The 67,307-nt window shown below is 40.2% G+C and overlaps 2 protein-coding genes across 2 annotated transcripts in view; one reads left to right on the top strand and one right to left on the bottom strand.

Moving 5' to 3' along the window:
* The window catches only part of LOC148103128 (uncharacterized), a 3,535-nt gene extending 803 nt beyond the window's left edge, over nt 1-2,732 (top strand). The window contains exons 3-6 of the mRNA XM_087838642.1: nt 1,713-1,784; nt 1,933-1,962; nt 2,046-2,087; nt 2,509-2,732. Coding sequence (XP_087694768.1) covers nt 1,713-1,784; nt 1,933-1,962; nt 2,046-2,087; nt 2,509-2,732 — 368 coding nt within the window. The remainder of the gene's footprint in view (nt 1-1,712; nt 1,785-1,932; nt 1,963-2,045; nt 2,088-2,508) is intronic.
* Nucleotides 2,733-18,948: 16,216 nt separating this feature from the next.
* Nucleotides 18,949-40,875, bottom strand: LOC102786627 (cytidine monophosphate-N-acetylneuraminic acid hydroxylase-like). The gene is made up of 14 exons (XM_006806745.3): nt 40,403-40,875; nt 40,233-40,324; nt 39,261-39,370; nt 37,872-38,062; nt 36,824-36,904; nt 36,655-36,721; nt 36,458-36,539; nt 36,242-36,379; nt 35,908-36,043; nt 34,369-34,512; nt 33,144-33,318; nt 31,833-31,949; nt 26,169-26,284; nt 18,949-19,081 (listed from the first exon to the last, which is right to left on the bottom strand). The coding sequence occupies exons 1-14, from the start codon at nt 40,873-40,875 to the stop codon at nt 18,964-18,966; spliced, it is 2,040 nt and encodes a 679-aa protein (XP_006806808.2). The 3' UTR covers nt 18,949-18,963.
* Nucleotides 40,876-67,307: the final 26,432 nt, after the last annotated feature.

Here is a 67,307-nt window from a genome sequence, read left to right as displayed (position 1 = left end):
GAAACACAGGCCACATTAGTGACTAAAAACAGACTTGCAGTGCAAACATATGAGTAAGAGTGTGACAGCAGTAAGCCCACACAGCTCCCGGTTTGAAAAACAAACACTGATAACCAGTGTTCAAGTAACGAGTAAAGTAAGGGATTACTATTGCAAAAAAGGTAATTGGATTACTATTACTTTCCTGTAAGCACGCTGCGTTACTGCATTACTAAAACCGTGATTTTTTTGCGAGAGTGTCTCATGACAATAACGTAAGCGAGTGCGACGTTCATGGCAACAGCTGTGTGCAGATCAACAATGGATCATATATCGAGTGCAGAGAGAGTATGAGCGTGCAGCGTTTAAAGCGTGGAAGTACTGACCTTACTTTGAGTTTGATTCCATAAAAAGTGACAAAAACATTAGTGTCCGTTGTTCACTGGGTGGGAAGAAACTTTCTTTTTACAGCGAAAAAAACCCTAAACTTCCGAGCAAGCACCGAGTAGCTACGACGTAATGGGAAATTCACAGAGAAACTCGTGGATTCTTCCACTGACCGCTGCACACCTGCACCAGGGTAAACCTCCGCCTACCCCACTCCTGCTTTACAGGTGAAAATAGAGCAACAGGACCGCTAGTCTTTGACTTTATTTATTTTCTGCTGTGTTTTACTTGCATTTATTTGAAAGAGTGAGTGTAAACACAAAAAAAAAATTTATGTGCTGGAATGTGCAGAAAATAGGTTTAAATATTAAACAGATTTCTTCCAGTCAGAGAATGTTGCATATAATTTAATTTTTGCTTGATCTATAAAGTTAAAAGATTAAAACTAATAAAACAAGTTTTAAAAAGAGACTTTTCCATTTGATTACATTTTGTATGATGGATTATGCAGAAAAAGTAGAATTGGGCTGAAAGATTTATCACTTTATCACCTATTCAGGTTGTAAGTCATGTTTTTAAAAAGTAACTAAGTAATTAATTTATTTTGAAAATAAGTAATCAGTAAAGTAACGGGATTATTTTTTGGGGGAAGTAATCAGTAATTAGTTACTGTAGTAATCAGTAATTAGTTACTGAATACTTTTTTCAAGTAACTTAACCAACACTGCTGATAACACAACAGCAGCATTGATAATGATGTCACAGTTTAACATTGAGGTTAACGTTATCGTGGCGCAGAGCTCAGGTGGAGTGAAAGAACACAGCGATGTTCCTGCAATCACCTGTAAAAGCTTTACTGCGACAAAGCTGCAGGATTCATCAAAGCAGCTGATCAACAAACTCTGCAGCTGCTCCACCAACGTCTGTTTACACAGAGAACGCTGAACTCACTCTGATACATGTTTAAGTCATAAAGCTTAATGAAGGCTAACAGCAGCCATCCTATTTTACATGGAAGCAACACCAACAGCAAGCAGGGGGGAGTCTAAACGGGGCTGTGTTACTACTGTGCTAATTAAACTGTGTTAACATTTAAAAGTATAAAAATGAACGTATGTTTTCACAAATCAGTAGAAATGATTGAGATTATTTATGTTTTTGCATTAGTAAGTTAAGTTTCTTCCTGTTAAAGTGAGTTTTTCCTTCCCACTGTGGCGAAAGTGATTGCTGAAAGAGGGTCATCTGATTGTTTCCTTGTGTTATTGTGGGGTCTTACAATATGAAGCACATTGAGGTGACTGTCGTTGGAGCTCCTCCTGTGCTGATGTGTGCTCTGTGTAATGTAGGGGGTTGGGGATCTGACCTGTGGAAGTGTGGAGGTGATGGCTATCTGAGATGGAGCGGACGAGTCTCCTTCTGTGAGTTTCTCCACATTTATTATCTGTCTGTCCAACACTGGAGGGCGCTGTTGATTATTGATGTGTGGGAACAGCAACCAATCACTGCAGTCTGAATGTTTCTCTTTGGTCATGTGACCATTTGATCTCTGATCAGTGTGTTCTTCAGTTTCAGGCCTGTTTCTGCTGACTGCTGCAGGTGAGCTGATGTTCCTACACCTGTCTGTCCTCATCATGACTTCTGACCTTTGGTGAACTTTAGTGACCTCTGTCCTGTTGCAGGTGTGTGTGTGCTGCTGCTGTCTGGGCTGGCTGTTCCTGCAGGTAAGTTGATGATGAGGAACAAACACTAATAAATGAAGAAGGAGGAGGGAGGAAAGACCTCATGTGGAGGAAGAGCCACAGACAGAGTCCTCCTTCATTTCTTTTGCACTGCTTAGAGGAGCTCTGACATGATGCAGCTGGGAAGATGTTGTCAGTCAGGGTCACCTTTTATATCCTCCTCATGTTTGGTCCTGAGCAGCCTGTTGGGGTTCATGCAGTGTAAAGTTCTCAGAGCTTTTCTGGTCTCACTGACTGCTCAGAGTGTTTAAACTACAGCTCACACTCATACCTGCCTCACCTCCAGGGCTGATCCAGGATCAGCACTTCCAGCCTTCCTGCTGTGAGGAGAGAGAGCTGATTAGTGCACCTCTGTGCTGTGTTTAACTGACCAACACACCTCCTCCGCTTCCTCCTTCTTCAGATGCTCCTCCTCTTCTTCTTTCTGAGTCTGTGCTCAGACTCCTCTGCCATCTAGTGGTCTTCTGTCCATACTGCATCTCCACTGGTCTGCTGCTGTCCATCTACAGCAAGACACTGAACAAGCCAGTCGTCTCCATGGAGATGACCCAGCATCACAGAGGTCAAGGACTGAATGAAGACTACGATGACATCACTGTTTATGTCACCACCGAGCATGCCTTCTGAGCTGCAAAGGGTGTTTGTGTTGCAGCTGCAGAAGATGATTTTTCACTTCTCAGTCTGCTCCAAAACTTTCAGATAACATCCAGAAATATTTCCCACAGCTTCTGATCTGAGTTCATATCTGTGAACTGACTCTTCCTCCCACTGTGCCACAGATGCACATGCTGGAGCAGCACTCACAGCAGTCCTCTGTACTTGTAACAAGCAGAATTGTATAGTATTAATTTGATATCAGGCAGACCTCTGAGGGTCTCTGAGGAATATATCAGAAAGAATTATCTGATTGCAGAAGCCTGTATTTTTCACAGTAAATGTTCATTTGTGATAAATTTTAATAATTGCTGAAAATAAAGTTTTACATACAAAACTTACAACATTCCAGTCCTCAGTGCGTGTGTGTGTGTTTGTCTGTCCTGTCAACACAACATTTGTGAAGTCACTGCTGCAGTTGTGCTTCTATACACTATACCTACACTATATTATTTTCAAGAGCATGCTCGGGTCATTGTCATTTTTTATTTATTTTTATTTAATTTTATTTATACAGCACCAAATCCCAACAACCTTCATGTTGTGCTTGAATATGTCTGTTACTTTAGTCATAAACTGCCTCTACTGGAACTGAATGCTGTGATGTGTCTGCAGCTCTACGTGTATTATAGGAAAATGAATGATGATAATCCACAGCAGATCTGACCAAAAAGAGATATATAGTGTGTATATAGTAGGGGTGCAACGATACACAAAATTCACGGTTCGGTTCGGTTCGATACTTTGGTGTCACGGTTCGATATTTTTTTGATACAAAAAAAAAATGTTCATGCCTTTTTATTAATTTGTCATTTATTAAATTTTCACGGCACATTCTGCACCACCTCTCTGTGCGTTCATCATTTGTTTGAAGCCAGCTCACCTCCTGCAACCACTTTTCCGAGAATACGCGCTTCTTTTGTGGTTCGGACTCCTTCTGACATTTCTTTGGAGGTGGAGGAACATCACAGTAATTGCTTAAAGGAGCTTCTTCGACATCTTTATGAGTTCTAAACAAATGTCTGTCCTCCTCCTGAAAATCTTATGTATGCAAACACGCGTTGCAACTTCTTATCTTGTGCGCGTTTTTTATTTTGACAGCGAATGCGCACCTGCGGACCACTTATGTGTAGCCCTGGTTATTTAGCTCGTCATATTGCAGCCACAGAAATTTTTGTCCATGAAACCATAAAGCTGCACTTTCTTTTTGCCTTATAGTCTGATTTGTCATAACTTTTCCGTTTTGTGGTAAGCTTTTCTTTGGCTGTCACTTCTTCACCCTGACCTGTCTTATTTGGCTCAGCAGAACTAAAATATATATCCTGCTGCTTTTACACAGGTACTCACATAACGCTCAGCGATTCTCTGCGATCAACCTCTCACATGTTTAAGCTTGCTGCGGGAGATTTCACTTGTCATGTTTGCATAGTAAGCTAACGATTGATAAGACGATGTCAGAGGAATTGGTGCGCAAATTATCATCACTCACCAATGAGTGCTGTCGCTCTCTATGCACAGTTCGCGCGATTGCAAAGTGAAAGCAAAAAACAAGCGCAAATTCAAACGCGATTTCAATATGTCACATATTGACAGTGGCTCACCGATGCCAATGACATAATTACTCAGCTACATTTCCGAAAGAATGCAAAAGCATTGACATATATTTTTCCTTCCTACGATAGGCCGACGAGCAGAGCAGGGCAGCCCGACTGGAAAAATCGCTAGCGATTTTGCGAGCCCTGTATCTGATTGAGGAATCACTCATCTTTGGAAAAGAGAGTTTATTACAGAGAAATGTCTCTTTCCAAAATAAAAGCTATACTATACGCTTCTTCTGGGCTATATTCTCAGCAGCATATTAAACATATCAGGTCCCCATAAGGAGAATCATGTGCTAACGGCTGTCTAAATGACTCGGTAAAGTTTGTATGCGTGCTTGTTGTTTTTGTCTTCTTCCACTTGTCTTTGCACTAGGATGATGTCGGCATAAATGTGCAGTCATATTCGTTGTGTTCCCACTAGTGCTGTCAGCCTTAATCTGAAATGAGGTTAACGCCACAACACGGCAAATCTCCATTAACGAGCTACCGTGGATTGCCCCATGTGTGGGGCTGGACAGTGTCAACACATTAACGAGCTAACTGTGCTAACACACTAGTTCCCACTCATGTAATTGAGCATTTCTTGGCACATCTGACATACTGTTTTACTTTAGTCCATGACTCGCTTACCTTCAGGGTCATACGTCACATGAAGACCAAAATAGTTCCAGACCTGAATGAGGGTGGGGGAGGTTCAATTTGCCATGTTGCAACGAGCTTAACTTCTGTCTCGCTAGCTTGTCCTGCGCTCAGTGAATCTGTGTTCGACTACTCCGCCTAGGCTGCACTGTCGAGCGCAGATCCACTGAGCGCTCAACACAGACAGCACCGTCAGAAGGAAAGTTGATAAAATAAATTAAAAATGTTGTATTGTTCGATACATATGCGTACCGAACCGAAAGCACTGTATCGAACGGTTCAATATCGATACGAGTATCGTTGCACCCCTAGTATATAGGTATACATGTAATCCAAAGATTCACCACATCCTCTTTTCTTTGTATCTGCTCCTTCCTGGTTCTATACTGAGAAAACACGGCATTGCATTTCACTTTAATGCTGATCACTGTCAGATCTAAACTGTACCTCTAAAGAAGAAAGGCTCATATTCCATATAGTCAGTATTTCAGTGTCTTGATGACATTGAAGTAATGACATTGATGTCTCTTAACTTTTTAAAATTCAATTACTAAAAGATGAATGGATAAGATATGATAATGGATCCAGAACATGTACAGACTTTTATGTGTAGAAACAGATCTTAGATGTTAATCTGACTGCAGCTTTTGACCTTCATCAGTGTGTTTGACTTCAGGCTGGTTCAGACTAAAGTTGACCATGGTAACATGAAGCCTTGCTGTTTCTGCCAGTGTAAACAGACATCTGATACATCTAATATCATCACACTGTGTTTGGAAGAAAACTTTTTACACTGCAAATAGTTACAGTGAGTTTCCCTGTTTTCAGTCTATAGATCCAGTCACATTTCCTACCTTCACCTGTGCAGTAAAGACAGAGACCAGAGCTGAAACCAACAGTCCAATCAGTGAGCAGCATCAACAGCTGAGCTTCATTCAGACTGAAGATGTTGTTGTGTGAATGCAAGAGCGTAGATTTGGCATGGACGGAAGGGACATGTCCCCACCAATATCCAGCGATTATTGAATTGTCCCCACCAATAATTTGATCTCTCCGAGTAAAGAAAAACAAACCCAATAGAAAGGAAAAAAAACGATCTGTCAACGTCTCATTCACCCAGCGGTGCAGAAAGTATTAAATTACGTTCTCTACTGGAGTGCTACGTCATGTGACAAATATGGCCAATGTAATTGGCTGAGCCTTTCAGGGAGCTCTGTTTAGTTTTAGCAGCGGCAAGCCTGCGCTGCGAGGAGGAGAGGTGAGGACGGCAGCAAAAAGGAAGAACCTGGATATAAGAAAGTATTTTTTTAAAGAAACCTGTAAGTCACTTAAAGCCGAGTTCACTCATAAAATGTGTTCGTCATAATAACTTTACCGGCTAAGCTAGGCTTTGGCCCACATCAGTCTAAAATTGCATGTAACCATGAATAATGTGTTTTGCAAACTGCACAACAGGCAGCACTATTAGTTCTCTTAGTCTCCCAGAGTAGCATTTCTAATTTTGATTGAAACTGTCAGAGAAAACGGCAGCCTCGAGCAGCCAGGATATTAGTTTACAGAGGCTGTTAAAATTATATGTCTAACGTTAAATGTTGGTGACACAATAATTTCATCCTAATGGCACTGACATATTCATAGGGTTAATTTTTGAGACAAAATATCATGAGGTATGAGTCTTGATTTTGCAAATATTCCACCTTTAAAATGCACTCACCCTACAAACATTACTGATGAGTCAAGATCTGCACAAACTGACAGAAACACTGAAGCAGCTCCACATTTTATTCTTATTGTCATGTATGTCCTAATTGACAGAAGAACCAACACCAAGCTCAGAGAGTAATGGTGACACAAGATCACAGGTGATTGGATGATGACTTGTTGGTTCATGACTGTATTTGAAGCACATGTGTGACTGCATGTATGTGGAATGTCTCACTGTTATTCATCAGGTGACAGAGGCAGCTCTGCCATGTAGCTCGGTCAGAGGTGAAGAGGCGAGGTCACAGGTGACTGACTGATGTTTTGGTGCTATAGATTAACTAGTATTTATTATCATGACAATTGTTAGGCTGCTGATGTAAATTGATTTATTAGTGAATATTTTACAAAGAATCTGAATTGACATGTCTCACTTTTTATATGGCACGAATCAATGTGTTATTTGTGGCAATATGTCCTAGTCCAGTCAGAGGGGAAGAGCCAGGGCCAAAGGTGAAGCACATCAAGCACATAATAATTTTAATCTGTGGATAAAACTCATGTACAGTTGCTATAAGAAAAATCGACACACCCATGTTCAAATGCCAGGCTTCTGTCATGTAAAGAAAATGACAGCAGATAGTGAAACTATCATATATATATATATATATATATATATATATATATATATATAATAGTTAAAAAATTAAAAGTTAAAAAAATAAGTTTTTTGGCAGACAATCACTTTTTGGCACAACACCTGCATAACCACAATTTGAGGACATAAGCCTCACACTATCAAACTTTCCTCCAACCTTACACAATTATGAAATCATTGTTCGGGTAAATATTCAAAAAGCTTCAGTGTGTTTGTTTAGGCTGATTTAACTTCTGACCTCCGTGTCCGAGCACACTTCCGGTAATCTCTTTACTGAGTTAGCTGCTGCTCCTGTTCTTTGGTCTCAATTCGAATAAAGATTGATCCAAAAAACCCAAACCTTAATTGTTAGTGATGTCATGGCACCTCATTGAAGCCGTTGGGGGTGTCCAAATTCATGGGCTGCATCCTCCCGAGGCCGCATTTGTAGACCGATTTCGTCACAGCGACGCGCCGAAGGCTGTCCAAATTCGTAGACTCCTTCGAATGCAGCCGACAAATGCGTCCTCCTTTTCCCCGAATTTGAAGGATGGGTCGGGTGTGTCCTTCGTGGCCTACCATATCCCAGAATTCATAGCACGGCCCAGCCAAACTCCAGTTTCCACTAATGGCGGCCGCTAGTAAGATTTAAAATTACTCTTACTAATCTTTCTGGGTCACAAAAAAAACTTTTAACATATTTTCAGGCGAGAATGTGGGTGTGTAAACATCAAATATCTGCTCGGTTTATCAAGATATCGCATATTTGCAAAAGTGCTTCGACGTTTTCGGAGACGTCTGCTACCCACCAGCTCGATAGCTAGCCGGGAGCTCGAGGGTCACTGAAGCCGCCGAGAACAGCACAACTCCCGGCACATCATTTTCAGATCACCGCGGAATTTCGCTACTCAGGTTAAACGTAATATACAAGTCACTTAGACAACCTAAAAATGTTATTGTTGGGCTTTTTTCAGTGTTTTATTTGTTCGTGAGTAAATCGGTTTGGCTGAGATTAAAGTTATTAGATTAGATGAAATAAAACTTTATTAATCCCCCGGTTGGGTTCCTCCGGGATTTTCACACAGCTGAATAAACATCAAACAGAAAACTGATTAAACAGAAGTGTGAGATCGTCGAGAATTTACGCCAGTGTCCTGTTATATTTTAGATAGCAAGGAGCAGACGGCCGAGTTTATTAAACTCCACCGAGACAGCGGTGACGCTAATCAGAAGGCTAGACCAGCGGTCCCCAACCCCCAGGCCTCGGACCGGTACCGGTCCATGAGTCGTTTGGTACCGAGCCGCGAGAGTTGAGGCTCGGGTGTGAAATGTATAGTTTTCAGGGTTTTTATCGGTTTTGAGCGTTATTTTGTTATCATTTTTATTGTTAACTCGGTTTTCCTGGGTCTTTTCACGTGTGTTATGAATAAATCTTTTCTTTTTTACGGTACCGGTACTAGTTTTATTTTGTTGTATTTATCCGCGACACCTTAAAGGCCGGTCCGTGAAAATATTGTCGGGCATGAACCGGTCCATGGCGCGAAAAAGGTTGGGGACCGCTTGGCTAGACCGTCCAATTTCCCCAGCCGTTTACTTCCAGCCTACCCGACCTTCTGAGGACCCGGTCCACGTAGACCGCGAAGGCCGGGTCCTCAGGAGGATGCAGCCCATGAATTTGGACACGACCGTTGTTAGCTGTTACTCGGACCCCTGGGCAGGCGTCTGTGCACCGGCGCTGTAAGCTTCGCTGGCCGCTCCGGTTGGAAGTCAGGGTGGAGACCCCCAAGTTCCGCTCTTGTTTGCAATGCTTTCGGCAAAGACAAAACAGCCAAGTCGCTGGACTCGCCGCTCCTGTGTCAGCGCAGAGCAGGCACACTTTGCTCCCCTCCCCCTTGTGTTTAGATGTTGCGCTGTCATGTGACGTGACTTACACGCTTTGGGGGTTGTTAAGTTGTTTACATATTATTTTCACCCAGTTTTGTTTTTTTGAGAATTTTAATTGTAATTTTTGTATTATATTCTCAACAGTACTTGTATTAAATTGTTTACTGGTTTGCGTGAACATTTTATTTAAGATTTTTTTTCTAAAGAATAAATAAATTAACTAAACCACCGCAGCAGACCCGATGGCATTTTCATGCTTTGCAGCATCATTTATTCTTACAATAATCACACGGTTGCTGTAACAGTACATTCAATGGCTGCTGATCTCCCGCTGGCAGTCATGCACATCACAACCAACAACAACACAAGCAGAACAGGTTTTAAGCCAGCAAGGTGTGATTGTAGAGGGGTGCAGGTAGGGCTGTGCGATATGACCAAACTCTCATATCAGGATATAAGACATCTGTCGTCCTGATAACGATCACAAAAATGTAACATTTTCTGTAAATTCTGTGAATCTCAGGCAGCTCGACTTGCGTGAAGTGTTTCCAGATGGGCGTCGTGTACCTGGAGTCGAGTGTTTTAACCGATGCATGAAACTATACATTTTTAGACATAGGTTGTAACGGCCGCCATTTTCTTTGTGAGTATTTATTTCACATCGTGCTGCGGGGAAAAGCCTCTTCTAACGTTTCAGTCTAAGGTTTATTTTTTAGCACATGTCGTCATTTTTTGGCTTCTCATCTGTAAATACTCTGCATACTCTTTCACGTGATTCAATTTATTTTGAAAAGTCTCAACAGGATCTTCAGAAGAAAATGAATGGATAGACTGGCATTTGTTCTAGAAATCTGAGCTGTTGGTGTGTCCTTGGATTGTGTGGTAATAATATTAGAGCTGAATCTAGAGCTGTGCGTGTTCATGGAGCTTGCGTTTTCACCTGCTGGACATCTGATCATACCTGACAAGTTTAACTGTCTTAAGAACATTGCAGAGGTCTTATTGACAGTATTTATCATTGTTGTCAGGAGACCATAAATAGCATTTTCATTTTCTGTTGTACAGTTCATTTGTTGCTATCGAGTTCTTGTTATGGATCAAAGGTGTCTTTTTTATTTCAAAATAGCTGATAACTATTCACTGATAGCTGCCAACATCTGCAAACAAATGTAATTCTATAAAGTTGTTCTATATAGTGTGTAACTGTTCATATAGAGCAGGGGTCCCCAATCCCAGTCCATGAGGGCCGTTGTCCCTGCAGGTTTTAGATCTCACCCTGGGTCAACACACCTGAATCACATGATTAGTTCATTTATCAGGCCTCTGGAGAACTTCAAGACATGTTGAGAAGGTAATTTATCCATTTAAATCAGCTGTGGTGGATCAAGGACACATCTAAAACCTCATGGACTGGGATTGGGGACCCCTGATATAGAGTGTTATTAAATTTATTACTAATGCAATCATATGGTGCATTGACTTCTGAGGAAATTTTAGATGCCACTCATCATCAGAAAGGTTGCGGACTCCTGAAAATAAACAATACAAAAAAAATAGCCTGTATTTAATTTATCTGCTGTATCTGCCGGGTACCCCCCTCACATTGAGAATTGAAGTGCAGGGTATTCTTATGGAATACCTCGAGGTATTTCCCTGGCTGTCCATGTTTATAGACATAAATGCAGTGACAGTTATGATTTATTGGGCAATGACAATGTACACAAACTGACACACATGTTATCCTAAGCACATGCACACACTATTCAGTCCATACTTGTATAAACTCTTGTACATTATACAGCAAATATCTGTTAATCACAGATCATGTAGCGCACACGAAGGCTTCCTGGGTTTGGGACTTTATTGATGGTGTTAGCAAAGCATCAATGAAGCCACTTTTCCTCCTCAAGAACACAATAATTGGAAAGTGTTACAATCTCATCAGCAAGTTCTCACCGCAACAGTAAAGTTGATGAGCAATTTTCTCAGCCACACCAAGCACATAGTTACAAGCATTCTATCAGGCATTCATTCAAGTTTATGAAAAGCAAGCATCACAAGTACAAGTAAAAACAAAAGAGCAAAGTGCATCTGACTTGTGGCACAACTGTGGGAAAATGCATTTTCGGATGTTATCAGTCCATCAATGGGCGTTATTAGCAGTTATCAGCCCCATAACTGTGGCTCCGATTGGCCCTCCTGCACCTGCTAGCAGGCTCAGTAGGTCGTTATCACCAATCGGTGAGCCGGATCGCTGTGTGGCTGTTGGAGAGATGACTTTGAATCCAGATCCAGTACAGACAGACTCCAGTTTGATACAAACTGGTACAAAACTGGAAGCTTCTTTATCTTTTTCTTAATACACGTGGCTGCTCCTTAACAATATTCAGCTAGAGGACCACATTACCGGTGTGTCTAAACATGAAATATCTGAAGTGTGTGGAAAATGACTACGGTACACCTCAGGACAAACAAGATAAAAATAATAGTGAAAACCATCAGTGGTGCTGTTACATTTTCATATCTACAAATGAAGTCCTCACTTCCCATCTTCAGTCAGACTGGATCACCTGTCCCCACACCAGTCACACCACTGGCTGAGAACATGATAATGTGACTTAGAGCATGTTTGGTTCAGAGACAGCAAACAGTAAGACAAAGAGAGAAGATCTCAGCCTGTGGGATTCACTGAAATATGTCATATAAATCCAGTACTTGTGTATATTGATAAACCTGCATTAGAAAAACACACAAAAACTCTCTCCACCTTCCAGAGTAGTGGACTGTAAGCAGCTAATCATTATTTATATTCATAAATTTTGGGATTTCAGATTTCTTTCAAAATAGCTCATAATTGCTGTAAAATAGATTTTATATTTGCTTGTTTTCTTTTTTGTTTTTTCCCATAATCCTTGTCTCTCTATAGCAAACCTCCTATAAGACGGCTTGGCCTGAGTCAGAGCCACATTTACCAGAGGATCACAGACCCATGCAGTAAACACAAGAGTGATAAACATGTTTGTGAACACAAGTTTGTTCTTACACATTTATTACTTAATGCCAGATTATTCTGATCTGATTTTAAAATGAAATATGTCCATGTAATAACTGCATTAACCTCATGGACCTGAGGTCAAGTTTAGGATATATTCTTCATTTCTCCAAGATATTTCAGATTGTTTGGACCTAAAAAGTAGAAAAGGTAAGAATTATCTTTGAATGGTGTTTTTGTTTTTATTTATTTCTAAATGCTTGGACTGGCCAAAATGGAAAGGATTAGAAATGAGTACATTGCAGGCACAGCTCAGGTTTGAAAGTTTGAGAGCCTGAGACAGTTTGTACATGTGCACAGAGGGTTAGTGGATATATTGGAAAGAGGAGGATGAAGATGGAGCTACCATCACCAGCATGTCTCCATATGAGGGCAGTGGATCTCAGGTGGTTCATAAAAACAAATGTTGAAGGACTTCTTATTGTTGCCACTTTTTGGTAGGTCAGCTATGCAACTGCAGAGTTGATTTTTGTGTCTGTGAACCCAAAGCTTGTCCTCTCTTAAAATCTGGGCTTTCTCTTGCTACAGCGGACGAGCCTCAAACAGCCTTTCAGTAGCTCTCCTTGAGCTGTTTTACCATCTCTCCTTAGAGTCCAGGTCTCTGTTGAGGGAGTTTGCGACACTTTGCGGTGGAAACACTGTCGGGCTTTTCTGGAGGTCATTTAATTTAAGGTCAACATTTTCCAACCTGATATCTTAACGATATCAGAAATAAGTCATTCTGTTATACTGCTGTATCAGGGATTGATATAAATTCATTCAAAGTTTGGTTTAATGTGTCTCTATTAACAACCCAAAGATTTTTTTTCCACTATTTATAAAATGCAGAAGTCTTAAAATATATAATAATAAAGTATAATAATATAAATAATATAAATAATGAAATATCTTGTGATGTTGACATGTGTTGTTGGTGTTTGTATTTTTTATAAATGTCTTTTTAATGTAAATGATTTGTTCCAGTCAGACAGGGAGTTGCTATCAGGCTTTCCAAGCAAATCCACGACTGTAACAGAGACTGAAGAAGATTGTAACGGAGTCCAACAGTCTGCAGTGGCCACCACAGTCCACCGTCTTCACATCACAAGGACAATTTCAACATGTCTGTGAAGTCTCCTTGCCCTTGTACTCATGCCTTGATGAACAAGTAGGTAGAGTTCAAATGTGGCTTTTCAGTGAATTTACAAGTACAATTTACTGTTACTGCTGCTGTTTTTGTTTTGTCAGGTTTTTTTCATGAATATTTCTCAGACAGAAGAAGGTGATATTCCAACGGACTTGAAAAGAAGAGCCGTCGATGCCTTACATTTGAAGACCAGAGCAGCTGAAGAAAAGCTCTGACTCCAACGTGAGATGTACGCTGTGATTCATCACCTCCACCAGCAACACACTTACCTGGATTCATCAATAGATGACACTCAGGACCCTGGCTCCACAGCTGTTCTTCTTCACAGCATTATCCAGTTAGAGAGGAAACTGTATAATGCAATGATGATGTTCCAGCATCATGTTGTCTACACACGTTTACCTGCCACAGTTTAACTCAGTGTCTTAGACAGTCATGTCACCTGATCTGCATGTTTTGCTGTACGATGACATCATCATGACATTGACGAGGAGGGCGAGAAAAACTAGTTTGGTCCTGCAGATGGCGATCTTGCAACATGTTCAGAGATCTGACACTTTGATGATGCTGGTCTACTCAACTTACTTTTAGCCTGGGTTGAACTATATATCAGCATATATATAGTTATGTTATGTAACATAGTTATGTAACATAGTTATGTAACATATATCATGTTCGTACAACATAAATATTATATTGTACGAACATGATCATTATATTGCACAAACTTACAATTGAGATTAGAGGCTACATCGCAGCTCCAGTCACAGCTTTCATCACTATCTTTCTCGTCTTTTCCCAGAGTAACAGCCAAACGGTGCATAGAGGATTTATTGGCTAGAACAGCTTAGCCTTGCACGCGTTCTTATTTTAAACTTAATCTGGAATTCATTGCAAACTGTTTGTGCGGGATATGAATGACAAGATTTTGTTTTTCAACCGGAGATAGTAAAAAAAAACATCTCCAGTGTGATCAAATCTTCTTGTCAAACATCTGCAGCTAGGCAGTGTATAAAGCACTATAATGACCAGACCTAATTCTTTTGAAAACCATACATCTTTCCACATGTCTCGACTTCATCAGACATCACCTAGACACAGAGCCGGATGAGGCCAGCACAAACAGCGGCCTATTTGACTAAGATGATGGATCCATGGGGTCAGGAAAGCCAGGAGCAGGGGAGCTGGACAGGTACCTTTCATGTCGATTCACTGGAGTTGTGGATCTATTGCATGGCGTTCCTCACATCAAGAAGCTGTTGATCAAAATCAATACAGCTCTTCCCGCATCTGAAGCTTGTGAAGGACTTCTTAGTCATGCAGGACTCCTGCTCACTGCTAAACAGTTACAGCTTCACAGCAAGAACCTAACCCTAACCCTTGGACAGACGACTCTTTAAAAGACATTTTTATGTTTCAATGTGACTTTTAACTGGATAAATATCGAATATATAAAATTCCCTGTGCAACAAACTGATTCCAGCTTCTACCTGATAATAGGAATGTTTTTGTGGCTCAAGATGACCTGATATCTTTCATGATGGATACATTTGACACATGTTTCACATATTATAGACCAACAAGTTATTCATAGCAGTTTAAATATGGGGAGTCACTTTTGGGCCCAGCAAATAAAACAGAGCTATTATTTACTTCTTTATTTAAGTGACGTGTGTCACAGATGTGACCTAGTAAAGTGTACCTGAACATTAGTAACGTTATTAACACTCTCATGGCATGCTTTGAAGTCAGGGTCAGCTAAAGTAGTATACCAGCAAAAAACTATTTCCAGGCTCAACTTCCATCATTCAGATGATGCTCGTGGCAAAAGAGTAACGTTCAGAAGCCTTTTCATTATGAAATCTGTTTCTGATCATAAGGAAGTCATATTCAAACTGATTAAACAGACATTTTTCAGTAGTTAGCTGCTATGCGCTGGTCTGTACTGGATCTAGATTCATCGACGTCCCTCCAACAGCGACACAGCAATCCTGCTCACCGATTGATGATAACGACCTACTAAGCCTGCTAGCAGGTGCAGGAGGGTCAATCTGAGCCACAGTTATGGGCTGATAACTGCTAATAAAGCCCATTGATGGACTGATAACATGAATATTAAATGTCAGCACCCTCCAAAATAAGAGCTTTTTTAAAAAATTTAAAAAAAGGGAGGTCTTATTTTGAATGAATTTGCCAGACTTTGGCACCTGAGCAATTAGAAAAAGCAGTTTTAAAAGCACTTCATGTCATCTGTGCTCATTAAACTGACATCAGGCAGTTCATCTTTTCACCAGCAGAGGACCACAAATCACCATCAATGAAGAGTTCAAGGAGATGTTAGTGACATCAGAGCTGTACATATTGATCTAATCAATATGGAAACCCTATCCCTAACTCCCAAACTAGGCGAGTGGCTCCAGCAGATCCCATGAACAACATCAGAGATCTCTGTCCAGAAGAGCACAGTCCTGGAAACAGCTAAGATACTGCGCAGGACCCTCAAGTTCCCAGGCCTCTGGTAGAGGACCCAAGCTTGAAGGATAAAAAAACGCTGGCAGGGGCAAGCTGGGTGCTTGTTTGTGTTTGTGTGTGTGTGTGTTCCACTGAAAAAGTGAATACAATAATAAGTATAATATATTGTTTAATAATAATGACAAGTAGAATTATTACCGCTTCCTTCCTCCATCTTCAGCTATGTTTCCTGCACATTTGAAAAACTGCCTCTGCCACTTTCTTCTGCTCAGTCTTTGATGTGTTCTTCTCTTTCTTCATCAGGTCTTTAGACATACTTTGCAGAAAGCAGCAACACTTTCTGCATCCTGCTATTCTTCACATCTTGTTCCTGCTGCTGACAAGAACTGAACCAATACAGGCTGTCGCCAGTACCCCTACCACCATTCCTTCACAAGTCTGAAGTCTGTAATCCTTAATCCAAATCTTTAATCTGAGAACAACCAACAGCAGCACTACCATCCAATAACAATTCAACTGTGCACCCATGCTTTGCTCCCACCTGTCTCTTGTTTGCAGGTAGTTCCCGATGTATATAATGTCCTCTTTTCCTGTGTCTGCTTTGGATTTCTGTTTTATGGACTTTGTGTCTTCTCGTCTTTCAGTTTTGCATTTGGACCAATAAACGCTCATTTTGTCACTTCCTGCCTCTATATCTTCCACCTGGGTCGTATCTACATTTATTTATTGCATTGTTTTGAGTTCATATGTAACGGAGCGAAGGTGATGTTTTTCCACAGTGTTTTTAAAGGAGGGAAACCTTCCTCCAAACGGACAGAGCAGTGGAGCCGCCAAGGGAAAGCACACAAATTAAAAACTGTATAATTAAAATATAATTTATTATATTTAAATAGTTAAAAATATAAAATGAATTAAAACAACCCTGGCCAGGGGACAACACAATAAAGATCAATAAAACGCAACATTAAAAGTCCAGTGGCGTCCGCCACGGTATAAAAGTCACTAAGAATTAAAAATCCAGCGAAGCGGTGCAGAAGGGAAACCCGGCGGCGTCCTCACCTTCCTCTCCGCGTTTTGCGCCCCGGTGCACTAAAGAAAGCAAGGCAGCGGCAGTCACTACTCTTTTAGGCAGCTATCATTCATTAAAGGGGATAAGTCAAAAGACTTACCCCGGGTGGGCAGAGCTCTTAACTCTGCCCGCCGCTTCTTTGTAACTGCCAATCGGCACCGGCCCGCCTCCCCGCCTCTAATTCCCTGCAGACGAGTAATCTGGCCTCCTGTTGCTGCAGCAGTCGGACCGCCTGCTCCGCGTCCCTGCTTGCTGGCACTGTATCCTCCTGTCTCTTTAACGCCAAGCTCTACCAGTCTTATGTGTCACTGAGCACTCTCTGTAAATGACCACTCCCTCCTTTCCTCTCAGGTGTGTCAAATTAGTAAAACGGGAAAAGGGTGGAGTCTCTCCAGGACAAATTGACAGATGCAACCAAAACATGCAATATCAAAAATAAATAAACACACTTCACTTTAGAACACAGCAAAGCAAAACAACATCCGTCCTTCCCTGGATGACACATTCACCAGGGTGATCTCTGACGATGGCTGCCGCCCTCACATCTTATATACACACACACAGACAAAGACATTCCACAACTCTTACATATTACCCCATGTTACGGATTCAAAATGTTCGAGGCAGGATACAGGAGGTAATCCAAATAACAACACTGATCCGGCTGGGTGGAGTCAAACGATGATTTTAATGAACACACGTGTGGGAGATGTACACTGCAAAACATCAGCTGTAGATGTCTCCTTAACAATACACAAACAGTTATTTTATATCATCAGGGCTAACGCACCCTCATGCGTTAAGCAGATACAATACATGCATACATCAAATAAAAACCACAATGACTTTTAACACAGTTTGAAAACAACATCGCCTCGTTTCCATCCCAGGTGTCTTCCTGTCGCTGCTGGGCGCTCGCTTATCGTCTGGAACATCAGGCGCACATTCTGCAACAAACTGCTCTTTTGCAGGCACAATTTTGTAGTCACAAGCAAAATATGATTAAACTTTCACCTATAAATGAGTCTATCTACTGTGTGTGTGTGTGGGTGTGTGTGTGTATGTGTCAACCTGAAATGCACTGTATTTCACCTCTCACCTCACCAGCTAAACCTTGTAACCTTTCCACCACACAAGAGGGCCAGCACGTACACAACTGAAACTATATGTGTAATATATTGAATGAATGTTTTAATCAAATGATACTACTTAAAACTTAATAAAAGAATATGAACAAATAAAAGACAATAAAGAATAACCTGATTTAAGTGTTTTGTAAGCGTGTATTGCAATTCCTTCCACAGCTCTAGTCAACCTCACACTGGATTGGCCAGACATATCGCTGGCCAAAGCTCTTGACCTTCAATTAATGGACTGAGCCACAGCTCTTTTATAGGCACAGAATACAATATGTATAAAATGATTATAGTCATTCCCATAACAAGAGTTCAAAGATTGCCAGTATGTTTGCTCATCTTAATATAGTCTGAAAGCTATAAGCTGTATTTGTTAATACAATATGGATACTGCAGGTTAGATAATAATAAAAGGCATTTTATTCCACCCCACACCCACCTCACAGGCCTATACCTTCAAAGAGAGAGATCTCTGACTATATTCTTCACTTAACTGTTGCCTCCCCTACTTCCACAGACGAGCAGAAGGGCTGCACACTATCTATCTATCTACCCCCCCCCCCCCCCCCCCCCTCACACACACACAGACACACACCTGAATGTCTCTGACTTTACAATGGGCCCTCTGTGAAGGTGCCATAAACACGAGGCCCACTTGTAACAACATTAATGCATACAGCTAGTAAGAAAGTGATATTACTATTACTAAAGTGATCAGTACATCAGAAAAGAAATCTTCCACCACAAAAGAGGCACAGCAGAAGGTGGTGTGGTGCTTACAGCAAGAAGGTCTTGAGTCTCACCTGGTGCCTTTGAAATAGGCATCAGGTTTTCACAATATAAATCAGAAAACAGTAACTTGAGCTTCACAAATCCAGAATGCAAATTCATGACAAGGCACAGTTATTTCCCATCCCGGTCTCACTGATGGGGACGACCTGCTTTTGGAAGTGTTCCCAGTCGGGCTTGCAAAGCGGCAGCTCTGCTTGGAAGTGTTTCCAGAACCTAGAGGACAAAAGAAGGTGATTAAATGGTAGACTAGTACATTGACCATTTACATGTAGCTATTATTATTATTGAAGTTATTTTTCTTTTGTTATCATTTCCATATGTCCTCTAAACACATCACATGCGGGCAATCATAAAGTTACTCACAAAAGTAACCATTTCATTGTAGTGATAGTTAAACTGAGAGCTATTAGGCTTGGAAATGGCAATTCATATCGATTCCAAAACAGACAAATAAACATGCCAAAATAGGAGTGTATCTGTCTGTTTGCTTCCCCCCGCACACAGTATGGAACAGCCGTTTCTGTCAGAGAACAGGAGTAAGTGTCACCTATATAGGGCTGTTATATGGGCTCAAATTGTGGTCATAAATATTTTGTAATTTTAAATCAGAATGCATAGTTATGAATTGTTTTGTGTTAAGTTCTAAGTAAAGCACGTAAGTAAAGCACCCCTCTGACAGCCAAACCCATCTGTTCTGTGATTGGATTGTTAAATTTATGATTGACATGACATTGACCAATCAAGTGAAAGGGAAAAAAAATGGGAAATTTGTACGTGTAAGTTGAAACTCACAGACAGCTCAGGAACTTGAGTGCAGAGTTTTACATGTAGTTTTTTGCTTTGTATCTGTAACCTGACCTTAACCCTTTAAAACCGGTCGGAGCGGGCACGCTCTGTTTTGCATAACTATTTTTAAATCCCGGTAGCTCTGCAACCACGTAAGCTAGCGCAATAATTTTTTTTGCATATGAAACCGGAGGAGTTGTACTTACATCTTATGCCATCAGCTTGTCCTCGGTCACAGTTTCCTTCCACATATAGCTTTGCAAAACCTGCATAAAAAGCACTTGCAGCAACAAAAACATAATATTCCAGAAACACGCTTTGCCGATCCGATCAGCTGTTCATAACACTTCCTATGTCCATCAGCGCGAACTATCGCATGTCCGCCATGACCTGCCTGAAACCGAAAGTGACATCATTTTGTGGAAATGTAGTTTTTTACCATATAGCCTCATGAGCCTATACTGGTGTTTTTAAAAGTTATCTTTGACTTCATGACTTTCTGTGTCGTTTCTGGGATGCTTAGGACTCATATTGCACTGCTGGAAATAGTTTATTTTGATGCATATGCTACTTTTTTGCAAATTTGCATTATAATATTTATTTTCGTTTTTCCTGCAGTATATAAAAATTGGTGTATTTCAAAAATAAAACTATGAAGACACTCAAAATAAATTTCCTGTGGTGGGAAACTATTTTGTGCAACTTTTTTGTATTTACAGTTTTGAGGGATAAGCCTCTTAGATTTCTCTAACTAGACATATATGTTGAAAAACAAAAACGATTTTCAATTTTTTTGTAGTTTATTGCACTTTTTTGCAATTTATATAATTACTATGCACTTAATGCAGACATATTATTAAAATTTAGACTGTAATGGTTGTATTGATGTATAGCAACTTGAAATGCTCCCAAAAATGGCTCCACAGCATGTAAAAATATAATATAAGCTCTGGCTGACTTGGTTCTATGGTAGGTCTTAAAGGGTTAAGACAAAAATAATTAAACTTTTTACAAACACAAATATTTTTTTTACACACACACACACACACACACACACGCAAATTCTCATCTATAGATGCACAAACATAAACTTTTCAGATATTTTGGTCTACAAGGTAACAACTGACAGCTTCGCATTCTGATTTACAAGTACAAAATATTTATGACCACAATTTGAGCCCATACTGTTATTTTAGCAAAAAGTATGTTTGTATCTCACTTCAGGTCTGTATGCATTTTTATCTGTGTGGATCTGTCTGTGTAATCAGATGTGTTAATGTGCAACTGAATCTGTAAGTGTGTAGAAATATGTATCAATGACAGTCTTAAAGCTTTGCTCAAAGCACTGCTAATGCAGGTAAGTTATTTACTTACCCAGCATTTGAATTGGCTGTCCTTTTACATGTGACCTTGGCTGTATTTTTGCTGAGTCAGATCCACAAAAGTGTATGCAGAGTTGTGTGTAAGATAACGGGCTCAGGGGTCAGCTTTCTTTCAGGCTCAGTATGTACCACCAGCATTACTCAGTCTGCAAGTGTGACATTAGTTGACTGGTAGTGATGGTTGTGCCAATGCAATGTATTTACCATATGTAAACCTAATTCAGTATACACCTGTATGTATTATAAGAAAAATTTCAAAAAGTAAACTTTATGAGAATTTGAACTTCTTTGACTGATATAAGATATTTGTTTTAGGTGAATCATGAATGGAGTAGTCACAGGTGTTCCTAGTTATGGATAAGATGTATTTTTTTCTTACAATAATAGCTGCTTTTGACAGGTACTGAAAAAAACAAAAGAAAATTTGAATTCAGATCTATCTGAGCATGTCTTGCATCAGCACAACCACCATGACCAGCCCTCTAACATCACACCTCAGACTGTGTAATATTCCACGTGTTAGTATGTACTGAGCCTGTCAGCCAGAGCCCAGGATTACTAAAGTGTTGTCCTTCAGACAACTCTCCAAACAATTAAAGATGTATAAAGATAAACACATAAAAATTTCTAATTGTCTATAAAGCTCACGAGGTGGGCTTTATAGAGAATTGGATGATTGGGAAACATTCTAGAGGAAACCTGGTCTAGTTAGGAGAGACGGCATCCATCCCATTTTGGATGGAGCAGCTCTGGTTACTAGAAATCTGGCCAGATTTTTTTTGGCACTGCAGTGGTTTGTATCATATCTATCTAATAGACTCCAATTTGTACATGTAAATGGAGAGTCCTTTTCACACACTGAGGTCAATTATGGAGTTCCACAGGGTTCAGTGCTGTGACCAATTCTGTTTACATTATACATGCTTCCCTTAGGCAGCATCATTAGAAGACATAGCATACATTTTCACTGCTATGCTGATGACACCCAGCTCTATCTGTCCATGAAGTCAGATAACACACACCAATTAGTTAAACTGCGGGAATATCTTAAAGACATAATGTCACGGACCCGGCTCTGGAGGACTCGGGGGTCCGTGGGCAGGATGGACCATTATTATTATTGTTGTTGTTGTTGTTATTTGGGGATGTGTGTTTTTCTGCACTATGCTGTGTTCGGTGTTCCACTCATATGTAGAGGCAGGGTGTGTACATGTGTGGCTGGAGGACAGCCACATGCAGGCCTGATGGGTGTGGCCCTGCAGGAGGACTGGCCACACCTGAAGTTCCTGCCACACACCTGTTGGTGATCAGGGCTCGTCGGGGGAGCTACTTAGGAGACGGTTGGAGCTCCCACCGGCGCGGGATCATTAAGCTAAGACTCCAAGTCAGTGTGTGTAGTATTAGGAAGTGCGGATCGTGTGTACGCTGGTTCAGTGTTTAACGGCTGCTTCTGTTATTGTCCTGCAGGTGGAACGAGGGACCAGAAGGGCAGCACGCACAGGGTGTGCAGAAACACGGCTGTCTCCCAATTCAGGGTCTGCAGCCTTAAAGTACGCAGCCTCAACGATCTTCAAGGGCCGCGTACTTAAAGACCGCTAAGGCCGGAAGTGCGAGGCTTGTGAAATGGGACAGTCTAGCCTCCGTTGCGCTGCCCAGGTTGCCTAGCAACCATGATACTAACAGCTGGAAACGTTTCATACAGCTTTGTTTGACAGAAATTAAGGATAAAATCTTTTGTTCATTTGTTTGTTTGTTTCTACATGAGCTTTGATCATTCTCTGTAAGATTAAGCTCAGCTATTTAACAGCGTATATTGTAAAGTAAAGGCTGTAAAACCAAGTTAGTACAAACGTCACTAATGTCACATAACTTTGCCGACATGTGGCCAACAGTAATGTTTTAATGATCTTCATTATTAAACATTTGCTCATAAATAAGTGACATAATATTCAGTACTTACTTAAGTTTACTCTTCGGGCGCCCCTCATCCGCCGTTTTTTTCGGCAAAATTATCCACACCCACCGCCGCGCTATGCATTCTGGGATATGTTGGGCCACGAAGTCTACACCGCCACGTCCTTAAAATTCAGGGAAATTAAGGACGCATTTGAGGGCCGCATTTCGGGCAGCCTTCGAATTGGGACAGCCTTTGTCGCGTCGTGGTGACGTAATCGGCCTTAAAATGCGGCCTTTAAGGCTGCAGACCCTGAATTGGGAGACAGCCCACAAATGCCGGGAGCACGAGCACGGACGTCGGAGGGGAACACACACATGGGAGTCTAGGGATTTATTGTGCATCTCTTACCTCACTGTAAATAAATGCACTCTCTACACATAGGCTGTGTCCCAATTCAGGGTATGCACGCTTGAAGTACGCATTTCAAGTGCGATCACGTCACCGCCACACGACGACGGCTGTCCCAATTCGAAGTGCACTCCAAATGCATACTCCGAATGCGCCGTCAATTTCCCCAAATATCAAGCGTGGTCTGGTGCACTCTTCGTGGTCCCATATATCCCACAATTCATAGCGCGGCGGTGGGTGTGGATAATTTTGCCGCAAAATACGGCAGGAGGGAGCGGCCGAAGAGTGAACTGTCAAAAGTAAGTACTGAATATGACGTCACTTATTTATGTGCGAATGTTTAATAACGAAAAACATTAAAACATTACTGTTGGCCACATGTCGGCAAGGTTAAGTGACATTAGTGATGTTTGTACTTTCAGCGTTAACTTGGTTTTAAAGCCTTTACTTTAAAATATACGCCGTTCAATAGTTGACCTTAATTCTACAGATAATCTGATGATTTTGTGCTCGGTTTGCAGACCTGAATATCACGGCACAAGCAGGATTCACTGCACTGTTAATGTTAGCTATGTTGTATTGCTGCCTCTGTTTGGTGGTGTCGAGCATAACGGACTTTAACGTGTGTTTGAACGAGCTGACGGTTCACTCGTTAAGCTGAAAGAAAGATGCTTTAATCACAGCAGTCACACATGTGTCCACTGTACCATCTGGGAACTCTTCTTGTTTAGCACTCGTAATAACACAAACACTAAATCCTCCTGTTTGTAGCAGTGTGTACACCTGAGACTGTCACCTGTCTGTCTGTCCTGCACTCTCTCTCTGTTTCTTTCTCTCTGATAGTGGAATAAAAGTATGAACATGTGTTTATAAGTTACACTTGTGTTTGAATCCTGCAGCTTATCACACATTTGATTTCCATGTGTGACAACTGCAAGTGTCCAGAGTGAGGACAGACTGAGGGACCCACTGCTGCACATCATCTGTGAGGCTTTGCACCCCTGATGATCCACCAGGACAAACTCAGCAGTGTGTGAGGAAGAGGAGGAGGAAGAGCCAGCAGCAGCTGACAGATGGAGAGAATAGACAGACTGTTCCCTGTTTGTGAAGGACTGCTAGGAAAGTTTAACATAAGTAATTGTCTGTCCTGAATCAGTCTTATTAGGTAATGTTTAAATAATTGTATATTTTCAGTGTGGGAGAAAGTACTCAGTGCCTTCAAGTTACACACTATGAAAGGCAGCAACAAGTTTAATGTTCAGAAACCTAAAGTATGTATCAGCAGCAGAATGGAGCTAAAAATAAATGTTTGTTTCCGTTCTATGAAACTTTGAGTATTTTGGATTAGTAGCACTGCTGTGTTTGTTGCATCATATTGCTTTAATTGTTTATATGCTTTATATATTCTGAGGTAAGTTGCTGTATAGTGTTACATCATATTCTATAAGGATGTTATGTGTTTGTAGACTTTCTGCCCAGTTTGACCCATTTAGCAGAGGACAGCCTGTTTAAGGCTCTGATATCTATTCTGTATGACTTAAAGCAGTTATGACATGGTTTGATTTTCTCTCCCAAAACAGTTATCACAGCTTGTACATTTTGTTTTTACACATATATGTCAGCAATGAGCCAAATTTAGTAATGCCAATAAACTAAACGAACAATATTTGTCTCTTATATATGACATATGTATAGATACATCTATGCTGTCACAGATACTTGTCTTTGAGTGAAGATTTACGGTAATAGAACATATAAATAACTGCAACTTGAATCTTTGACCCAGAGTTCAAGTTCACTGCTGTTATGTATATATATATATATATATATATATATATATATATATATATATATATATATATATATCATAATAATCTGACAATACATATAATATTGGCCATATTATATTTACATTACAACAGTGAGATGATTTTAGTCTCATGAACAACATTAGCTAATTGTTATTTACTAGCTAATCTTAAATGACTGTTCAGTACAGAAATGAAGCCCAACAATCATGTTTTACAGTCCTGTGGTCTCAGCCTCAGATACTCAACTAATCAAAGTGATGTCATGACAAAAATGAACAAACAAAAAAAACATTTTTTCTCCTTCATTTCTGTCACACAAAACTGTATGTAACGTTTCTCGCGGTTAGTATCATGGTTGCTAGGCAACCTGAATAGCGCGACGTAGGCTAGACCTTCCCATTTCACAAGCCTCTCACTTCTGCACTTCTCGTACTTGTAGTACGCACCGTACATAGTGTGCGTACTTCAAGCGTGCAGACCCTGAATTGGGACACAGCTATAGCGATCCGCGCCTGGGTCCTCCTTTTCCCCCATACCCCTACGGTCTGCCAGCCAGACCATGACACATAAAGACCTGGATGACCGCTAATGTTCTGCTTCTTAATTCAGATAAAACTGAGGTTATTTTACTCGGCCCTGAAAATCTTAGAAATATGCTATCTAACCAGATTCTTACTGTGGATGGCATTACTCTGACCTCCAGTAACACTGTGAGGAACTTTGGAGTAATTTTTGACCAAGACATATCCATTAAACAAATATTTAAGACTGCTGTCTTCCATTTGCACAACATCTCTAAAATTAGAAATATCCACTCTCAGAGTGACGCTAAAAGACCAGTTAGACTACTGCAATTCTTTGTTATCAGGATGTCCTAAAAACTCCCTGAAAAGCCAGCAATACACCCACTGCATTTAAAGTCAATTGGATGAGGAGTTGTCAACGAGCAAAGAACAGAAAAACAGATTTACAGAACATGAAAGAATTCTCAAACATATCAGATAAAATGTCTGTACTTGTGGTGGTAGATGTCTGGGTCTCGGCTGATGCGGTTCTGGAAGCCAATGTAGAGGTCATCCCATAGACAGCCATGAAGCACCACGTACCTCATCACTCCAATCCTGTTTTTAATCTAAAAGGAAACCAAGAAGGGTTACTGCTCTGTGCAAGTAAATATGTTCTTGAAATATTTTGTGAATTCCTCAAACTACGATTCTTTTACATCTTGTACAAGCACTTAATACATTAACCCTTTAAGATCTACCAGAGGACCAAGTTTGCCAGAGCTTATATTATATTTTTACATGCTGTAGTGCCATTTTTATGAGCATTTCAAGTTGCAATACATCAATACAACCATTATAGCCCAATGTTTAATAATGTGTATGCAGTAAGTGCATAGTAATTACATAAACTGCAAAAAAGTGCAATAAACTACAAAATTTAACATATATTTCTAGTTAGAGAAATTTAAGAGGCGTAACCCTCAAAACTGTAAATACAAAAGAGTTGCACAAAATAGTTTCCCACCACAGGAAATTTATTTTGAGTGCCTTCATAGTTTTATTTTTGAAATGCACCAATTTTTATATACTGCAGGAAAAACGAAAATGAATATTATAATGCAAATTTGCAAAAAAGAAGCATATGCATCAAAATAAACTATATCCAGCAGTGCAATTAGAGTTCTAAGCATCCCAGAAATGATACAGAAAGTCATAAAGTCAAACATGACATGAAAAAACACCAGTACAGGCTTATAAGGCCCTGAAGGTAATTTCCGCGAAAATGACGTCACTTCCGATTTCGGGCAAGTAATGGCGGACATAGCGCATAGTTCGCGCTGATGTCTATTCCAACGTAGGAAGTGATATGAACAGCTGATTGGATCGGCAAAGCGTGTTCCTGGAATATTATGTTTTTGTTGCTGCAAGTGCTTTTAAGGCTATATAATGCAGCTGCATTATTATATAATCCACCCACTGTACCAAAATAGAGCAGAGCAGCTACCTGAACGCTACTCCAACAGAAGTCGATTATCTTTTTAATAATTTTACCTCTATCTCTATTTAGCCAACCATCCCTTTAACATTAACTAGTAATGACTTCATGAACTTCTTCACAAATAAAATTTTAACCATTAGAGTAAAATTATCTACAGCTACTTTAATTACCATTGATATTCACTTACTCTTTTTCTCCAATTGATCTTTCTGAGTTAACTTCAGTAATTACTTCCTCCAAACCATCAGCTTGTCTTTTAGACCCCATTCCTACAAGACTGCTCAAAGAAGTCCTGCCAATAATTAATGTTTCAATCTTAAATATGATCAACCCTATCTCTAATAATCGGCTATGTGCCACAGACCTTAAAGCTAACAGTAGTTAAAAAGTTGCTTAAAAAGCATCTCTTGACCCAGTGGCCTTAGCTAATATTGGCCAATCTCCAACCTTCCTCTCATAACAAAAATCCTTGAAAGAATAGTTCTCAAACAGCTAACAGATCATCTGCAGAAGAATGATTTATTTGAAGAGTTTGAGTCAGGTTTCAGAGCTCATCACAGCACAGAAACAGCTTTAAAATGGTAAATGGCCTGTATTTGTATAGCACTTTACTAGTCCCTAAGGACTCCAACTTTACACATCCAGTCATCCACACACACATTCTTACACTGGGATGGCAAGCTACATTGTAGCCACAGCCACCCTGGTGCCCACTGACAGAGGCGAGGCTGCCAGACACTGGCGCCACCGGGCCCTCTGACCACCACCAGTAGGCAACGGGTGAAGTGTCTTGCACAACGACACAACAACCGAGACTGTCCAAGCTGGGGCTCGAAACGGAAACCTTCCGATGACAAGGCGACCTCCCAACTCTTGAGCCACAATTGCCCCACGATCCCTTTAGTAAAGGTTACAGATTATCTTCTTATGGCCTCTGACAGTGGACTCATCTCTCTGCTTGTCCTGCTACACCTTAGTGCAGCATTCGTTACTGTTGACTATAATATCCTATTATAGCGATTAGAACATGCTGTAGGTATTACAGGTACTGCGCTGCAGTGGTTTGTATCATATCTATCTAACAGACTCCAATTTGTGCATGTAAATGGAGCGTCCTCTTCACACACTAAGGTCAATTATAGTGTTCCACAGGGTTCAGTGCTAGGACCAATTCTGTTTACATTATCCATGCTTCCCTTAGGCAGCATCATCAGAAGACATAGCATACATTTTCACTGCTATACAGATGACACACAACTCTATCTGTCCATGAAGCCAGATGACACACACCAATTAGTTAAACTGCGGGAATATCTTAAAGTCATAAAGACCTGGATGACCACTAACGTTCTGCTTCTTAATTCAGATAAAACTGAGGTTATTTTACTCGACCCTGAAAACCTTAGATATATGGTATCTAAGCAGATTCTTACTCTTTATGGCATTACCTTGGCCTCTAGTAACACTGTGAGGAACCTTGGAGTATTTTTTGACAAAGACATCTACATCTAACTACAGTCACTGTATTCTGGTCTTAATTAATTCACCAGACTCCTCATTATTATTGTCCAAACACTTCACATTCCACATGATTATTACTCAAAAAGCTTCTGCACTGAAACTCCATTGCTTTCCCAGGGTTACTGCTCTCACTCTGAAGCACCTGGAAAGTGGCCGTCGACTTTGAGGAGCTGGATGTAGACAAGCAGGCCATGCTAGAACTGGACACTGATGCGGAGGAGCAAGCTGTGCTGGAACTGGACACGGATGTGGACATGCTGGACATGGCCGTGGTGTGGCAGCTGCAGGACCAGACAAGGCAGGACCAGATCAGGGAAGGACTAAACGATGGTGTGGCAACCCCTAGTGGCTGAATGGCCAGTTACATGGCTGCTGCAGATGATGGATCTGGTGGCACTGCTCGTGACACTGATGGTTGGACAGGCTCCTCGGAGCCTCCGACGGAGACAGATGGCTGAAGGGACCCCTTGGGATGTCCAGCAGGAACAGAGGATGGCTGAAACGATCCCTCGGGACCTCCAGTGGGAAGAAAGGACAGCTGAAGCGGCTCCTCGGACCCTCCAGTGGAGACAGACAGCTGAATGGGCCCCTCGGACCCTCTAGCAGGGACAGACGCAGGGCCAGCAGGTCTAGAGACCTCTGGCGGTGACGAGACAGAACCACAAGGCCCAGAAACCTCTAGCAGAGACTAAACAGAACCAGCAGGCGCGGAGTTTTCTGGCAGGAATGAAGTTAACTGTAACTGCACAGGGAACAAAGCTGGCTCGGAATGCAACGGCTGGGTCTGTGCAGTGCAAGCGGTCTGTCTTGGCAGGGCCAGCAAGACGAAGTCCTTAGCTGGTTGAACAAGCTCTACAGAGCTTCCAGCAGAGGATGGAGGTGGCTGGGTTGACGGTTGAGCCAATGACTGAATTGCAGACAACTGAGCAGGTGGCTGAACAGCAGACAACTGAACAGCAGACGGCTGAACAGCAGGTAACTGAACTGACGGCTGAACAGCAGGTGACAGAGCAGGTAACTGAGCTGCACATTGAACAGAAGACTGAGCTGAAGACTGAACAGCAGACGACTGAACTGCAGGAGACTGAACAGCAGACGGATGAACTGCAGGCATGGAAGGCTGTGAGCGGACAAAGTCTGCTAGTTCTCAAGCTTGTAGCATGTCCCAGACCCTGTGCAGCTCTTTAACCAGGCCCGTTACTTCTGGGCGCTGGTGAAAATGAGGGTTCCCCTCTATAATCGCCTTGATGGCGTTTATCCCTACCACGCTTGCCTTGATATCTGAGGTGTGGGAAATTCAGATCATCAGGTCTTGGATGCGGGCCAGGTCCCACTCCTGGGATAACCCGTTGGGTCCATGTAATGATCGCATTGTTCTGTGTAGCAGGCAGGATTGGACCCAAATGCAGGACTCTCAAAGATGGGACTTAAACTCAAAACACAGCTTTTATTGCTGGAAAAACTTTTGATGAAATTAAACACTTACAAAAACAAACCAAAACCTGAAATGTAAAACGTGAAACTAAACACCAGGAATGTAACAGGGCTACAAGACAAACACACAGCATCAAGGGGGTGTACAACGTGACACTGACAAAGAGAAACAGACGGCTTAAATAGACTGTGGAGCAATCAGGGAAATGGAAAACAGGAGGGAGACACAATTAGACATAACGAGACAAGGAGAAGCAAAATTAAACACACTGCACAAGGACAAAGACTATCAAAATAAAACAGGTAGTGCATGACAGACACAGACTTGACATTGAACAAAAAGGACACAGGAACAAAATCGAAGAACTAGAAATCACAGAACACAGCACTAAATTACTAGAAATACTGTGACAGAAACCAAAAGACTAATACAGATAACAATGATGAAATCAAAGATCAAAAATAGAACAAAACTCAATACACTGGGTCACCAACCCAGGACTGTGACACCTTTATTTCAGAAGTACACCTATAGTTGTGGTAACAGTATATATACATTAGGGGTGCAACAATACTCGTATCGATATTGAACCGTTTGATACAGTGCTTTCGGTTCGGTACGCATATGTATTGAACAATACAAAATTTTTAATTTATTTTATCAACTTTCCTTCTGACGATGCTGTCTGTGTTAAGCGCTCAGTGGATCTGCGCTCGACAGTGCAGCCTAGGCGGAGTAGTCGAACGCAGATTAACTGAGCGCAGGGCAAGCTAGCGAGACAGAAGTTAAGCTCTCCTTGCAACATGGCAAATTGAACCTCCCCCACCCTCATTCAGATCTGGCGTTTGGAACAATTTTGGTTTTCATGTGACGTATGACCCTGAAGGTAAGCGCGTCATGTACAAAACTAAAAGTATGTTGGATGTGCCACGCAATGCTCAATTACATTGGTGGGAACTAGTGCGTTAGCGCAGTTAGCTCGTTAACGTGTTGGCAATCCAGCCCCACGCACGGGGCGATCCGCAGTAGCTCGTTAACGGAGATTTGCCGTGTTGTGGCATTAACGTCATTTCAACGAGATTAACGCTGACAGCACTAGTGGGAACACAACGAATATGACTGCACATTTACTCCGACATCATCCTAGTGCAAAGAAAAGTGAAAACAGACAAAAACAACAAGCACGCACGCTACAAACTTTACCCGAGTCATTTAAACAGCTGTTAGCACATGATTCTCCTTATGTGGACCTGATATGTTTAATATGCTGCTGAGAATATAGCCCAGAAGAAGCGTATAGTATAGCTTTTATTTCGGAAAGAGCCATTTCTCTGTAATAAACTCTCTTTTCCAAAGATGAGTGATTTCTCGATCAGATAGATTTTTTTTATTACTTTGTTGTTTCAGCAACATTATATTTAAAAACTGTACTTTTGAGTTAAAATATATATTTATAATTTTAATTATACATTTTTTAAACATTTTTTTGGTATCGAAAAAATATCGAACCGAACCGAACCATGAATTTTGTGTATCGTTGCACCCCTAATATATATATAAAACAAATAAACAAAAAAGCAAGCAGAACAACATGTTTCATATGTTAGATGGAACACATGATAATTTCATCATGAAATCATCTTGGTAGTCATGAGAAATTACTATTATTCAGGTTCTGTTATGCTGCTGTCTGTGTGTTTAGTGCTCTATAGTGACTCACCTCCAAGTAGGAGTGCTCTCTGTTGGGTCTCTTTGTGGGGAATGAAAGATCCAGAAAGTCCACCAGATAGTCATAACCATCAGTGATGCATTCAAACTTGTCATCTGTTTCAATGACCTACACAGAGACATGTGCATTTCAGCAGATTTGCATCCACTCTGAGTAAGATAGCAATGTAATGGAAAAAGAAGTGAGCCAAGGTGATTCATAACAGCTGGAAGGAAGGGAATTGACGATGAGGAATCAGAGCAGAGAGCTGGGTTTTTATTTTGCTTTTTTGTCTTTCATTTTAAAATGTCATCATTGCAGGATGTGAACTACATCTCTATTTCTAGTTTCTGTTAAGGTACTGCAGAGGCTGCTGAGGCATGATGGAAATTTTAAAAAAAACATATAAAGATAAAGACAAGGAACATTTCTGCTCAGGTATAACAAAAAAAAAGTACACCAATGTTCATGTATGTTCATCAAACAAGAAATGTCAGACTGAAAATATTGGAGTTCCTTTTAATTTTGTTAAACTTTATAGATCACTCCATAGGACTTTATGGCTTACAAGGTTAACTGAAACTAAAATAATACCAAAATCACTATTATGTGCATTAAAAAATGTCAGTCACTGTGAATAACAACTTTGCTAACAGCTTAGCTCATTGGATTAGCCAAATGAAGCTTATTCATAAATTCAATAAGGAAGATCTGTAGTCCCACAGATTCTTCAGGCCAATCAGCCTCTGCTCTGCCGACTTTAAATCTCATCTGTCATTTTCCCTTCCAGACACCATCGTGCAACTCACAGAGTCTAAATTCAGAGGGCGGTCCTGCCCTTTCCCTATCACTGCTGGGATTCTGTTCTGCTGCGATTGGCCATCACAGTCTAATCCCAAATACCTTAATTGAATTCTGTAAGTGAATAAATCATGTTTAGTTCCTTCCAATGATTTCTCCTTATTGAATTTCCTCCCATCCATCTATTTTTTAGCACTTATCTAACTCATGTTCACAGAGGAAGGAGTCTAAGTTTTCACAGGGTGGGAGGCGGGGTACACCCTTAGCAGGTTGCTAGTCCATTACAGGGTCACAATATACAATAGTTTTGGGGGGTTTTCCCCCTTTTTTTGGGAGGGGGGTTATGCATTCCCCCCAACCTTGCAAAAATGGACAAGTGTATATATTTTTACTTTTCTGGGGGCCTCTTTATTATTTATTTATTATGAAGCAGTAAGCAGAGAAATGCTTTTAAGTAGGAAAGATCATGAAAATAAAGTAAATGCCAAAGAAAAGTAAAACATTTCTGTCAAAACCATTTACCCGCACAACCAGGTTGTAGTTTTGAAAGCCAGCCCATGTGTAATAAAACTGGATCCAGTTTTGATGTTTAAATATGTCAGACTTGATGGCGCTCTTCAACTCATTCACATACAAGTCGAACTCCCAGCTGTCCTTGTAGATTTTTGCACTAGCTGGGGGATTGGTGATGGCCTCCCTACGGTTGGTATTAGCAAAGAAAGTTGCAAAGAAAATATTTCATTTAACACTTGCATGTGCAGTTTACATGATGTGTTACAGGGGTCTCAAACTCACAGCCCAGGGACCACTTGCAGCCATATGAAGGCAATATGAGCAGAGAGTACAAACATACTGAGTGACTGGCTGTGTTAGTTCAGTGAGAGTCAAAAACGAATGTGTACACTTATGTCTGCATTTTTATTTTGTTAAATAAGAACAAAATGATAACCGAAGTGCAGCCACAAAGAGAGTACCAGTGTGTTTATTTGGTAGTTCAATCAAAGGCTTCAGTTAGTTAAGAGGGAGGAAAAAAAATCTGCATTCACATTTGCAGTTTTGTCTTATTATACAATATCTAAAAAAAACAAAAACCCCAAACAAACCAAACAAAACGCTACATTTTCACAATTATTAGTCGTTATTTCTTGTTTGTTTGTTTGTTTGTTTGTTTGTTAGTTTTGTAGTACCATTTTACTTGAACACTAAACTGGCCTCCAATGACATGACAATGCCAGCAGTGGCCCACACCTCATTTAAGTTTGAGACCCCTGTTGTATATTTGGAAAGTTACTAATCCTGCCTGTGCTCTTTATAATGATAATAACTTTTTTAACAAAATAATGCCATCATGTTATCACACAACATAGGCAAATGCAGTCAGATTTGGATTTTCTCCTCTACATGAAATAATTGAGTAGCAGTAGCTTGTCAGTAAGAATCAAAGTCATATACATTTACTGGGCACTTACATCAAAACGGGAAAAAGACAGGGCTGAAGCTACAGCTCAAAGAAAAATCAATAAAAGTGGCACATTTTACTTTTACATTTGCAGTGCAGACAATGAATATTTGGACAGTGAAATTTTTTTCCTCATCAGACTCTCAGAAACAAAATGATCTGTTTCTACACTGGCATTGTAGAGACTGTGTTTTATGTAGTTGTATTACAGAGATGGAATAACAGTCTCTTTCTTTCCCACATCAACCAGGAATGGAAAACACAGATAAACATGTGAGCTATTCCAACCTGTTGGTGGGGTCTCTCAGAGCGAGGCCGAGGTCCAGCACAGCACCTGGCTGCGGTGTCCAAGTTTTGATTGCTGGTGCAAGCTTATTAATGAGTGCACTGAGGTCCTCTGCACTGTTTTTGATATTCGTATCCTTTATGTATCTTCCAACCAACACACAGTACAAACAGACACATAAGTAAAGGGACACATAAAACACAAATTAGGTCTCATGTGTTTAACTTGACAGTCATTAGCAGTAGTGTCACTGTCAAAACATAAGGCCACAACTGTGTTGTACAACCATGTTTCCAGAAAACATGAATGCTGTGTATGATGTGGATAATGTTAATCACATCCTTATTTAATAACATAACAAATGTATTGAATCAAACAGAAAAAAAGTCTTCAGTTTAAAGGTCTTATGCTAACAACACATTTCACAAACATCGAAGCAGCAGCAACACAAGACTGGGAGAATTGTGTAATGTTAAAAAAAAAACTGATAGAAAATCTTAAAATCAATGATAAATGAATCTAACCTGCTGACAGTTATAAACACAGTTCAGTATAAAAGGAGCAGCTCATCAAAGTGGAGTCATGGTTGTAGATTGACTTGCCAACACAAACTGCATATCAGCTCATAGTGTCACAGGCTGGGTCTCTGAGTTCATTTTGTATTTGTCTCATTTTAGATTTGTGATTAGTTTGTGTCATTCCTATTTAGCTTTAATTAAGGAAAGGCAGTTATTATTTATTGTTTGCTTGGTTTCTATGTTTGAGTTCTTGTATCATTCATCACGTGTTAGGTCTGTTAAGCTTGTTGTCATGTCTAGTTTCAGTGTTTCCTGTTTTATTTTGAAGGAGTCGTGTGTTCTTTGTTCATTATATTTAGTTTCACTTCCCCTGTCTTGTCATTAGGCTCATGTCAGTCAGCTGTTCCTCCATGTGTTCCCACTTCCCCTAATCACCTCCTGTGTATTTAAGTCTTCTGTTTTCAGTGTGTCATTGTCAGATCGTCTGCTTTTTTTTCAAGCTAAGAAGTTATGTTAAGTTTCCTCATGTCAAGTCCATGTTCCTGTTGTAGGTTTTTACTTAATTTAGCTCACCCAGTTTAGTTTATTGTTAGCTTTGCCTTTTTTTTACAGTTATTTTGCGAGCCTCAATAAACGGCTCATTTTCTGTTATTCAAGTCATGTTTCACATTTTGTTTTCGTCTGCATTTGGGTCCACCCTTCACTCTACACACAGTCAGCCCTGCTGATTGTGACACATAGACAGCTGAAACAGAGCTACAATTAAACAGGGAATAGATAGAAAAAGGAGCCCATATATAGACCAAACCCTGTTTTGTTTGTTATTGTACATAGTTGTGTTTTAAATATTAACTTGCCCAGATGAACTACATATCAGCTTTGACCTTGGAATTTAGATCAGATCAGCTAACTTTGTTGTGAGGATTCTTCTGCTAGGGAACATAAAAGTAATTCAAAACCAAAAAGCTCTGCACTTTATTAATTCATCTCTGATGCTGTGCAAACCCTTATTACAAACTCTACCTGTCTAATGGATGAGCCTCCACAAAGTATCCAGCGAATGGGCAGTAGATCCTCGGCTGCAGGGATTTCACCAGTGTAGCTTTGTAATTCAGTAGCTTCTTCCTCTCATTCTTGATAAACTCTGCCTTCCAGGAATCTGGAAACACATCAACAACATTTGCTTCATCTCAGCAGTTTGGTGCACTTTGACACTGTTGATCACAACATATCAGTTTGAAAAGTCAGTTCTTACATCGCTAAAAGAGCTACATGTAACCGTCAAAGATTCTAGCATAGATGCTGTTGTGTGTAGGTGGAGGTAAAACCTAACTAAGCAAACCTAACTCGGGCTCACCACTGTATTTCCCTCCATAGAAGGTCATCGGGAATCCAGAAGCTCCTCCAGCAAAGTCAGTCATCATCACGTCCACATTTTGTGGTAGCCTGCCTCCATTCGGTCTGGTGCAGTCCACAGTGTTGAGGATCATATGACCTGCAATAAAAACAACATTTTATATTATAATCAGACTTATTTTTAAAGCACAAGTAATTATATTATTCAAAATGACACCTTTGTAGTCAACAATGATGCATGTGTCCATTTCAGGATGTACACCATCCATCAGGATCATAAATCTCAGGTGATCATCAATCTGAGTGAGACAGCAAGATTCATTTTTACTTCTTTATGGAAATCATATGATTTTAATATACAAAATGGGTTTTTTTGTAATTCCTCTTAAACAAATGATAGAGGCAGTGACTTACATTTTGCCAAACACCAAAGGGAAGGACTTTAATATTGGTCAGCTTAACTTGGCTTTCCTTTATATACCTGTCACACCGAATATACCAGTATGTGAATAACAGACCAACATTGGATAATTTATTTCCTCTGTAATTTATGGGGACAATTCAGCTCCACTTCATTACTAACCAAAACACTGGTCTGGATGTGTCACCGACATATATCGGGACGTCCGGCCTTCTTTCTGCCAACACTTTCAGCGTGGGATAACTATAAAGGAAACAGAAAAAGTCAGTGCCCTGCACTGTAAATATAAACACCCTTCATTTCTGAAAGTTGGTCTCTTTGTAGATTTTGTATTTGAGGTTCTAGCCAGTAGGAATAAAAATATGTAACATTCTAAAAAAAAAATTTATTTCTCTCAGGAGCTCTAAAGAGCTGTTCAAAGCAGAGAAAAGAAGGGAGAGATAAGCAAAGTGGAAAAAATGGAAACAGATTTTTGATTCTGAATTATATTCAATAACAGTTCTAATTATATTATGTAGTTTTCATTGCAAAATTACTAATAACTATTTTTTTATTTGTCTTTTCTAATAGTATTAATTAAGTTATTTTTATTTGAAATTACTGTATGTACAAGTACTTAAATTTGGCTACATTAGATTAACATAATACCAAGTCAGATATTTACATGAAACAAAAAATAATTATTCTTTAAGTAAATTGAAATATTGTGTAAAACATTTAAAGTTTAAGTAAGTAATTTTAGTAGTGGTAATTTTGGTAATTTTACACTGATCATTTTGTTTCTGAGAGTAAGTACACTGTACTGACTGGGACAGATTGCAGAGTGCTCTACATTACTTTTGTAATAATTTGTAATTAATTATAATTATTTTTTAATTAAAGGATGTAAAAGTCTTTTTACATCCTTTAATTTAAGGATAGTATACCTTCTCTTTACTGTGACTGTATGCAGCTGGTGCTGTTTTCCTCTTTTTGATTTTGCTTGCAGCTGGTCATGGATCAAGTATTGTAATGTAGATTACAATATTGCGCCATAAGAAATCAATAAAATTCCATGTAATCAAGATGAATAGAACAGCTGAAGCAAAAACTACCATACTATACTATACTGTACTATACTGTGTTTGCTCTGAATCATTTACTTCAAACAAAAATGGCAGTAATATGTAATGCATATTTTTATGCATTTAACAATATTAGCAGAGCTTGCCTGAGGTGGTCTGAGTGCATATGGCTGATGTAGATGAGATCTGCACCACAAAGCCTGTCCAGGGCGTCTGCTGGAGGCTCATGGAGAAGCCACCAGCCCCTGGCAAACGCAGGACCCTTCAACCAGGGGTCGAACATGAACCTTCTCTTGCCAAGCTGTAGCTCCATGCAGGCATGGGTGAAGTATGTCACCTGAGGGGAAAGTAAAAGAATATTTATGTTTTGGAGACTGTACTTGATGTACTTTTCACTCTTAGTTCATTCATTATTATTATTATTATTATTATTATTATTATTATTATTATTAGCAGGCATGGAGGAGATCCAGGCCCTAGACATCCAGAGGTCCCCCAGAGCACGAGAGCCCAAGGAGGACCAACAGAGGGGCAGCCGCACCCTCTCCTGGAAAGAGCTGAGGAGAGCCCCAGATTTGGGGTCACCCAGCAGCCACGGTGCAGAAGCCACAGGGGGAGCCAGGCCCTGTCAAGCAGCCAAGAGCCACTGGGAGTGAATTGGTACATAACTTAGCGCCCAGCCCCGGATGCCAAGAACCACCAACGCACCGATGGCTGAGGGCATCAGCCACCGGCAGGGAGTGTGGTGGGAGGTGATAGGCCCCTACACCTGGGGGGGCTGAGATGTTCACAGAGAGATGGAGTCTAAGACGTAACCTAACACACAGACATAGACAAACAGGCACACACAGGCACAAGCGTGCATTCCCACCCTCATGCACACATATGTAAATACGCAGCCCTTGCCTAATGTGGAGACAATCAGAAATGAACAGTGTAGACACACTCACACTCCCCAAACATATTCTATACCCTCAGGTCCAGGTACCGTCGCCCCAGGAGGGGCAATCTGCCCCTAGACCCAGGAGATGTTGCCCTTTTCCCTTGTGTGGAGACAAGCAGTAGCAGTGAGGCCCAGCATCCCAGACCCCGACCAGACAGCCAACTCCTCCTCCCAGCCCCCGTCCCCAATGGCAAAAAGAGAACGGGTGTGTGTGAAGACCCCATACCTTTCTCCACCTGCTCATATGTAGTGTTGCTGCTTGCTGTTCTAAAGTGCATTTAAAAGACGGGAAGGGCATGATGCTTTCTGCTAGCAGGTGTCAGCACGGCCCCTCCCGACAACCTTCAATGTCTACATGCATTTAAAAAATTGAGAGGTGGGCACCTGCACCAGAGGTGAGTCTGAATACACAGACCTTCCTCTTCATTCATTATTGAGATACTTTGACATAATTAAGATTATTATTATTACTTATATAATTTATTACACAGATAATTTTGCATAACAGTCTAATAAGGGTAAAACAATGCACAGCAGTGACTGAAAAACTCTGTAAAACATTTGTTACTTCAAGTGTAACAGCAACACATACTTTCACTTCTCCCTTCTGGAGCTCCAGAGGTTCTCGAGGATCAGCCATCCAGGGATCAACGGGGCTCAGTTCCACCAACTGAAGCCCCCCATCATCCAACATTGATACCTCTGCAAGTGCGACAAGAAGCTCAGGAGTAGTATTTAAATGGTATTTATATTATTCTCATTATATTATTATCCATGCATTAAATATGGTCATTCATACTGACTCACATGTATTTATACTGTAGTGGGCTTTTTGGCACAAATGTATAATTGTTATTACTTTCAAAGGAATAAATTACATTAAACAGTTCCAGTCGTGGAAATTGTCAGTTGGAAGGATATGTTTGACATTGGTTTCTTGTTTTGGTTTGCTTTCCTGGTCAGAGCTCTTCACAAATGTTTAATTATTGTTCTTAGGAGGCAGTACATTTGCACAATGACTGAAACTTGCAGCACTGGCACCATTTCCATATTAATGATCAAAGAACTGACCTTACAGCCCATTGTTCATTCAGTGGGCTGGTTTCAGTCATTGTGCAAATGTACTGTTCATAAGGTTGGAGAAACCTGCAGTCAGCTGAGACTGAAGAAGTCACTTGGATGAGTGGAAAAAAATGTAAATTACCAAGGAGAGAATTACATTGCATTAAACAGTTTACATCCCAGTCATCTGCAGCATGGAAATGTCTGTTGGAAAGAATATGTTTGACATTTCTTGATTACAATTACTGACATAAATTGTCATGTTATTCTTTAGAAGAGGCCCTCTACCAGTTTAGCATTTAATTTAATAAAGTAGTGAAGGTAATTGCTATTCTGATTGTTAGAGCCTACTGTGGCAAGAGCTATATTTAAGGTCCCCACACATCCCGTAAAGCACCTTTACAGTTTACATATTTATATTTCAGATTTAACATCCAACACTCATATTGCAGGAAGTGGAATATCAATATACAGTAAATGGCATTTTACAGACAGAACTTACCAAGCTCATCCTGCAAGAAGCTGTCAGGTGGGTTCACATATTTCATTGTTGACACATTTAATTTCCAGTTGTGTTTGGTACATTTAACAGTCCTGAGGGAACAGAAAATTCTGTCAGCTATAATCAAAAATTGACAATGTATAATCACTGATATCTGCTCCTGCTCTCACATGCCATCCAGATCTTCAATGTCTTTGATGAACAGCCCCCCTTGATGCTTGCACTGGTTCTTGCATGCTTTAAAGTCATTGTTGCTCTTAAATATGATGTAACACTTGCCATCCTCTGGGCTTTTCTTGAAATTCACTCCTTCTTTGAGTGAGCCAACTGCTTCAGCATCCAATGACAACAATACCTTTGCTATTTGAGAGGCCATTGCACCTAAATGTTCAAATTCAAAAAGAAAAGTTTTAATGCACAACCTTTTGAGGCAAGCACAAGGAGTCTTACAATGACCAATGGAAAAAAACGGACCAGTAGTTACAACTGAAATGGCATCTAAACTCCGTAAATATAAATATACTGGCTCCTCAGGGAAGTGGCCAGGCGCATCCTCGGCACATGCTAATAAAGTAAGTGGGAGTTCATCGTGTTGCTCGCAGTCGGACACCGTGATAAAGTATGAAGGTTTGAAATCGGACATGCTTTCTTCTCTGAAAAACAATATCTCCACGATTATCAGGTCAGAACTGAGATGTGCGCTCGCAGAGGATTTTGACTCCCTGAAGAACGAACTGAGGGAAGTTAAGAGGGAGATTGCTAAAAACACGGCTACAGTCCGCTCAGAAATTAACAACATCAAGTCCACCATTAGCAACCTGGAAGAGGGTTTATCGTCATGGTTGGACAAGTTTGTCAGCCTCCAAGGGACGGGTGCAGGATTACAGTCTGAGCTGTTTAGCATTAAATAAAAGTATGAAGATATGGAGGCAAGAATGCAGAGGTGCAATATTCATATTGTGGGTGTTGCGGAGGACGCTCAGTTTCCACCCTATTGAAAAAATTTCTGCAACTGGACAAAGACATCCTGGTGGACCGCTCACATAGAGCCCTTGCTCCCAGAAGACCCAGCGGGAAACCTCCAGTTATCATCGCTAAGACCAGCTTCAGTTTACAAGTCCTCACCTTGCCTAAATGACAATATTCACTGCTTAAAACGCTTAAAAGCTGAGCACTTGTGGAAGAAAACTCATTTAAATGCTCATCTCCTTTAGTTAAAGGATCTGTTAGTTTCTTTTAACAATGCAATTAGAGAGCTGAGGGCTGCCTATTTCTCTTATCTAGTTGCAAAGAGTAGAGGTAATCCTAGTTTCATTTGGCACCATTACTGACATTATTCCTCCTGCTCCACCTGCTGCCCCTATCACTTCCAACTTTCTTGCATTCTTAGTGATATAAGAAATAATTTTTCCCTATCATCTTATGCATTGTCAGCTCCTAATCCAGCTCGGTCTGTATTTTAGATAGTTTTTCTCCTCTTTCACTATCTGAGCTAAAAATAGATATCTCAATGAAAGAATCATCCTGTTTGCTTGACAGTTTGCCTGCATCGTTATAAAAAAATGTCTTCCATTCTATTGGCCCCTGTGTGCTCACCATAATTAACACTTCACTGACATCTGGTAAAGTCCCTGCTTATTTTAAAAATGCTGCTATACACCCACTTAAAAAACAAAAAACAAAGTTAGACCCTTCTCTAGAAAACTACCATTTACTGATAAGATTTCAGAAAAGGATGTGGCTAAGCAGCTTATAGCAGTTTTATACAAACATAATATTCTTAACAAACTTCAGTCTGGCTTTCGTATAACCCATTCTACTGAAACAGCCCTTCTTAGGGTCTCCAATGATATTTTGATGCAAAACGATGCAGGAAAATGTTCTCTTCTCCTGATGTTGGACCTCACATCGGCCTTTGATACAGTTCAATATAATATCCTACTTGAAAGGCTGAAACACTGGGTCGGTGTATCTGGGTCTGCCTTAGAGTGGTTCTCATCATATCTGTATGAAGGTTACTTTTTTGTGGCACACTGTTCCAAAAAATAGTAATGTCAAAGTATCTTACTGTATATTTTACAGTTTTGTACTGTCTTTCTAGGATATCATTAAATTTACACAAGTAGACTGTGATCTTACATGTCAAAGGTAAAATAACGTAACAGCTCTGTAAATATAGTAAAACACAATTTACTTGTTTTTTAAATATATTTTTTTGTACATATACATATTTAGATTGTAAAAATACATCCAGAAATGTATCATAATTTCACGAATATTTGTCTGTTATGTGAGAGAATGATCTGTTAAATTCAAATGTAATACTATGGAAAAATACATAAAATGATCGAAAATTAATGAGAATAATCAATAATTAAAGGAGTATTTCAATTATAATTTTGCTGAAAATTTCATGTCACCTAGGTCTGATTCAATAATTAAGAGGTAACAAGTGAAAATATAATTAATAGGAATAAAAACTAAAAAAAACATATTGTGGCTTGTTGGGGGAACAGCTAGTTCTCTCCCATCATGCCTTGGGACATGAGCTGCTTAGATGTTCTTGTTTTATTGTTTATGGTTACGTTACTTTTAACTGTTATCTTGAATGTTGTGTTTATGCCGTGGTGCAGAGTCACTGACAGTTGTTGTTTTGTAGAGGGAGTGCTGTACCATGAGTGACTTCTGTTGTGCTGTTGTTGAACCTTGAGGCACAACGTAGCACCAGCAAGTGTTTTAATAAAAAGCTCCCCCTACCAGCTTGGGGTTGGATGACAAGCTCAATCTCTCTCTGTGAGCTTCTTTGTTAAGATTCCTTTGCATGCCACAATGTAAAACATTGCACGGCCATGCTGTGCTAATTATAAATTTTGAACAAGAAATGTAGAGTTAGGAATTGCAATTAATATAAATCTCAGAACAGAAATAGGCCTCTGCACCTGGGGTGAGGGTGTGGCCATGAAAACAATGTGACATGCCATTGGATGTTGGGAAACAATAACATGACGCTAAGCATCGGCCAATGAATGTGAACTAACAACAACCAGGTCGCGGGTATGGCTGCGAGCGAAATCCTAATTTGAAGGTATTTTACTGTACATTTTACAGTAATGTTCTGTTCTTCTAGAATATCATTAAAGTTACGTAAATAGACTTTGACTTCACATTTCAAATGTAAATAAACGTTAAATCACTGTAATGTAATGAAACATAATTTTCATGATTATTAAATGTATCTGTCTGTACATATTCATATTTAGATTGTTAAAATACATTCACAAATGTATCATGATTTCACAAATATCTGTCCGTTATTTGAAAGATCAAACTATTGAATTCAAATGTAATGCCATGGAAAAGCATATAACATGATCCCTATAAGCTTGTGTTACGTCACATAAGTATTGTTATCATTGCTAGTTAGGGCGATCGTGGCTCAAAAGTTGGCAGTTCCCCTTGTGATCAGAAGGTTGCCGGTTCGAGCCCCGGCTCGGACACTCTCCGTCGTTGTGTCCGTGGTCAAGACACTTCACCTACCGCCTACTGGCGATGGCCAGAGGGGCCGATGGTACGATATGGCAGCCTCGCCTCTGTCAGTCTGTCCCAGGGCATGCAATCCATTATTATTTAAACCAACTGTTAACTGTATATTTCTGTACATTTACGTATTATGATTCATATTGCCACATTCATTGACCTTGTTTATAGGTAATTTCATTGTTTGATCACGTTAAAATGTTCCTAATTTAATGTCTAAAAGCACTTGGAAAAGGCAGAATCCCATGTAAAATTAGCGCAACAAACTCTATTTTCATTAATGAAAATGACCGTATTTTTATGGGACAGTTATTTTCTGTTATTTTACGGTCGTATTTTGGCGACCCAGCTGCCGGAATATCACCGTTTTTTCAAGATGCTTTTTCTAAAAGTGTAGAGCAGCAAACAGCCCTGTAGACGTGTTGTTTCTCCTCTAAATTTAATTCTGTCATTTGCTTTAAAAAGAAAAAATAAATAAATAAATATTTTGAAGGCTCAAAAGGAAATGATCAGGTTATATTAAGAGGACCAAACCTGTAGTGCATCAGCAGCTGCGTGTTGTTGTTATCAGGACTTTATCTGGAGATGAAGATGTTGCTGCCACTCCTGCTCCTCGTACTCGGTAAGAGCGCTCTTTGAATGCAAACACAACAACACAGCTGTTTGTGCTTTTAGACAACATAAAGTCTAACATGAGTTTACTGAATGTAAACTGACTGTACTTGACTTTATTCCTTATAACCCCCTCTGGGACTTCATGCAGGGCGCTCACAGGGTTACAGTTGACTTCATATCTGTTTAAGATGAACTATCTGTGTGTTCCAGACGTCTCTGTTTCTTACTGATAGAACCACAAACCTGCCAGAAAGTAGTGACGTTTGACAAGATTAACGACTATGGCAAAATAAATATTCCGGCGCCCCAGCTGCCGGAATATTGCCGTTTTTTTAAGATGTTTTTTTTTTCCTATTTATAGATGATTTCATTGTCTAATCACATTAACATGTTCCTAATATGATGTTTAGCGGCACTTGAAAAAGGCGAGATCCCATGTCAAATTAGTGCAACTAATTGTATTTTCATTACTTGAAATAACCGTATTTTTATGGGACAGTTATTTTCTGTTATTTTACGGTCGTATTTTGGCGACCCAGCTGCCGGAATATCACCGTTTTTTCAAGATGCTTTTTCTAAAAGTGTAGAGCAGCAAACAGCCCTGTAGACGTGTTGTTTCTCCTCTAAATTTAATTCTGTCATTTGCTTTAAAAAGAAAAAATAAATAAATAAATATTTTGAAGGCTCAACAGGAAATGATCAGGTTATATTAAGAGGACCAAACCTGTAGTGCATCAGCAGCTGCGTGTTGTTGTTATCAGGACTTTATCTGGAGATGAAGATGTTGCTGCCACTCCTGCTCCTCGTACTCGGTAAGAGCGCTCTTTGAATGCAAACACAACAACACAGCTGTTTGTGCTTTTAGACAACATAAAGTCTAACATGAGTTTACTGAATGTAAACTGACTGTACTTGACTTTATTCCTTATAACCCCCTCTGGGACTTCATGCAGGGCGCTCACAGGGTTACAGTTGACTTCATATCTGTTTAAGATGAACTATCTGTGTGTTCCAGACGTCTCTGTTTCTTACTGATAGAACCACAAACCTGCCAGAAAGTAGTGACGTTTGACAAGATTAACGACTATGGCAAAATAAATATTCCGGCGCCCCAGCTGCCGGAATATTGCCATTTTTTTAAGATGTTTTTTTTTTCCTATTTATAGATGATTTCATTGTCTAATCACATTAACATGTTCCTAATATGATGTTTAGCGGCACTTGAAAAAGGCGAGATCCCATGTCAAATTAGCGCAACTAATTGTATTTTCATTACTTGAAATAACCGTATTTTTATGGGGAGTTATTTTCTGTTATTTCACGGTCGTATTTTGGTGCCCCAGCTGCCGGAATATTACCGTTGTTTTAGGATGTTTTTTTTAACAGTGCAGTTTCTAAGTACAGGTCATCTTCCACGTTAATGTCCTATGGTGTGCTGCAAGGCTCTGTGCTGGGCCTTTATTGTTCTTAATGTATCTGCTTTCCTCCAGCATATTTTGAACCCTTTTGAGGACATCTGCTACCACTGCTATGCTGTTGATATCCAGTTAAACATTTCTTTCAACCCCTAAGATGTTTCTAAGCTGGAGATTTTGAATGAGTGCTTAGAATCTATTAAAGTTTGGATGGCTGACAACTTCCTCCAATTTAATGAACGAAGGAATGAAGTCCTTGTATGTGCCCTGTTAAACACATACCTAAGATAATGAATATGTTTTAACCTTACTAACACTTATAAATACAAGAGAGCTCATGAAGATTAGGCAGCATCTTGAGCATGTGAGTCTGTTTATCATCTTGTCCAAGTCGCTTAGTGTGATGAAAAGTGATACAAAGACCAGTGGACTCATAGAAAAGTAGTTAAAAAAGGATCCAATTATAGCAGAGAAATGTGTATGAAAGGCAGCTTTGAGAACATGCCGTGGTGGATCTGCAGCTCCACTGCACAGACATCGATTAAACCTGACTAATAACACACACACATGCAATGAAAATCCGCTTGCTATTTTTCATCAGTGTTAAAATAGCATGACTTCAACACACTTAAACCCTGAAGTTGAGGAATAATAATAAAGTTGAGGTTTTAATAACGCCTATGTAAGATATCATATGTTAATGAACCTATGCATATTCATGTAACCACAATAAAAGAAATGCTACAGGGAACCTGGCTGAGAGTCCAATGGAGGTCAAATGGCTCCAGTCGGGTCTCCCTCGAGCACGAGTAACACAAATAACTTTGGTGACTTGTGTCCTGCTTTTGCTGTGTAGTAAAATTGTCTCATTCCAGTGGTGGGTCTGCGTTAGACGCACCCATCACATTACATCAAATTATTGTTTATATCTTAATTTTTCACCTCAGATATTCTGTAGAATATCCTAGATCAAAGTAACTCCTGCTCTTACTGCTGTTTCCATTTTGATGGCAAGAAGAAGAATGCTTGGTCTCAGTGGACAGTAGCCAATCACACTTCATGTGGTTTTAAAAGCAACATGTAAATTCCCCACAACAATCAAAACACTGATCAAATCTTTGAAATATGTATTGTTGTTGTGAGATGTGTACAATTAGTGCATGCTAGGGTTTGTTATTGAAAATTGTTCAGTTCTGTTTTCTATTTTAATGACCACCTACACCCCACAATACTCTTTTAAAACGTTCTGTTTTCAGATTCTTTCTTTTAAAATCTATCGAGTGCCTGTTAATTGGTTTTACACGAAAAATTTTGAAATCAACTTATATAGGATTTTATTACAGCAAAGGCTATTGATTTTTGATCAGACCCAGAAGCAGGTTTTGTAATTTTAGTTGAACACCAAAAACATTCAAGTTATATTTGTTTTATACACAGAGACATGAAATGAGACTCTCAGCTTTTGAAACTGTTCAAACTGGATCTGCTGTGCAACAGCACAGTCTGAGTCACAAGACTCTCCACTGTTTGGGTGGAAACATCCTGTTGGAGGACAGCCAACAGTTTGTGACACAGTATAATCTACAAAATGAATATAAAGACACGGAGCGCTGAGTCTCTCCTCTCTGCCTCCTCCACAGACTGATGGAGGCAGGAAAAGCTGCCTTCAGTCATCAATAGGATGGATCCACAGTAACAACAACTCTGAGTTCAGGTGCTGACCATCAACTTACTCTGCTTCTGCATCACAGATGAAGAACTAATGCTGAACTAAGCTGCACAAAGCTGATGTTAGCCAGGAAAACATTACAGAATGACTTTAATGGAGAGACCGTAAAAAATAACACACAGTTTGTTATGTGAAGAAATCAAACATGAGCTGAACAAACAGTAAAGTTCCTAAAGAAAAACTGTTAAAGGATGAAACAAAACAAACTTACAGTTTCTTCAACCACAGACTCTAACAACAAGCTACACTCCACACCTTGATACTAAACATGGATGCACAGGTGAGCTGTTTCCTGGAAGGAGGCGGGACTCAGCCTGAAGCTGGACAGGTGGGAGGGGCTTGACATGAACAATCAAGTTCATTTAACTCAGGGGTGTCGAACTCCAGGCCTCGAGGCCTGGGGCCTTTCTCTATATGCATAAGAGTGTCCATAAGTGCACGTGGCACCAGGACGCTCTAGACTGAAGGTTGATGACTGATTTTGTAATCGTATCACCAGACCTGCGGCCATATGTTCTGGACACTCGGGTAAAGAGAGGTCCTGAGCTGTCAACTGGTCACCACCAGGTGGTGAGTTGGATCAGGTGGCGGGGGAGGACGCTGGAAAGAATCCAGCGCGCCTAAACCTGGAAACACCTTGGTGTTCCACTGGACAAGCTAGAGGAGGTGGCTGGGTAGAGGGAGGTCTGTGCTTCTGTGCTTAGGCTGCTGCCCCCCGTGACCCGGCCGCAGATAAGCGGAAGAAGATGGATGGATGGATGGATGGATAGTAAACTTTTTTCTAAAAACTTGACTTTTTGGCACAAAATGACAACAAACTCAAACTATCTTAAACATCCTAGTCCATCACCATGTTTTCATATTCATATTTTGCAGGTGCATATGATTTTTCAATATTACAGAGTTATGACATATCATCATTTTATGATAATTATAAAAGTTATGACTGCCATTAACTTTTAGTACTTCTTTTATTACTTCCTAAATCTTACATCATTTGACACAGCCTATTTATTTCAATGAAAATTGAGTGCTCACTGCCCAGTTTGAACCACTGATAAGCCTGTATTAGTCCCAAATTTAAGAAAATCACATCGTTACAGCAGCAGCATGACACTAGCCTCTAGAAACGTTTTATACAGCACTGAAAGAAAGAATGAAGAGAAAAATCTTCATTTTAACTTACATGTTTCACTGACATTAATAAGTGACGCTCAGAGATCATGGCACTGTAAAATCATAAAAACATATTACTATAATACTAATTTAGCAGTACTCACTACAATTGAGGCAACAGTTTGCCTTAATTTTCTTTTACATTTTCTGTGAGATGTTTTTGAGTTTTCAATGTTCAGAGCTTTGAGTTTTCTTAATTACAAAATACAAAAGTAAAAAAAAATTGAGTTTTGCTGAACTGAAAGTAACTCATTGTACTCATTCCTTTTATACTTTGTCAACTTATTCACATGGGAAACATGAACGAAAACTTTACATTCTAGTTACTAAACATTTTTCATTTATTTATTAAACCTTTTACTTTTATTTCAGCCACATGTCAAATGCAATCAAAGTGTCTGACCTCTAAAGAGCTCCAACTTTTAAGTTCATCAGTTTAAAAACAACTTGAAGCAATAGGTTGCCTTAATTCTTTTTATGGTTTGCCAACATCTTCTGGTTTACTGTGTGAGAATCAGAGCTGTTTTTAATTATGTTGTGTGTTTTCAGCCAGTTAAACATTCTTCCATGGGCGTTTCAATCACCAAACTAGAAAAACTAGTAACTGCATGCAGCACAGTTTCAGTTTGCAGTATTCCTGATCTTTGTGAAGCATCAACAGTAACGACATGTTATTTAACAGAGCTGCATAAAGACTACCAATTCAAATCAATTCACTTCAATTTTATTGAAGAGATCATGGCACTGTAAAAACATGAAAACATATTACTGTAATACTGAACTGCAAAATGTTAGAAAATCCAATAATATGAAATCATAAATGAGGAATAGTGATGATACTGTATTATGAGGTGTCTTGTGAGTCCTACCTGTAGAAATGAATAGTCTAGACTTTAATGACAGAGCATAATTCAGACATTACAAAGTTTCACACACTACAGAATCAAATGAATCCCACAGACATGAAGAAATTTGAGTTTTATTTGTGTTTTTATGCAGAGAGTCAGCATCAGCTCTCTGCTCTGTTTCACATAATGTTCATGCAAATCAGAGGTGTTTTTAATGAGGTTTTAATGATCATCCATGGAACCACCAAACTAGAAAAACTAGTTCCTGATCTTTGTGAATCATCAACACTAATAACATATTATTAAACAGGACTGTATAAATACTAAGAGTCTGACTCACACCTGAACAATAATGCTGTGTGACACCTGCCCTGCAGCTAAAGTGCTCGTATCAGTTTGAGTCAAAACAGAAATGTGGTCACTAACTTACTAGGCCAACGTGCAAAGATGAGTGTCTTCCTTGTCTTCGCCTGTCAGTGTGGAACTGACTTCTCCTTGTTATCAAATTTGTGAGCAGCAGTTGGAACTGCCACATAAATTAATGTTCATCAGTCTCTTTGATTCCAGCCAATCAATAATCTATAATGATGTGGATTTGTCTTCAAACACGAGTGATCCAAAATTTGTCCTGAGATAATCAAAGAGTCCTCCAAATGCGGCAACAAATGCGTCCTCCTTTTCCCTAGATTTGAAGGATGGGTCAGGTGTATGCTTCGTGGCCTACCAAATGCCAGGATTCATTGCGGATCGTGCTCTGGTGCTAGTGACCAGGAAAACGCGGAAACAAGGGCGAGGATATAACGAAGGCTAGATTGTCTAATTTCACAGCCGCTCACTTCCAGCCAAAAGAATAAACAGACTCTATTAAGAAGATTTATTAATATATTTCATTTTTCTTAAACTCTTCAGTGCTTGTCAAAATCCTTCCATCTAAGGAGCCTGGAAAGAAAAGTGTCTGGACTTCTCTAAGTTTCTTGAATATGTTTCCTGTTGGAGTCAAATTGTTAAATGTTGTCATTGTGTTACTTAAATTTGTAAGTCTTAGTTCAAGGAGCCTGATCAAAGACATTCCTTTGTCTCTGACCACCTCTCCAGCCAGTTTGTTGGTGGGGGAGGCTGCAGTGTTTTATTAGAGAAATCTATGTGAGGGTTCTGTTTGTTGCTTAGTAAACTTCCTGCTTTTATCATCCTTTTGTGGGCAGGAGGTCACAGAAACACACCCACAAAAACAAACATACATTTTACAATGGGAGGTGCTTGTGTGTGTTGTAACTATTTTCAATGAAAGGCGGCAAGTTGAGTCGAAGTCGTCTGTGGTTGGATTCAGAGTGCTTTCCTGAGACACCAAGCGGGCATCCCTTGCTAGCAAGTAAAAGATGTTAGTCTTGATTGTCATTAACAATTCACTTCAATTTTATTTATATAGCGCCAAATCACAACAAAAGTCGCCTCAAGGCACTTTTTATCACACCCCAAGATTTTGAGTCACACTTTAATTCAACCCGTACATAAGATTGACTTAATATCAGCTAAATAAATGTTCAGCTCCATCAGTTTCTGTTATTCATTATTTGTTGTTGTGTTTGAAATAACATCCAATAAAATGTTGACCAGGTTGATTATGTTCATTACAATGTGCAGAGATTGGCTAACCTGACCAGGGAATGCAATAAAAACATTACTGACAGATCAGTCTGTGTTAAAGTCACTTTTAACAGTCCAGAGTAGGATAGCGTTGGACATTCTCAGGGTGGAAAACGGGTTGGTGTGACCAAGGTGTGGTTTGGTTGTTGTACGTATATTTCAAGTGATACAGCTCCAGATGGGCCAGTTACCAGGGCATGGAAAGACGACAGACATTATCAAATGAGGAGAAGGAATTTTCTGGGATTGAAGATCCTCTGGGTGACTGAAACATTCAGAAAATAAAAGTTATCATTTTATGATTAATTGGTACTTGACTGATAATTGGCCATGTTCACAGCTGTATTGACTCGTGTGGATATTGTCTATCCCAAGTTTGAGAACTCTAATTAACAGACTGAAAACAGCGACACTAAGGGAAGAACATGCAGTGCCACCCTATCAGATGCCAGTGTCAGTTGAGCTTGGTGATGAATCAGTGCATTCCCATGAGGAGGTAGGCTGTTGGTCTGGAAGACCCAGTATCTGACCAACTGAATGGGGACAACAGCTGATTTAGCACTGACTCGACTAAAAGACCCCACCCCAGTTAAGAGGGAAAAGCTGAAAGGCTGAGTATCACACTGGAGGGGAACTTGTGGGACAGCAGGCTGAACAAAACACATGTTTTTTGGTCACACGTTAAAACGTGTGAAAGGAGGGAGTGTTGGGACTGAAAATGTTTGATTTCTCTTACTAAAATAAGCAGTTATAATTATTTTCATACACACATTGCAAATGTGCTCATTTGAGTTGGCACTCCGTCTTTTGAGGGTCAGAAGCTTTGTTCGGCGTGACTGTCCAGACTGATATCTTGTAAGACATGACCTAGAGTGCAGAGGGGTAATTGAAAACACACTTGCACACATAGATAATAAGTAAAATAGGTCCCTGGGTCAAAGAGTTCCGAACATGATATTCTAAACCAACTTTCAATCACTAGAAGAACAATGGATAATAGCATTAGATTATCCTGACCTTTTTTCTTTTCTGTCTCTTACAGAGTAGGGATAGAAACGAGGATGATTCGGAGCAGACACCAAGACTGTCATGTCCATGCAGGAGGAAGATAGCTGCTATGTTTTGGCTCACTATATAATGTTGTACAGCCCGCACAACTGCTGGTTCACATAGAGGTCCACAGCGCTTGGGAACAAATTGGGGAAACCTGCAGTCAGCTGAGACTGAAGAAGTCACTTGGATGAGTGATGAAACGCTTCACCCACTGAAAACGCTACATCCAGATGAACAACCTTTTTGGGATTGGGTGAATGAAAGGAGTGAAATGATGTAAGTATTCAAACATGGATCTGGTAGTGTCAGGGTTATTTTCAAGCTTCCTGGGCAGTTCAGCCAATGAGGACCCGGCCTTTTTCCACAGTGTTCAGGATTTGGCTTTGTCCAAATCTACGTCTCCGGCATGTTTGGTACCTTAGGCTCGTCAGAGACAATCATATCCACGTAAAATAATTGTCGTTAATCTACACACATTTAGGAAGTACTTAGCTAGTTTCATGGATAATTTCAGTGACTGAATGATTGCCGGTCATTCGTACACATTTACTGTATTATATAAAATATATACTAAATGTCTTTGAAACTTTTAGAATCTAATCTTTTGGTTTCTTTTTTTATATAGCACTTTATCAATCTGTTGTCTGCTACAACAGTTGCAAGTATTATACTAGTAGTAATATAGCATCCTGTGGATGGACGATGCAGTGGACAGTGGGAGAAAAAGCTCTCTTTGCATACCACGCTGGGTGATTCTCCACTTGCCGACCAGAAAAGACGAATTGCAGGTCTCAGTTGCAGCACCCCATCCATGTCTGATCTTGCTTTAGCAAATTCAGCAACACTCCCAGAGACTTCTTGTAATCTATTACAGTTGTAAAAGAAACAGACCGGGAACAGCTTTATTTCACTGAATGTTTTTTCAAAGCTCATTTCAACGTGTTGAAGTCATGAATGAAAGTGCAAACTGAGAGTGGATCACATGATTATTAAGGTGTGCCATGTGACATGTTCAGCATTGTCACATTTGTCTAGATTGCCCCTGATATCATAACTGCTCAAACACTGATGATTATATCTGAAGAATTATTACTGATGGCAGCAAAGGTTGAATGGAGCTCTCTGTCTGTCTGGCTAATTTGTTGCCCTCTGGAGGTCAAAACACAAACTGCATTATGTCACTGTAACCACCACAGTGATAAGAATTGTTTTTAAATGATGAAATATGTCAGTGATGCTGATATTGTGTTCATCACAGACGTTCAGGCTTCATGTGGACATGAATCAAAGTGAAAGCAGAGAAACTGTAATGAATCAGGTGCTGTAGAAGATGGAGAAACAGAGCCTGACAGCCTGAGATCAAACATGTCATGTTGTTCACGTGCTGTCAGTGTGGTGCAAAGAAACCATGGAAACAAAGTGTGAGTGAAATCAGTCCAAAGTAACAGTAAGTGGAGCAGCAATGGCGCCTGTGTTTGGCTTTGCCGCCGCTGCTACAGCTCGTTGGAGGCGACAGTGGCACTTGTTGTTTGCAATATAATATTTGCTCTTTTGTATTCTGACTTTGCTTCTGCTGCTTTAACTTATGATTGGGATACACTCTTAAAGATCAAAGACACAATGGAGATCTACTGTGACAGCTGGGACAGCAACAGAAAAACTTTTCCTCCTCCTCTGGTGTGTTCCTTACCTGAGCGCGTGCTACTATGCACAACCTGCGGCATTTCCACCCTCAAGAGATGAAAAAAGGGAACGAGGGCCGGCGTCCAGGTGAAATGGAGAAGGTACCGGAGGCTAGCTGCTTGGCTGTGGGGTGACTCTTGGTGCCTGCGACCAGTTCCTCTCCTGTCGTTTGCTGGGGATGTTACGCCGCCGCCTGGGACCCGAGCCCCATTGCTCGAATGCAGTTTGCTCACTCTGTGTCCGTCATCCAATTTCCGTTTTGTTGGTGACAGCTACGTCTGCTCATCGATCAAGGTTTTTCCCAACTCTGGAGTCGCCGCCCTGCCCAGCAGGTCCACAGGTTTGCACAGGTGTTTAATTCAAGTACCGCTGCAGTCAGCTGTAGATTCCGCAGATAAACCGTCATCTATTCGGTTCACCCTGCTTAACGTTTGCTCTATAATGAACAAATCATTTATTCGAAATGATTTTTTATATTAAAGAGTCTCTAGATTTTATGTGTCTGACTGAGACGTGGCAGCAAAATAAGGATCATGGCCACTAGAATGAAATCTGCCCGTCTGGCTGTTCTGTCATTGGAACTCCACGTCTTTTAGGACGTGGTGGAGGACTTGCTGTTGTTTACCAGGACAGACTCATATGCAAACTGATGACCTCGGACTTCTTTTCTTCATTTGAGTTACGGATGATGAAGGTTGGTTCTCTGAAAACCTTTTACTGCATTTTAATCTATCGACCTCTGGACCTGCTGGGGTCTTTCTAACTGAATTTAACGACCATCTGACATCGATCATTAACCCTTTAAAGCCGGTCGGAGTGGGCACGCTCCCTTTTTATGTAACTTTTTTAAAATCCCGGTAGCACTCCAACCACGTAAGCTAGCGCAATATTTTTTTTTTGCATATGAAACCGGAGGAGTTGTACTTACATCTTATGCCATCAGCTTGTCCTAGGTCACAGTTTCCTTCCACATATAGCTCTGCAAAAACTGCATAAAAAGCACTTGCTGCAACAAAAACATAATATTCCTGAAACACGCTTTGCCAATCCGATCAGCTGTTTGTAACACTTCCTAGGTCCATCAGCGTGAACTATCGCGCGTCCGCCCTGACCTGCCCGAAACCGGAAGTGACGTCATTCTGCGGAAATGTAGTTTTTTTACCATTAAGGACTTATGAGCCTATACTGGTGTTTATAAAAGTTATGTTTGACTTTATGACTTTCTGTGTCGATTCTGGGATGCTTAGGACTCATATTGCACTGCTGGAAATAGTTTATTTTGATGCATATGCTGCTTTTTTGCAAATTTACATTATAATATTTATTTTTGTTTTTCCTGCAGTATATAAAAATTGGTGTATTTCAAAAATAAAAATATGAAGGCACTCAAAATAATTTTCCTGTGGTGGGAAACTATTTTGTGCAACTTTTTTGTATTTACAGTTTTGAGGGATAAGCCTCTTAAATATCTCTATATGTTAAAAAAAAACAAAAACGATTTTTTGCACTTTTTTGCAATTTATGTAATTACTATGCACTTAATGCATACATATTATTAAAATTTGGGCTATAATGGTTTTATTGATGTATATCAACTTGAAATGCTCCCAGAAATGGCTCTACAACATGTAAAAATATAATATAAGCTCTGGCAAACTTGGTTCTATGGTATGTCTTAAAGGGTTAAACTGGAGAAGGTTGTTATATTGGGAGACTTAAACCTTCATATTGATGACACTTCCTGTAACACTGCTGCTGAGCTCATCACTATGACTGAGTCTTTTAACTTTAAGCAGCATGTTTCTGGCCCCACACATACAAAGGGCCACACTCTGGATCTTGTTTTCTCCCTGGGTTTAAATATACATGATGTATGCGTGGAAGATGTCAATGTGAGTGACCATAGTTGTATATTCTTTAATTTGTCATTTTACATGGATCCTTCACCGCCTAAATTGATGATCCAAAGACGGATTATAAACCAGGATGCTGCTAAAAGGTTCTCTGCCATGTTTGTCCCTTGCATGGCTCAAAATGATATGGATTCACTTATTTTGTCTTTTAACAATCAATGTAAATCTATTTTAGATACGGTGGCACCTCTGAAACTAAATGTTGTCCATCCTTCAAATTTCTGTCCTTGGATAAATGAAAATATTCGAAATTTTAGGAGATATTGTAGGAAATTAGAACGTTTATGGAAGGCATCCAAGCTTGAGGTCCATAGGGTACATCTCCAGGAATCAATTTTCTCACTTAACGACATGATAAAAAATGCCAGAACTGAATATTTTGCTAATCTAACAGCTTCAACAAAGAAAAATCCCACAGTATTGTTTGATACAATTAAAAACAGTGTCTCTCCTGATATTCCTCATGTACCAGTCTATACTAAATCTGATTGTAATGACTTTTTAAACTCTTTTGTTAATAAGGTCGCTGCCGTCAGGTCTAATATTTCTCCATCATCCTCTCAGTATCACACTGACATGTTGCTTATATCTGGTCCTCTTTTACTCCTGTTACCTTACAGGACATCAGTGCTCTGCTTGGTCGAATGAAACTGACTTTAAGCCACCTTGATGTACTTCCTCCATCATTTTTCATTAGTGTGTTTGACTCTATTGGCCCCTGTATTCTGGAAATAATTAATACTTCTCTTTATACTGGCTCAGTTCCCAGCTATTTTAAACAAGCTATTGTTGAACCAATATTAAAGAAACCAAATTTGGACCCATCTCTTCCAAGCAGTTGCAGGGCAATATCAAAATTACCATTGGTGTCAAAGATCTTGGGAAAAACAGTTGTAGAACAACTTAACAACTTTTTGGAGAAGAACAATTTTCTTGACATTTTTCAGTCTGGTTTCCGCAAATTGCACTCTACTGAAACCGCTTTGCTTAAAGTGTCTAGTGCAGTGGTTCTTAACCTTGTTGGGGGTACCGAACCCCACCAGTTTCATATGAGCATTCACTGAACCCCTCTTTACTGAAAAATAAAATATGATTGTTTTTACTGGTGCACAAAATGAGCCGTGCATGTCATGGCGGAAGCTCTGCCGAACCCCTGAGACCAACTCACCGAACCCCTAGGGTTCGATCTAACCCAGGTTAAGAACCACTGGTCTAGTGACATTCTGATGGCAGCAGACACTGGAGAGTACACCGTTCTGGTTATGTTGGATCTCAGCTCTGCTTTTGATACTGTTGATCACAGCATCCTGATAAATAGGCTGAAGGACTTGTTTGGGATTACTGGTGTTGTTTTAAAATGGTTTATGTCGTATCTATCTGAGAGATCCTTTACTGTCTGTATGAATCGTGTGTTGACGGAAAGATCAATTCTGCCTTCTGGGTTACCTCAAGGATCTGTTTTAGGTCCTATTCTCTTTTTGCTGTATACACTCCCTCTAGGCCACATTATCAGACGTTACAATAATATTTCTTATTATATCTATGCTGATGACATTCAGTTATACTGTTCTTTCAAAGCTTCTGAGTTTTATAAATTGTCTTGTTTAAATAATTGTCTGTCAGAAATCAAACAATGGTTAAATGACAATTTCCTTCAGTTAAATGCAGATAAAACAGAAACTTTGATTATTGCACCTGATCACATGCTCTCAGAAATTAGGCAGCATATCAGTTTTTTAGACCCTTCATTTCAGTCGAGTCTCAGAAACTTTGGTGTTATATTTGACAGTTCAATGTCTCATGAGAAACACTCTAAACAACTTGTCCAGAACTGTTTTTATCATCTAAGAAACATTTCTAAACTCGAACTACTGGTGTCAAAGGCAGAACTTGAGATGATTCTCCATGCTTTTATATCTTCTCATTTGGATTATTGTAACGGTCTTTTTACGTGTCTCAACAAATCAGCTCTGGATCGGCTTCAGTCTGTACAGAATGCAGCGGCAAGACTTTTAACTGGTACAAACAAGAGGTCACACATCACTCCAGTTTTGGCTTCTCTTCATTGGTTGCCTGTTAATTTTAGGGTTCATTTTAAAATTTTAGTTGTAACTTTTAGAGGTCTGAACAGTGAAGCTCCCCAGTATATCTCTGACCTGTTGAAACCTTGTGCTTCATCCCGAGCACTTAGGTCTTCAGGTCAGAGGCTACTGGTGGTCCCACGTACTGGGTTTAAAACACGTGGGGATCGGGCTTTTCAGGCACTGGCACCGAGGCTGTGGAACTCTCTGCCGTTGTCTTTACGCTGTCTAGACTCTTCTGACTCCTTTAAAAAGCAGCTGAAGACATTTTTATACAAACGGGCTTTTAATTAATTTTAACTTGTATGTTTGATCTTATTGTGAAGCACTTTGTGATTTTTATCTGTGAAATGTGCTATATAAATAAATTTTACTTACTTACTTACTTACTTACTTACTTACTTAACAGAGTGAAGAGCAGCAAATGAAGCACAGAGGACACAAAAAGGAAGGAAAATAGAAAAAAGGTCCATCTGTGTCCTTTCAAACAAGCAAGCTTCAACGTCAAGGACTGAAACATGAATCCACTGAGAACCTGAGCGCTCCACCATCCGCTCCAATTACACTCACTCCAAACAGGTCATCTGTGATATCCAGTCAATGCTCTGGGCTCCCGCAGCCTCTCCTTCGAATCTCTGAGGCTTTCTGCTTCTTCAAAGCTGTCCTCAGGTGTTCCAGCTTTGCTCCCACGTGCTGCTCACAGCCAGTCGGATCATGACTTTCATTCTCCGAGCAGATGCTGGAACAGATCCAGACTGCACAGACACTTCAGGTCAAAAAGCTCAAAGTGACAAATGTGTCCAGAAAGCATCGGCAGAAATATGCCTTCTGACTGCTCAGACTGAGTCTGACTCAGAGGAACTTTCATATCCTGACATGTGTAGACATGAAACCTTGTTGCAGCTTCAGGTGTGAACACACTGATCCCAGATCAACTCTGACGTACTGTTTGCATCACTTGGAATATCAAAGCTACAAATGTTTCTCTGTTTCCTCACTTGTCCTTGTCTCCTTCTCCCTGTTTACAATTTTGTCACATCACTTAGCCTGTCAAGCAACTTCGTGCTGGAAAATCTCTCCTCTTGCAGAACTGCACCACCAAGATTTGGATTCCCTTCACCTCCCGTTCCTTCCCCCTCTCCTGTCTCCTGCTTCGGAACCTCAGACTCAGAGGTTGGACAATAAATTTGCTAGTCAACCACCCAATCAGTCAACGACCCCCACCTCCAGCTGAAAAACAGCCTCGTTACAAGTAAGCTGAAGTTCTCCCCATGTCTGTGTAACAGCAGTCTGGCGAGGAAGGAGCAGCTAGCAGTAGTGGTGTGCGATACTGCATATTTTGGTATCGATCTGATACCAAGTAAATACGGGCCAGTATCGCTGATATCAATACCGATACTTTTCAATAAATAAAAGTATTTGTACATTAAGACTTTTTTAGCTAATAATAATTATAATGCATCAGGCTGTTTTTAGTGTCACTTTATTAGGCTCACTTATAAATGTGAACAGCCCAAAACCTTTGCATTATTCATTACATAAAACTCAGAACTAGGCATCAGTTATGTTACACGTTTGTGCAGTTATATATGTTCTTGGTTTGTTATATTAACTGACTAGTTTGTGTACGGTGGTACTGTGATTTATGTTTAAAATCCTGCTTAAACGTTTTTTAAAAAAGTAACTTACTGAACAGTAAAAATTTAAAAAAAAAAAAGGAATATATTTTCTAATTTCTCCTTACAATCACGCCTCGCCGGCTTAAAACCTGTACTCTGTTCTCTGTTGTTGTCGGTGGTGATAAGTACGGCTGGCAGTGGGAGAGCTGCAGCCGTTGAATGTACTGTTACAGCAACCGTGTGATTATTGTAAAAATAAATGATGCTGCGAAGCATGAAAATGCCATCGGGTCTGCCGTGGCAGTTTAGTTATTAATTTAAAAACAAAAAAAGGCCAAGGGCAAGGGTACCTAGACCTGCGGTATAGAGTCTATTGGGGAGTGGGATTGTGTGTACAGTGTCTATTTATGTCTGTCTCCCGTTGGGTGAGTGCTGAGTATTTGCATATGAGAGCATGAGGGTGGGAATGGATGTTTGATTGATTGATTGATTGATTGATTGATTGATTGATAATACTTTATTCATCCCGACATACATAACACAAACATCATATGGGGTTGAAAGGTCAGAGAGGTATTCAATGGAAAATGCACAACATGAGGAAAAATGAGGAGAAAACAGAACTCCCCCCCCCCCCCTCCCCCAGACTGAGCTCCAACAGGGAGATCAGTTTGAGAACAAAAAAAGCAAAACACCTCAGCACATAGCACATGAATCATCACATCTCACAACATAGAAGACATAAGCTTCAAAGGCATTTAGAGGGGGTGGGGGAGTGAGTGCAGGTCTGTGTCAGTGTACATGCGTATGTGTGCGTTTGTGTGTTCCGTGTTCAACCGAGAGAAAGTGTCCCTTCACCCTGTTAAACAAAAGTCAACAATCTTCGATCAACGCACATGGCCTAGTAGAAGGGACAAAGAGTTCTGACAACAATCCTGTTATCATGGAAGAATATTTGTTGTGACTAAATAAAGCGCTATACAAATACAGGCCATTTACCATTTACCATTCTAGTCATCTTCAACCTTGGCAGGCCTTCAGCTGGTGCCAGTGGGATAGCCGCATGAGTGAAGATGGTGAATGTTTAGGTTTAGTGCGAACAACTGCATCCAGTTTTACAGATGGTCTAATGTCGATCACTGGTCACCAATTCTCTCAATTCCCATTGTTCTTCTCCAAGATCTTATCCATATTGCGTTCTAAACACAGTCTGAGTACTCACAGCCCTGCCAATGGTCTATCATGTTGGCCAACCTTGTGGGATTTGAACAGTTGTAGCTGCTTCTTGTACTTCGATAAGCCAGGTCCGAGCCAGCTCCAATCAGCCAGAACTCTATTATTGTGGTCTCGAATCGGTAGATGTCATTCAATGTCCTCCATCGAGAATGTCGCCAGACACACAACGCAACCGACCATCGAGTATCCAGCAGCAAATGTCTCCACAGGACAATCGGGCTCTCCCAAGCCCAGGAAGGTGTTAATTCCAGCACAAGACCAGTTGTTCAAATCCATAATTCTTTAGGTTTTAGAGAACAAAACTGAGAAACTCTTTGAGAGTTAGATAATAAGCCAGACTATACAAAAGACATGAGAAGTCAAGCACAAAAGATAAGGGAGAGGTAGAAGGAGAAAAATGTGACTGCCTCTGTCAAGAGCCAAGAGAGAAAAAATAAATAAATGACCCCTCATCTGGGACTCTCCTCAGCTCTTTCCGGGAGAGTGACACAGTTGCCCCTCCATTGATCTTCCTTGGTCTCTTGTGCTCTTAGGGTCTCTGGATGTCTGGAGCCTGGATCTCCTCCATACCTGCTTCATGCCCTGGAAGATGGGGCTATGGCCCCCCACACCCTCTAACAGATCATTACATGAAGGAACCTTTTGAATAAACTAGCTAACAGTAGATAACAGTAGATACTAAATAATTTTTTTTATTGTGCAGCATGTAGAATCAACAGCGCACAGTGTGCTTTGAGGTTTGGAGCCAAAAAGGATGTAGTTTGTGTGAGTGAGCACCCGTGTGTACACCTGTGAGCATGTGTGCGCTTGTGATGGTGTTGTATTTATTATGTTGTTCTTTTTTGTTTGTTTTCTCTTTTTTTTTTTCTTTATCTCCATACAGGTTATCCAGGTGTTTTGTTTGTTTTTCTTTTTTTCTTCTTCCCCTCTTTCTAACCATCTCTTCTCCCCTCTATTTTTCTTTCTCTCCCTCTCTTTCTTTCATTTTTCTCCCTGTCCTATCACACAGTCATGTCTGTTCATCTGGACGTTGCGTTTTCAGTGGGAGAAACGTTTCACTCATCCAAGTGACTTCTTCAGTCTCAGCTGACTGCAGGTTTCCCCAACTGCGTTGCAAGTAACGCATTACTGCCTATCTCTGACGGTCCACAATATTTCCTACATGTTTCTCTTGATTAATCCACCATTTTGTATTCACTTTAATAATGTAATAGTGCAGCAAAGGCACGTCTGCAAACGGGATTGAGTTTTTTTTAATGATGAGAAAGGGAATAGAAGATGAAGTTAATGAATGTGAAAAGTAGCAAAGCAGAGATGGTATTTTGGCCATTTCCAAGGTTTATTATGTGTGTATTGCATTGTGTGATCTTTGAAACAATATTGAAGTAGCAGTAACATTTAGAGGTATGTAAACATTGAAAGTAAAAGCATTTCTGTTGTTCAAAATAATAACTCACTGTGATAAATTCCACAATCCCGGACTTGCTGTTTATTAATGTATCTTATAATCCAGTGCGCCCTATTGTGCGAAAACTACGGTAATTTTTGGAGGTGTTTGATTAAGGCTGGTAAGTTTGAAGTTTATTTTAAGATCTACATTTTGTACAGATAATTTGTATTTTTAGAGAAATACTGTAATAACTTGGGGGGTGTAGTTTTTGTGCAGGAACTTCAGAAACACACTTAGGGTTTAAGAGGTGAATAATTTGTTTTATATGAAAATACAAAGAGACTATGTGAAAGTATCAGGTGTTACTATGTGATATCAGAAGTGTAGCAGAAATGCATTAACTTGTTAATGTGTTTGTGTTGGTTTTTTGTTTTCCAGAATCTAATTGTTGTGACTCATTAGCAACCAGCCCAAGGTGCCTTATTTCTGGTCACCGTCCTTGTATGTGTGCGTCTTAAAGCTTTGTGGCCAGCTGAGGGTGATAAGTTGGGATGTGAAAGAGTGAGCTGTAATTACAAAATGTAATACGGTGGCAGCCATTTCTGATGGGGAGATGGTGGTCAAAGTGACGTTGTTTGAGGAGTTTGCATCAAAAGTGCAGCAGGAGTTGTCATGTATAATTAGGGGGAATGAGTTAGGAGGTAGAGGTCCCCCTTATGCCATACACATTAGTGCTCACACTCAGTTTTTCAAGGCCTCTGCCCTTCCTGTGTCAGAAGAGCTTTTTTCAAAGTAGAGGATGATTTGCTTCCCCTGGCTCCTGTGACAACCCTGAGGATGACCTCCACAAAGAACAAGGGAAGGTTCTTTTTGGCCAGGACTCTGCAGTCTATTTACACCTACAGGCCAGTGGACACTCTTTCAAGGATGAGGATGTAACATCCTGGACAGGGAGGAACGCTGGTTTGAGGGCAGAGTCAAGGAGGCCATTTATGTGAAAAGGGAAAGACCATCTCTGAATCAAGGAGGGGGCCTAAGGGTACATCTGTCGCCATCTTACAATGCTGTGATTGCAGCCATTCCCCAACTCTCTGTGAATGGTACTCATGGCCATTGATAAGTGGGTTTTGGTCAGTGGTTGTTGATCAATGGTCATGAGAATTTGCATAATTATGATTAAGGAACTGACCTCTCAGTCCATTGTTCCTTCAGTGGGCTGGTTTCAGTCATTATGCAAATGTACTGTTTATAAGTTTGGGGAAACCTGCAGTCAGCTGAGACTGAAGAAGTCACTTGGATGAGTGACGAAACGTTTCTCCCACAAAACGCTACGTCCAGATGAACAGAATCAACTTTTGGAGAACAATGGATAATATATCGAGTGCGGGAGAGAGTATGAGCGTGCAGCGTTTAAAGCGTGGAAGTACTGACCTTACTTTGAGTTTGATTGCATAAAAAGTGACAAAAACATTAGCGTCCGTTGTGCGTGGGAAGAAAACTTCTTTTTACAGCAAAAAAACCCCTAAACTTCCGAGCAAGCACCGAGTGCGCTACGACGTAATGGGAAACTCACAGAGAAACTCGCGGATTCTTCCACTGACCGCTGCACACCTGCACCAGGGCAAACCTCCGCCTACCCCACTCCTGCTTTACAGGTGAAAATAGAGCAACAGGACCGCTAGTCTGTGACTTTATTTATTTTCTGCTGTGTTTTACTTGCATCTATTTGAAAGACTGAGTGTAAACACACAAAAAATATTTTATTTTATGTGCTGGAATGTGCAGAAAATAGGTTTAAATGTTAAACAAATTTCTTCCAGTGAGAGAATGTTGCAATTTAATTTTTGCTTGAGAAAAGATTAAAACTAATAAAACAAGTTTTAAAAAGAGACTTTTCCATTTGATCACATTTTGGATGATGGATTATGCAGAAAAAGTAGAATTGGGCTGAAAGATCTATCGCTTTATCACCTGTTCAGGTTGTAAATTATGTTTTTAAAAAGTAACTAAGTAACTAATTACTTTTGAAAATAAGTAATCAGTAAAGTAACAAGATTACTTTTTGGTAATCATTAATTTGTTTTCAAGTAACTTGACCAACACTGCTGATGACTGTCAGATCTAAACTGTACCTCTAAAGAAAAAAGGCTCATATTCCATATAGTCAGTATTTCAGTATCTTGATGACATTGAAGTAATGACATTGATGTCTCTTAACTTTTTAAAATTCAATTACTAAAAGATGAATGGATAAGATATGATAATGGATCCAGAACATGTACAGACTTTTATGTGTAGAAACAGCTCATAGATGTTGATCTGACTGCAGCCTTTGACCTTCATCAGTGTGTTTGACTTCAGGGTGGTTCAGAGTAATGTTGACCTTGTTAACATGAAGCTTCTCTGTATCTGCCAGTGTAAACAGACATCTGATACATCTAATATCGTCACACCCAGACTGTTGACTGTGTTTGGAATAAAACGTTTTATATTGCAAATAGTCACAGTGAGTTTTCCTGTTTCCAGTCTATAGATCCAGTCACACTTTCTACCTTCACCTGTGCAGTAAATGGTAAATGGCCTGTAATTGTATAGCGCTTTACTTACTACAGTAAAGATTGAGAGCAGAGCTGAAACCAACCGTCCAATCAGTGAGCACCATCAACACCTGAGCTTCAGTCAGACTGAAGATGTTGTTGTGTGAATGAAATGATTGAATGATGTAAATATCCAATCATGGATCTGGTCATTGAACAGGTGTGCTGATTGAGGATGTGATGTGTCAGATTACTGGAAACGGTGGGACCAGTCTGAGGCCACCTACAGGGCAAGTGGGGAACAGCAAGAATCTGAAATCATGAGATTTTGGTGAGTGAGAAGTTAGAAAAAAACATGATGTTTAAGGTGTGTCATGTGACATGTTCAGTATTGTCACACATGTCTAGATTGTCCCTGATATCATAACTGCTCAAACACTGATGATTAAATTTGAAGAATTATTACTGATGGCAGCAAAGTTTGAATGGAGCTCTCTGTCTGTGCTGATTTGTCGCCCTCTGGAGGTGAAAACACAAACTGCATGATGTCACTGTAACCACCACAGTGACAAGAAGTGTTTTTAAATGACTGAAACACTGAAATGATGCTAACGGCTGTCGTTAGGCTCACTGATAGCAATGCTGATGTGTTCATGTCAAACAATGGCTCAGGTCAGACTCCATCATCCTTCTCCAGCGTGAGGCTGCCCTCAGACCCACAGGAGCTCTGACCTTTGACCTCCTGACCCTCACAATTTTAGTCTCTTTACATCTTTAAATGCAAATTATTCCAAACTATAGCAGAGCAAAAGAAGCTGGAAGCTGTTCTATGAATGATGTTCATACCAGACTTCTTGTTTCCAGCTCAGACGTGTTAAACGCTGCTGCTGTGCTACATTTGTCATTTCCTGCTTTCACTACCATCCAAGTGCTAAAGTCATCTTATCACTTTAATGCAGTCAAGCAGGAGCTGTAAGTCTGACATTTATTTACTGTCATCACAAACACACACTGCTGGATTAGCACCCAGACAAAGGTCTGAAAAGCTTTCTATCTGTCAGTGCTGAAGCGGACGTCACTGATCACATGACTCTGAGGGATGTTTCCAGCATCTCACTGAATCTGAGCCATCAGAGAAGCAGGCTCACATCAGACTGGTCATATTCCATCATCTATACCTGAAATAATCACCAAACACACGGCAGAGTAGAAACATGTGGAAACATCTTGAGCTCAGTCTCAGTTTGATCCCTCGGAGGTTTACCTCAGTCCTGCTCCTCTGCTTCCTGTTTACAGCGCACACATCATGCTGTGTACTGAGAGTCATGTGGTCAAAGCGAGGCCCTGGTACTCTGACAGAGAGCTAGCACAGTTATCCTAATGTGTGACATCACTACCAGAGAGCATTCAGCTTTCACAGCAGCCAACATCCTGTCACACTGAGCATGTGCAAACACAGCTCTCAGCTTCCATCACTCACAAGCTCCAGCCCTCCACTTAAAAGCCCAGAACAAACCTTGTGACCAACACAGCGCAGACAGAGGTGATGTTCACGCTCTGTTTCGGGGTGGGAAACTCACCTGTGTGTGTGTCTGTTCGTCCCCTACAATATCTGATGTCAAAGCTGCTAAATTAGACTGAACTGAAGCCAGACTCAAACAGAAAAGAGCCTCAGAGACTCCATCTCCAGCTGCTCCATCTCTGCACCCAGAGATATAATTATAACTCAGTATAATTTCCCTCACAACTATAAATCAGTGACTTTTTAAATTGTGGTCTGATGGGTTGCACCACTGTGAGAGGGTTGAAATGGAATAATCCAAATAGTAGCAGCTTTAATTTCTCAGCTAACAATAAATAGGTTATTTTTCAATGTGATTGCTGATCTATTTATACTTGACCAGGTGAGAACAATCGATGATAACAGGACACTATGAATCAATGTCATTCAAATGTCATTACTTTTAGACCATAAGGTTTGATTAGTTTTTTAACTTTGATTAAACATTTATTTAGCATTGAGTTGTCAATCTTGACCATAAGTCATCCCCTGCTCCTGGTCTCCCGAGGCAGATGAGTCCAGGGTGGCCAGACAAAGAGCAATTAAGATGACTCCTATTAAAGGAAATAAATCAGAAGTCCCACTCTGGAGTGGGTGTGGGTAGAGAAGTCAAATGCCCGGTAGCTGGATCTTAGCCCACAGGATTGGCCCAAACCGAAGATCTGAACAACCCCTACTGCCCTCCTTCAGGAGGTTTAGTTTACTTGAACCTTTCACTGGGGCACTGTCGGGATATCCGTAACTGAATCTTTGGCTTCTCTTTATTCTCTGACGTAGAAGATGAAGATGGACAGATTAGAGCTCCCTGCCTGTAACAAATCCATCACAGAGTCCTGTTCAGACCATGAAGTCAGAGCACCTGCTCACCATCACTCCCCGTCACCTCCACCCCCGCTCACTGCAGGTCACAGTACACTAGGGTCCAGGTGTGGATGGTTATTAGCTTCTTGACTCACCACAACATCTCTGAATATTTGTGAAAACCTGCAATTATTGATACTTATGACTGTCAGTTACTAAATATGTTCAAGGTTATTT

The sequence above is a fragment of the Neolamprologus brichardi genome, chromosome 3, assembly GCF_056152115.1.
Source record: "Neolamprologus brichardi isolate AB-2024 chromosome 3, ASM5615211v1, whole genome shotgun sequence".
Taxonomy (NCBI): Eukaryota; Metazoa; Chordata; class Actinopteri; order Cichliformes; family Cichlidae; genus Neolamprologus; species Neolamprologus brichardi.
The sequence above is the reverse complement of the archived record's forward strand: the minus strand, read 5'-3'. Positions and strand labels throughout refer to the sequence as shown.

Excerpts from the sequence above, each read along its gene's own strand:
- LOC102786627 (XM_006806745.3), bottom strand. The coding sequence starts at position 40,875 with ATGTCCGATTTCAAACCTTCATACTTTATCACGGTGTCCGACTGCGAG. Across the intron at positions 36,540-36,654 it reads CCTTTGGTGTTTGGCAAAAT|ATTGATGATCACCTGAGATT; the intron begins GTAAGTCACTGC and ends TGTCTCACTCAG. Across the intron at positions 34,513-35,907 it reads GAGGCTCATCCATTAGACAG|ATACATAAAGGATACGAATA; the intron begins GTAGAGTTTGTA and ends GTTGGTTGGAAG.